The sequence below is a fragment of the Malaclemys terrapin genome, chromosome 20 (genome assembly GCF_027887155.1).
Source record: "Malaclemys terrapin pileata isolate rMalTer1 chromosome 20, rMalTer1.hap1, whole genome shotgun sequence".
In the NCBI taxonomy this organism is placed as follows: domain Eukaryota; kingdom Metazoa; phylum Chordata; order Testudines; family Emydidae; genus Malaclemys; species Malaclemys terrapin.
The window spans coordinates 12484030-12544977 of record NC_071524.1 but is presented as its reverse complement, the minus strand read 5'-3'; the positions used below and the strand labels follow the sequence as shown (position 1 = coordinate 12544977).

The 60948-nt window shown below is 59.0% G+C and overlaps 1 protein-coding gene across 1 annotated transcript; it reads right to left on the bottom strand.

The window, feature by feature from the left end:
- Positions 1 to 8325: 8325 nt before the first annotated feature.
- On the bottom strand, positions 8326 to 40766 carry PPP1R13L (protein phosphatase 1 regulatory subunit 13 like). The gene is made up of 13 exons (XM_054010084.1): positions 40685 to 40766; positions 20002 to 20107; positions 18809 to 18939; positions 16652 to 17186; positions 15823 to 15921; positions 14981 to 15078; positions 14060 to 14477; positions 12667 to 13229; positions 11945 to 12082; positions 11385 to 11518; positions 10551 to 10717; positions 10029 to 10228; positions 8326 to 8606 (listed from the first exon to the last, which is right to left on the bottom strand). Exons 2-13 carry the CDS (start codon positions 20054 to 20056, stop codon positions 8571 to 8573), a joined length of 2574 nt encoding a protein of 857 aa, XP_053866059.1. The 5' UTR covers positions 20057 to 20107; positions 40685 to 40766; the 3' UTR covers positions 8326 to 8570.
- Positions 40767 to 60948: the final 20182 nt, after the last annotated feature.

Below are 60948 nucleotides of genomic sequence, written 5' to 3'. Positions count from 1 at the left end.
GTCAGAACCCCACGCTATCCAAATTTGAATTTTGGGATTGAGAGTTTGGTTGGTTAAAGAGCAGTTGCAATGGGTCCTCAGTCCTTTGTTCAAAGCTTCAGCGCAGCTCAGGTCGTCCGCTCCCCAGTTCTGCATGTGCCTCTCCTGGCAGCTTGGCACATGGGCCTTCTTCGGAAGCCCCTACCCCGCTTGCCCCAGGAACAGCTGATTTTACTGGCCCCACCCAGACACTACGGGCTTTGCTTTGGGCACCGTGGGACTTGTGGAGGCTGTTGGTTTGGTGGCTGGGATCTCTGCAGCTGCTCCTGTGATGACAAGCTCTGCGGGCACCAACGTTCCCCAGTCAGAGCCAGGAGCCAGTGGGACGGGCTGGTCCTGATGGCGTTACACGCAGTCAGCGTCAGCTCCAGCTCTTCTGGTGACAAACTCCCCAACGCAGGGGCTGCAGGGAGCTGACCCAGCAACGCTGCCTGAGTGTGCAGCAAGACCCCTGCCCCGTCCACTGCTCCATCCACTGCCCACTGCTTCCCTCCGCCTGCCCCATCCACTGCTCCCTGCCTCATCTACTGCCCACTGCTCCCCATCCCCACCCCATCCACTGCCCACCTCCGCCTGTGACGATCAGGGCCAAGACAGCTCGGGGGGTGGGGCTGTGACAATCGGGGCCCAGACACCTCGGGGGGCTGGGGGCCTGTGACAATTGGGCCCAGACACCTCGAGGGGGGGAGGGCTGTGACAATCGGGACCCAGATGCCCTGGGGGGAAGACGGGGTGGGTCTGAAACAAGCGAACACGCATTTGACCCGATGGAGGCACACAGCGGGAATGTGTCTGGCGATATGTGGCATACAGCAATGGTTCTCAGTCAGGGGCTGGGACCTTCTGGGAGGCCGTGAGCAGGTTTCAGGGCGTCCGCCAAGCAGGGCCAGCATTAGACTCGCTGGAGGCCGGGGCCTTGAGCCCTGCCATGCGGGGCTGAAGCCAAAGCCTGAGCAACTTTACTTCGCAGTTCCCCCGTGGCGTGGGGCCTTGGACAATTGCCCTGCTTTACCCCGTAATGCCGGCCCTGGCTTTTCTATGCAGAAAACCAGTCGCTGGGGCACAGCTGGGCCGTGGAGATTTTCTAGCGTATTGCGGGGCCTCCGAGAGGAAAAGGTTGAGAACTCCTGGCGTAGGGTCCCTCCTGAGCACGAGGCCTGTTCTGACCATGCTGGTCACTACGCGCTGCAGATCTGGGGGGTGGGGCTGCGAGTGTATCTGTGCGTGTGCAGCGGGGCTCATCCCTGGGGCTTGCACCATTCGGCCACCTCGCCCCCTGCACCTCTCCCAGGGTGGTGGGCAGTCAAGGGCTGCCTCCTCACCCCCATGGGACTCGTGCCAAGCACCGAGCACTGGCTAGCCCAGGAAAGACACAGGATGGGCCATTAGGGTGAAAACACTGTGTCCCCCCAAATATCCCTGAGGCACCATGCGGCCGGGGTGGGGGCAGCCTTTTAAATGGGGGCTTGAAACTGAGGTGATTTTCATCCAGAGGCTCCAAGTGGGAAGCCGGCCCTGGCCCACGGGCGCTCTTGATGGCACAGGAACCCCATCAGCCGCAGCAGGACAAGGGCTGGCCCCTCACAGAGCCTTGTGGCTTCAGAACTTGAGTTTGCTTTTCCAGACTATTCTAGCTGCTTGTGAGCTGGGTGCCAGTGTGAGAGCCTAAGCCATGGCAACGTACCACGAGGGCCCCCCCGGGCACAGGACAGCCCCCCCCACTGGGCTGGGTGACCCGCAAAGTCTCGGTTCGCAGCCTCTCTGCTCAGTGCCACGGTGCTGGTGCACACGCTCCTCAGCGGCTCTTCTGACTCCAGTCTGACCTGTCCTAACGTCATGGCTCCTTCACTGGGGCTCGTTTCATACAGGGGTGTATTTTCTGGGCTGACCTTGGACAAGTCCAGCTACCGTCACCCCCCCCCCCCCACACACACACACCACCATCGGCCCCCAGCCCGTGAGCCAGGCCCAGCCCTCGAAGGAGGGCTGGGGGCGGGGGGGTATTTGTACAGCCCTGGGTCTGTGCATTGCAGGCCAGTGGGTCTCTCCCACCCCTTCATTGCCCCCCCCCGAGCCGGGGAGGGGCTCACAGGAGTTTGGCCCATCAAAGCAGAAGCACGTTGGTCCAATTGATGCAGCTTTAATGGCCTCTGGCTCACTGCCCTGTCTGGCCCTGTCCCAGCTCAGCCAGGCCCCAAGCCTGGGGGGAAGTGGGGTCAGGACTGGGTGTGCCGTGCTGTGCCAGGCCCTGGGGGGGGGGCGTGCACATAGAGCTGCTGTACGGGTCTGTACATCAGCTTCAGAGCCATGTGTACAAACCCCATTGGCACCCGCTCCCCCCACACACACCTGATTGGGCCATGCTCCGCCCCACGGTTGGGCTCCTGGGCTGGAAGGGCCCCCAGATGCTGCCTCACCTAGGAGAGTGGCCCCAGCATGCCTAACCCTAGCCCTTCATGCCGTAGGGTGGCGGCACTTGCAGCTCCATCCATTTGGGAGTCAGGACAAACATGGGCATGCGCAGGAATTTAAATTTGACCCCTTTTGTGCCTCCCCAGGAACTTGCACTTCCCCCTCCCCACCAGCCCCGGGTGGAGCTCACTTTCCCCCCTCCCCAACAGTAGGGTTACCATATTTCAACAATCAAAAAAGAGGACTGGAGGAGCCCCGCCCCTGTCCTAGCCCCGCCCCCGTCCTGTCCTAGCCCCGCCCCTGCCCCTTCCACTCCCTCCCACTTCCTGCCCCCTCAGAACCCCCAACCCTCCCCCCCACTCCTTGTCCCCTGACTGCCCCCCAGGACTCCACCCCCTCCCTAAGCCTCCCTGCCTCTTGTCCCCTGACTGCCTCCTCCTGAGACCTTCCCCACATCCTAACTGGCCCCCTAGTACCCTACCCCCCTACCTGTCCCCTGACTGCCCCAACCCTTATCCACACCCCCACCCCCTGACAGCCCCCCCCCGAACTCCCGACCCATCTAAACCCCTCTGCTCCCTGTCCCCTGACTGCTCCGATCCCTCTCCCCACCCCTGCCCCCTGACAGCCCCCCCCAGAACTCCCAAACACCCCCCCCTTGTCCCCTGACTGCCCCCTCCTGGGACCCCTGCTCCTAACTGCCCTCCAGAACCCCACCCCTACCTAAGCCTCCCTGTTCCTTATCCCCTAACTGCCCCCCAGGACCCTACCCCCTACCTGTACCCTGACTGCCCAAAACCTTATCCACCCCGCCCCCAGAAAGCCCCCCCCGAACTCCCAACCCTCCCCCGCTCCCTGTCCCCTGACTGCCCCCTCCTGGGACCCCTGCTCCTAACTGCCCTCCAGAACCCCACCCCCTACCTAAGCCTCCCTGTGCCTTGTCTCCTAACTGCCCCTTCCTAAGACCCCCCCCCACCCTAACTGCCCCCCAGGACCCTACCTCCTACCTGTACCCTGACTGCCCAAAACCTTACACCCCCAACTCCCAGACAGCCCCCCCAGAACTCCCAAACACCCCCCCGCTCCTTGTCCCCTAACTGCCCCCTCCTAAGACCCCCCACCTGTACCCTGACTACCCAAAACCTTACACCCCCAACCCCCAGACAGCCCCCCCCTGAACTCCCTGACCCATTCAACCCTCCCCCCTGCTCCCTGTCTCTTGACTACCCCCCCCCCGAACCTCCCTGCCGCTTCTCTGGCCCCCGGCCCCCTTACTGTGTTGCAGAGCGGCGCGCTCGGCAGCAGGGGAGGGGAGCAGGGTCGGAGCTCCAGACGAACAGCCGGCGATCTGTGAGTGCAGGGAGGGAGGGAGAGGAGGGGGGGGTGTCAAGTTTCAGGAGGGAGGAGGGGGAAGTGCAAGCAGGGCTCTGGCTCTGGCTGTGGGATCCCCAGCTGCTTTGTAAGCGCGCGCACGCTCTGCATGGGAGGGGGAAGGAGGGGAAGTCCGGACACTGACAAATTCCCCCCGGACGCTATTTTTAACCCGAAAAAGCCGGACATGTCCGGGGGAATCCGGACGAATGGTAACCCTACCCAACAGGAGCTCGATCTTCCCTCCCTCCACAGCCCCAGGCCAGAGTTCTGTGCCCCAATGATTATGGGGGGGCGTGCCCCTGCTTTCCCCCTCCTTGTGCATGCCCCTGAGGGCAACTAAACAGGCCTCCCCACCCAACGGTGTGACTGGGAAAACGCTGCTCACTGCCCTGAGGCCCTGCCGGAGGAGGGGCTACACGAGGACCAACAGCCCCAGGGAGAATGGCCCCAGATGCTTGGGGCAGAGGGGGTGGGTCACAGGTGAATGGAGAGCCCCCGTAGGTCCTGCCCAGGCACCCCCTCAGAGCCTCATGCCCACACTGGCTCCCTAGGGCAGGGCCTGGCTCCAGAGTGGTGGGATCCCCAGAGGTGCTTGCCTGGCCCTGGCCTCACACTGCTCCCATTGGCATCAACGTGGCTGGGACATGGAGCCTCTGGGCGGCCGAGGGAGCCACAGGGCAGGGAGGAGGCCCGAGAGGGCTGGAGCAGCAGGGAGTGCGGACAGCAGAAGCGGGAGTCAGAGCAGTCGAGGGAGGGGCAGTGCAATAAATGAGGGGGTTTCCAGTGGGTTCTGCAGGGAGCAGTTCTAACCCTGACACTGCTGGACATTGTCAGCAATGAGCCAGAACTAAACATACCATCGCTGCGGAGACAGCGTACGGCACAACTTGGTGGAGCGGTGAATAGTGAGCACAGGGCTGTCAGCCAGCACGAGCTGGGTCCATTCGAACACATCTAACCCAGCCAAATGCAGTTCTACACGTGGGAACAAGGGACGCCAGCCTCCCCTACCGCACAGGGGGCGGTGTCCTGGCAAGCAGCGACTCTGAAGGGGATTGAGGGGTCATAGTGGGCAAGCAACTCAACGTGAGCTCCCATGGTGATGCTGGTGCCAAGAATGTAAGAAGGGCCAGACCGGGTCAGACCCATGGTCCTGCTAGCCCAGCATCCAGTCTCTGACCATGGCTGGTGCCAGTTGCTTCATACAGAACAGGGCAATTATGGAGTGATCCCTCCCTGTCATCCATTTCCAACTTCTGGCAGTCAGAGACCAGGGATATCTAGAGTATGGGGTTGCATCCCTGATGATCTTGGCTAACAGCTATCGATGGTTCTGTCCTCCAGGAACTTCTCTCATGCTTTTTTGAACCCAGTTATACTTTTGGCCTTCACACCATCTCCTGGCAATGAGTTCCACAGGTTGACTCTGCCTTGTGTGAAGAAGTATTTCGTTATAAACCTGCTGCCTATTAGTTTCACCGGGTGACCCCAGGTTCTTGTCTTATGTGAAGGGACAAATAATTCCTTATTCACTTTCTTCACACCATTCCTGATTTTATAGACTTCTATCATATTCCCCCTTAGTTGTTTCTTTTCCAATCCGAACAGTCTCAATCTTTTTAATCGCTCCTCTTATGGAAGCTGTTCTATACCCTTAATCATTTTGGTTGCCCTTCTTTGTACCTTCTCCAATTCTAATATATCTTGAGATGTGGCAACCAGAACAGCACGCAGTATTCAAAGTGTGGGTGTACCATGGATTTATAGAGAGGCAATATGATATTTACAGTCTTATCTATCTCTTTCCTAAGGATTCCCAACATTGTTTGCTTTTTTGACTCCCGTTGCACATTGAGTGGATGTTTTCAGAGAACTATCCACTATGATTCCAAGATCTCTTTCTTGAATGGTAACAGCTAATTTAAACCCCATCATTTTTTATGTATAGTTGGGATTGTGTTTTCCAACGTGCATTACTTTGCATTTATCGAGTTTCATCTTCCATTTTTTTGCCCAGTCACCCAGTTTTGTGAGATCCCTTTGTAATTCTTCACAGTCAGCTTTGGACTTAAATATCCTGAGTAATTTTGTAACATCTGCCAACTTTGCTACCTCACTGTTCATGCCTTTTTTCAGATCATTTATGAATATATTGAACAGCATTGGTCCCAGTACAGATACCTGGGTGACCCCGCTATTTACCTCTCTTCACTATGAAAACTGACTATTCCTATCCTTTGTTTCCTGTCTTTTAACCAGTTACTGATCCATGAGAGGACCTTCCCTCTTATCCCATGACTGCTTATTTGGGCCTTTGGGGAGGGACCCTTGTCAAAGGCTTTCTGAAAGGCCAAGTAAACTATATCCAGTGGATCACCTTTATCTATGTTTGTTGACTCCCTCAAAGAATTCTAATAGATTGGTGAGGCATGATTTCCCTTTACAAAAGCCATGTTAACTCTTCCCCAACAAATCGTGTTTATCTATGTGCCTGATAATTCTGTTCTTTACTAGTTTCAATGAATTTGCTTAGTACTCGAGTTAGGCTCACCGGCCTGGGATTGCTAGGATCACCTCTGGAGCCTTTTTAAAAAAAATCAGTGTTACATTAGCTCCCTTCCTGTCATCTGGTACAGAGCCTGATTTAAATGATAGGTTACACACCGCAGATAGTAATTCTGCCATTTCACATTTGAGTTCCTTCAGAACTCTTGGGTGATACCATCTGGCCCTGGTGACTTACTACTATTTCATTTATCAATTTGATCCCAACCCTCCTCTATTGACAGGTCAATCTGGGACAGTGCCTCAGCTCTGTCACCTAAAAAGAATGACTCAGGTTTGGGAATCTCCCTCACCTCCTCTGCAGTGAAGACCAATTCAAAGAAGTCATGTAGCTTCTCCACAACAACCTCACCTTCCTTGAGTGCTCCTTTAGCGCCTTGATCATCTAGTGGCCCCATTGACAGCATGCCTGGCTTCCTGCTTCTAATGTACTTTTTTTTTTTCCCATTTGGGGTATATATTTAGTTTGAGCCTCTATGAGGGTGCTTTAAAGTTCGCAGCACTGAGCATAGTCTGTTTAGCGAATCCCAGAGAAGACTGAGAAGTGAGTCGATCACAGTATCTAAGCAACTTCATGACAGCCAAACGGGTACTAAAGGGCACTTTAATCTAATGGAGAAAAGCAGAACAAGAACCAATGGCTACAAGTTGGAGCCTGACACATTCCAGTTAGAAATTAGGCACAAATATTTACCAGTGGAACAAACTCTCCAGGGCAATGGGGGATTCTCCACCTCCTGATCTCTTCCAGTCCAACCTGGCTGCCTTTTGGGAAGATGCTTCAGCCAAGCACAAGCGATTGGGTCCCTACAGGGGTAACCCTGGGGCAGTTCCCTGGCCTGTGACAGAGCAGGTCAGACTAGATGATCTAACAGGCACGTCCGGCCTTGGAATCTGAGAGAAATACAGGTTCTACCACTGGAGTAAAAGCCTCTCCCATGTGCACAGCAGCCAGGCGCACAGGGGCACAGGCCCCGGCAGCAGGCTTCATGCGAAGGGCTGCAGGACAGGACAGCACAGCTGCATCCCCAGCCCACCGGGGTTCCCTGGCTCAGCCCCACACCTCCAAGCTGCCCCATTGATGGGAAAGCTTTTCCCCCCTTCAGCATCACACCGACACAGCGAACAGCCGGAGATGAGTGGCGGAGAACCAGGGCCCGTGTGGGGAGCTGAGCTGAGGCCGGCAGGTAGCGGGGTGGGCAGAGGGACGTCTTTGGGGAGAGAAGAGCACAGAGTTGGGCCCAGCTCAGCCTCGTTCCCCACTCCCTGGCTGAATGGGGGCTGGGCGCCAAGTCCCATGGGTAAGGAGGACAGCAGCACCATAGGGCCCATTGTACGGGTACCAGGAGTGCTGCCAGACTGTGGAGGAAACTGGGCCCTGCGTCTTATTGGCCTGGGTCTCTGTGGAAGTGCCCAGGCTCCAGCGAGGGTGAAGCCCCCTGAACCTCACCGCTGGGGGTCACCGAGCCGACTGGCCTCAATGCATGCTGGGACCCAAAGTCTCCTTGGGCTGCATGTCCAGATCTCGAAGGATTCTCCCCCTGTATGCCCATTAGGTGTGACTGGCAAGGGCTGGCAAGCAGATGCGCCTGGGCCCAGTGATTCCCACAGCTGCTCGGAGACTGGGCCAGGAAACGACTGCTCCCCGCACCTTCCCCCAGCCACGGCACCGGGACAGGAGCAGGGTGGCACCTGGTCTGGCCCAGGAGGCTGCCCCCGCCACACTTACCCACCCTCGGGTTTTCCCAAGGCAGAGGCTGTTTGGTTTGGTTAGAGACCAACTTGAATTTGTTCCCCATCCCCTGCAGTCACTTATACCAGTCTCTGATGTAGATGAGCCAAGGACAGGGCCCGACTGAATCCAGGGTGAGACCCAGCACCCACCAACGCTCTCCCGCCCCCCCCCCCCCCCCCAGTGCACACCAAAGCCATGACCTCCCCCCATCCCACCTCTCTGCCAGCAGGACGCTGCCCGGTCCACCTGGCTCCCTGCCAGCCCTGCCCCCCATCCACACAGCCCCCAGGGGCCAATTGACCAAGTCCTTGGGAGAGGGGCGCACTTCCCAGCAGGGGAGAATCCCAGCAGCAGAGCCCCATGTTCTCCCCAGCCCCTAAGTTCATCAGGTGCCAGCTGCATTCCCCGGTCTGTAGCAGCAGCAGATGGGCCGTGTGCTGGCGCATTAGACCTTCCGCTGAGGCCTCACCCTGGGGAACAGCTAAGGGAGGAGAGAGAGAAACAGTGTGAGCTTCTCCACAGCAGTGCCCTCCCAGGGACCACAGCGTCACGAGCTTCCCCACAGCGGTGGCTATTGGTCAGTCGTGGTCATAGAATCATAGAATAACAGGGTTGGAAGGGACCTCAGGAGGTCATCTAGTCCAACCCCCTGCTCAAAGCAGGACCAATCCCCAGACAGATTTTTGCCCCAGACCCCCAAATGGCCCCCTCAAGGATTGAACTCACAACCCTGGGTTTAGCAGGCCAATACTCAAACCACTGAGCTATCCCTCCCCGCAGAAGCCTGCCAGTGTTCAAGGGTCCACAGCTCCACCAGATCCAGGCTGGAACCGGGGCTCCAGGGACTGGCCGGCTCCCAGCTGTAGAACTGCTAAGTGAAACTGCCATTCTTCTCCGTTTCATGGCTGCTATTTACTGAATAGCTCCGAATTCTTGTCAGTTTCACAACTCTGTTTCAGGAGCACCACATTCTGGTCTTTCTGGAACCAATTTTTCAGGGATCTCTGGTTCGCCAGGGAATTTTGGTAAATGTATTTTCTGAATCTGAACCAAAGCAAATTAGAAAATACCGAAGCTTCAGGCGAACGGAAATCCCCGAGTCTCGGGCCAAACGCACATCAGCACAGCTAGGTCCACCTGGGGCGTAAAAAAACCACACCGGCCAGTGACCCAGTGTGTAGACAGCGTTGTCGCCAGAGGCTCGGGCAGGTTCAGGTTCTGCGGTTCGGGGAGATGGTGTTCGTAAGGCAGCAGGACTCCTGTTGTCAGCAGACGCTGCGTCTGCACTAGGGGCTCTGCTGCCACAGCACAGTTTCTCAAAGTGTGGGATGCCCCCCCCGGGGGTGTGTGAATGAATATCCAGGGGATGCGGCAGGGTCTGGGCCAGCCCCCATGGAGGGGGAGGGAGTGCTACCCAACCCCGCTCCACTCCCGGCTCTGATCCGGCCCTGCCTCCAGCCACGTCCCCAGCTCCTGGCCCCGCCCCTGGCCCTCTGCTCCCTGCCCCACGGCAGCCCCCAGCCTCGACTGCTGCTCCATTCCCTGCCAGGGGCAAGGCTGGGAATGGAGCCGCACCTGGCTGCCGGCCCCCACCATAGCCTGGCTGCAGCTCCACTCCCGCCCCCAGCCTCGGCCCCACTCCAGGCCCCAGACCCACCCCCAGCTCTGCCCGCTTAACCGGGGCCGCATCCCCCCTCCCCAAGCCCCAGCCCCAGCTCTGGGAGATTGGAGGCACGGACAGGGGTAAGGGGGGTGCGACCCTCAAAAGTTTGGGGACCGCTGGGCTATAGGCTTTGCAGTGAAGACACGGCCTAGGTCAGGTCTGCTCCCAGGTGGTTCCTCCTCCAGCCCTGGTTCGGTGCCCGGCCCCTCCCCATCCTGGTGAGCTCAGGGCAGGGCTCACCCCAAAGTAGTTCTTGGGCACGTAGCCCTCCTGGCCATAGAGCGAGGCCCACCACCAGTCCAGCTCCTCCTGGCTGTCGCGCCGCAGCACAGTGACCGGCTCCCCCTCGCGGAACGACAGCTCGTCGCTGAACTCGGCGCTGTAGTCCCACAGCGCGTACACCACCCCGTTGTTCAGCAGCCCCATGTTCTGCTCCACATCTGCAACAACAGCCCGGCCGGGCCGGGGGGGGGCGTGAGCCAGACACCACCACGGGGATGGGGGGAGGCGCACGAGCGAACCAGCTGCCACGGGCTTGGGAGGCAATAGCCAGCACCCCACGGGGAGGCCCAAGTCCCTCTGTGGAATAACCCACCCTCCTGGCCCCACCCCTCCTACCAGCCACCAGGCTCCCCATAGAAGTGTCCTGCCCCTTCCCCCCAGGGGGAGTCAAGCCCCGCCCCCCAACATCTGCCCCGACCCTACCCCTATGAAGTTGACCCCCCCAGCTCCCCGCTCCTCCCCACAGTGGCCCCACCTCACCAGCCAGGTAGTTGAAGCACTCGCTGTAGCCCTCGCGGTAGGGGTCGCACTTCTCCAAGGCCATGCTGCCGTCGCTGAAGGTGGTGGTGAAGATGGCGGCTCCATGCCGGATGAGGGCCATGCAGATGGCCGTGTCGTTGCAGGAGGCGGCGCAGTGCAGGGGAGTCCTGGGGGGCGGGAGGGACAAGCTGACAGGCACCCAGGGCAGTGGGGGGCTCTGCTGGGACTGTCAGCATCTGCCTGCGCCAGTGGGCACGACGGAGACCTGGGGCAGGCAGCACTGGGGACAGAGACGGATCAGCAGCCCAGGCAAGCTCTGCCTCCCCAGCCACGCACACAGTATCCGCCCGCCCACCTCAACCTTGCCCAGGCCCGTGGGGAGCACTGTCTGAGGTGCCGAGGGCACAAGGCTAGGCCTGGCATGCTGCGAGGGAGGGGCAGGGTGCCGGGTTGGGCAGCAGGCACTGGGTGATGGGGGGGCATGGGGGCTAGAGCAGTGCTCTGAGGTGCCAGGGCTGTGCAGCAGGAGCTCAGGAGGGCAGGGAGGGGGCTGCACATAGGGGAACGCTGGCAGGCACAGGGCTGCATAACAGGGGGCCACAGGGCTGCCTGGCAGGCGTGGGGCTAGGCACTGGGACGCAGGGTGAAAGGGCAGTACTGGCAGGTGCAGGGCCAGGCGCTGGGACGCAGGGTGCCAGGCTGCCTGGCAGGCGCGGGGACGCAGGGTGCCAGGGCAGCCCTGGCAGGCACCAGTGGGCACAAGACTGCACGGTGGGTGCTGGCAGGCACAAGAGTGCAGGGCGGGTGCCGGCAGACACGTGGGCGGGCGCTCACCATCCGTGGCTGTCCATGGAGTTGACGTTGGCGCCCACGGCGATGAGGAAGTCGACGATGTTGTGGTTGGCCCCGCAGATCGCGTTGTGCAGCGCCGTGATGCCCTCGTCGTTGGGCTGGCTCGGGTCGTTGAGCTGCGGGCCAGAGCGGGTGAACTCCAAAAACGCTGCCAACCCCCCGCCCCAGGTCTGTGCCCCCTGCTCCCCCCGCACACCGGGCCCGTCCCAGGGGCTGTGTCCATCCCGATCCATCAGAGCAGGGCAGGACACTCGCCATCTCCCCGTCCACTGCTGACAAAGGAGCCGCTTTCGTTCACCAGCCGCAGGGACTGGAGTCCGTGTGTAGCTGGCCAGGCACCAGCCGGACAAAGGGGAGCGGCGCAGCCTGGGGGTGCACCGGCCCCCAGCCATTGCCTCCTGCCCAGCCCGCACTCAGCAGGCTGGGAGCCGCCCAGGGATTCTGGGGTGGATTCCGGTGGTCCCTGGCAGGCCATGTGGCTGCAGGGGAGTTGGCAGCTCCAGTGTCCCTCCCAGAGGGGCGGGGCGGGGCAGCAGCCTCACCTCGTTCACTGCCTGCTGCACCACGTCCAGCTCGCCCGTCAGGGCCGCGTCCAGCAGCAGCACCAGGGGGTTGAGCTGCACCCGTTTCCCCAGCCGCCGCCTCGGGGACGAGAGCTTGCGCAGCACCGAGCGCTTCTCCTGCAGGCACGCAAGGGGCAAGGTCACGGTGTGGGCGGGAGGGGCCGGAGCTGTGGGGAGCTCAGTTCTGGGAGTTGCGGGGCGGGGGGGGGGGGGGGGAGGGGGGGCTGGCTGACAGCTCCATGGCTGCACCGGTGATGGGGAAGCCCAGTTCTGGGACTTGCGGGGATGGGGAGGGGGTGGGGGGCTGGCTGACAGCTCCATGGCTGCACTGGCAAGGTGGGAGTGGCCCTGTCCTGGGGCTGTGGGGAGAGGCTGGCTGACAGCTCCATGATGCACTTAAGAGATCTGGGCGTCGGGGTGCTGGGGCTTGGGGGCGTGTCTGGCTGACAGCTCCATGGCTGCGCTTCCAGGGCTGGGCGTCGGGGTGGAGGGTGAGCGGGGTCTGGCTGACAGCTCCATGGCTGCACATACAGGGCTGAGTCACGGTGCCGGGGCCAGGGTGCATGGCTACACTTACAGGGCTGGGCGCCGGGGCTGGGCGTCGGGGTGGAGGGTGAGGGGGGTCTGGCTGACAGCTCCATGGCTGCACATACAGGGCTGGGTGTCAGGGTGCCGGGGCCAGGGTGCATGGCTGCACTTACAGGGCTGGGCGTCGGGGTGCCAGGGCTGGGCGTCGGGGTGCCAGGGCTGGGCGTCGGGGTGCCAGGGCTCTCCGTAACAGCCAGCAGGGGCGACGCTGCGGGTGCTGGCGAGCTCTGGGGTGCGGGCACCGGGGCAGGGCTGCCCGGGGTTGCTGCCTTCAGCTCAGCTGTCTCCGTGATGAGCGGCAGGTCGTCTCCCGCCGACACGGCGTCGTCCTTGCGGCCCCGGTGATGGAAGAGGCGGCTGATGAGCTGCTGGTATTGCTTCTTGTGGGTGGGCGGCAGCGCAGGGCCGGGGCTCTGCTCCATGGAGCCGCGGCGCTTCAGGGGCCGGGGAATTTCCGCCAGCACCCGGGCCACCTCCTCGAACTCGGGCACCTTCTGAGCCTCGGGGGGCAGGACAGGCTGCAGGCGGGTGGGGCTCAAGGGGCGAGCCACCTCCTCCGCCTCTGCCACCTCGCTGCCCCGTAGGATGCTCTCCAGCTCGGGCTCCGTGTCGCCCCCCGCCGGGGCCCCTCGCACAGGCTCCACTGGTGCTTCGAGGGCTGAGGCCCTTCCCGTTGCTGCCAAGAGACACACCAGGTCAGCCCTCCCAAGCCCCCAACCCCAGTCAGCACCCCCAGACGTAGGGCAGCACCCCCAGACCCAGCACAGCACCCCCTAACCCAGGGCAGCACCCTGAGACCCAGACCTGTCAGCATCCCCAGATGTGGGGCAGCACCCCCAGACTCAGACCCTAACCCGGGGCAGCACCCTGAGACCCAGACCCGTCAGCACCCCCAGACGTGGGGCAGCACCCCCAGACTCAGACCCAGCACAGCACCCCCTAACCCGGGGCAGCACCCTGAGACCCAGACCCCAGTCAGCACCCTCAGACCCATGACAGCACCCCTAGACCCAGGGGAGTCAAGGCAGCACTTCCTTCCCCAGATCTGCAAGGGCAAACAGGGCAGCCCCCCCTCCCCAGCCCCAGACAGCACCCCATGACCCAGGACAACACCTCTAGACCCAGGAGAGCCAAGGCAGCACCCCCTATCCCAGATCCAGAGGGGGAACCAGGGCAGCACCCCAGATCCTCACACCAGTCAGCACCCCCAGACCCCAGGCAGCACCCCGAAGCCCAGAGCCCAGTCAGCACCCGCTTCCCTACACAGCACCCCCAGACCCAAGGGGGGATCCCCAAAACCTGCTCAGTTCCACCCTTATCCCTACCAGCCCCCCTGGCCCTTGCACATATCCAGCCCCCCCTCAGGGCGCCCCATTGCTGAGTGCAGAGCAATTCCCCGTTTCCCCCCACACGCTGCCCCATGGTGCTAGGGGTCTGACCTCACCCCGACCCTGGGGGGGACCAGGAGACCATCAGGCCCTGCAGCATCTGCCCCGGGTCTCTCACCTTCAGCCCCCGACGGGACCGGTCGCAGCGGAGCCTGGGCCGGAGGAGATGGCTGCTGGAGCTGGGGCTGCTTCTGTGGGGAGCGGAGGAAGATGGGGGAGCCTGGGGCCCCCTGGGGCTGGCCCTTGGCACTGGAGGCTCCGGACGCCCAGAAGGCGTTTTGCAGCTTGAAGATCATGGAGAGGGGCAGGGGCTTGTGGCGCTTCGCCCGCATGCCCTGCGGGCTGGGAGGCGGCATGGCGATGCGCGAGACGGGCTGCTGGGAGAACTGCCAGTTGCGGGGCAGGGTGCCCGTCTGGCTGGTGGGCAGCAGCCTGCGGAAGGAGCTGTCTGGTCTGCGCTCGCCGGGCAGCAGGGACACTTTGTAGTTGCGTGGCAGCGTGGCGCTGTGGATGGCGTAAGGCTGGGGGCACTCGTCCTGGAGGGGGGAGAGGGCGCTGTGAGCCGGCCAGGATCGGACGCAGTGCTGGGAACACCCCCCGGCCCCCACCCAGCAGCACAGGGGGACACCCAGCCACAAGTCATTGCAGCTTCCACACCTAGTCAGCACAGCCCTGGCTCCAGGGTCCCGCCAGCAGCGGGGCAGGGCCCATGCAGGGCTGCCACCAGATTGCAGCGCCTGCCCAGTGCTGGGTTCCCAGCGCAGGGGCAAACTCACGGGCCCAGCTGGCCCCAAGCCCCTCCCCTGTCACCCCAGATCAGGCCCAGCTAGTCCCATCCCTGCGCCAGTGGCCCCAGATCAGACCCATGGGCCCAGCCAGCCCGGTAACTGGCCTCTGGCAGGGGTCAGCTTGGCCTGATGCAGATGAATTCTCTTCACCCCGCACAGCACACAGGGACTGGTGCTGTGACTCCGTCCTCCCCATGCGGTACCACGCTATGGGCCAGCCCTGCCGGCTGGTAGCCCCGGCCAGCACTTACCTTGCCTTGCCCTGCGGCCCCATCCAGGCTCGATTCCCTCCAAGGAGCCAGCTGCAGCCCCGCAGGTGCCTGCCTGAGCCCTGCGTGCACGTCTCCTCCTGCGGGAAGGCAGCTGGTGAGGTCGGAGGCTCCCATGTTGTCTCAGGGACCAAGCCACACCGTACTTTCCTGTCCTACTAGGATGGGGGTCTTGGGGGGCTCTGTGTGGAAATGGAGCTGGCACCCATCATGGGACAATGCTAAGAGGGACCCCCGGCGCTGCCAGCTCCCCCGCAGCCACACGGCCTGTCAGGGACCCCCGGCGCTGCCAGCTCCCCTATGGCCTGCAGGGACCCCCGGCACTGCCAGCTCCCCCGCAACCACACGGCCTGCCAGGGACCCCCCGCGCTGCCAGCTCCCCCGCAGCCACGTGGCCTGCCAGGGACCCCCGGCGCTGCCAGCTCCCCCGCAGCCACGCGGCTTGCCAGGGACCCCCGGTGCTGCCAGCTCCCATGTGGCCTGCCAGGGACCCCCGGCGCTGCCAGCTCCCCCGCAGCCACGCGGCCTGCCAGGGACCCCCGGCGCTGCCAGCTCCCCCGCAGCCACGCAGCCTGCCAGGGACCCCCGGCGCTGCCAGCTCCCCCGCGGCCACGCGGTCTGCCAGAGACCCCCGGCTGCCAGCTCCCCCACAGCCACGCGGTCTGCCAGGGAACCCCGGCTGCCAGCTCCCCCGCAGCCACGCGGCCTGCCAGGGACCCCCGGCTGCCAGCTCCTCCACAGCTGGGAGCTTCCCAGAGACCAGGAGTGGGAGAGAGAAGTCTGTCCATCCCCCCAGGCCCTCCCCACGGACCCCGGGCGCTCACTCTCGTAGCCGGCCGAGTGGGACGATTTCTTCTCGTACGCCACGTCCAGGTCCGACTCGTTCCAGCTCCTCTGGGGCCTTCGCCGGATCACCAGGTCGTCTGGGGAGAGAGACTCTGAATGGTCTCACCGGCGCCAGTCCCTGGGTCCTTAGCCCTACTCTGCCCCCAGCAGGGGCCATTCCAGCCCCAGGATGGGGGATGGGCAGGGGAGACCTCACCAGTGTGACCCAGAGACCTCCACGTCCCCCAGGGAGGTAACTGCCTGTCTGAGCCCCAGCTCCTCCCTGCTCTGAGCCAGGGGTCCATGCCCCACCCCACTTTTTACTGGCTGTAAGGGTGAGCAGTGGGGTGGGGATGAGCGAGCAGGGGGCAGGGTCTGGGGGGGTGGTTAGAGGTGGTGCGGGAGCAGGGCTTCGGGGGCGGGGACAGCAAGGGAGCAGGGCCTCAGGGACATGGGTCGGTGCAAGGGCGGGGCCTCAGGGACACGGGTCGGTGCAAGGGCGGGGCCTTAGGGGAAGGGGCAGGGCCACAGTTCAGGCACCCACGTTGGGTGACCAGATGTCCCGATTTTATATGGACAGTCCCGATATTTGGAAATTTTTTTTTTTTATATGGGCTCTTATTACTCCTCACCCCCGTCCCAATTTTTAACACTTGCCGTCTGGTCACCCTACACCCATGCCCCCCCACCCCCCCACACACACACTTCAAGCCCCCCTCTAGTGCCCCCTAGAGGAACAGGACCAGCGGTGCACTCTGCTAGGCCCTCCCCTTCCCCCCCAAAGCCACATGGGGAGGGGGCCTGTGCGTCAGGCTGGGGCTGGCTTACCTTGGGCCCGGAAGGGGGCGAAGGAGCTGGGCCCAGTGGGGAACAGGCTGTGGCTCTCGTAGGGCGGCGGGTGGGGTGGCCGGGGAGACAGCGCGCGGTCCGGGAAGAATATCTGTGGCGCCGAGGCCTCAGAGGGGGTCGGCACCAACCTGGGGGAGCCCACGCGGCCCACCGGCCTGGAGAAGGCCAGGCGCTCCGCGGCACCAGCCTGCCACAGGGAACGCGGGGAGGGCGCGCGTCCCTTGGGGCTGGGCAGGGGCAGCGAGTCGTAAGAGACGGGCAGCACCTTGGGCCGGGGCGACTGGGCCCGCTCCAGGGGCTCGCCCTGCAGGTAGAAGGGGGACTGGGGAGAGGCGGGGTGGGCCTTGGCAGGTGGGCTGTAGACGGCGGTGGGTGAGAAGGTCTCAGCGTGGTAGGAGATGTAGCTGTCGGTGCTCTCCAGAGACAAGTTCTTCCTGGCGTACTGAAGCTGTGGGGACGTGGCCAAGCGAAGCGGCTCTGGGGCGTGCGAGGGGCTGGCGCCGTATCTGTCCACCTGAGAGCGGCAGGGATAGGGTTACCATTCGTCCGGATTCCCCCGGACATGTCGGCTTTTTTAAGTTAAAAATAGCATCCGGGGGGAATTTGTCAATGTCCGGACTTCCCCCCATACAGAGCGTGCGCGGCTTACAGGGCAGCCGGCCGGATCGTGCCACTCGCACGGGCTCCGGCAGCCAGAGCCCTTCCTCCACTTCCCCCCTCCTCTCCCCTGAAACTTGAGACCACTCCCCTCCTCTCTCTCCCTCCCCCTCCCTCCCTGCATTCGCAGATGGGCGGCCGGCCGTTCGGTCTGGAGCTCCGACCCTGCTCCCCTCCCCCGCTGCCGAGCACGCTGCTCTGCAGCACAGTAAGGGGGCCGGGGGTCAGAGAAGCGGCAGGGAGGTTCGGGGGGGGGGTAGTCAAGAGACAGGGAGCAGGGGGAGGGTTGGATGGGTCAGGAGTTCTGGGGGGGCTGTCTGGGGGTTGGGGGTGTAAGGTTTTGGGCAGAGTACAGGTGGGGGGTCTCAGGAGGGGGCAGTTAGGGGACAAGGAACAGGGAGGCTTAGGTAGGGGGTGGGGTTCTGGAGGGCAGTTAGGAGCAGGGGTCCCAGGAGGGGGCAGTCAGGGGACAAGGGGGGGGGTGTTTGGGAGTTCTGGGGGGGGCTGTCAGGGGGCAGGGGTGGGGAGAGGGATCGGAGCAGTCAGGGGACAGGGAGCAGAGGGGTTTAGATGGGTCAGGAGTTCTGGGGGGGGGGGCTGTCAGGTGGTGGGGGTGTGGATAAGGGTTGGGGCAGTCAGGGGACAGGTAGGGGGTAGGGTCCTAGGGGGCCAGTTAGGATGTGGGGAAGGTCTCAGGAGGGGGCAGTCAGGGGACAGGTAGGGGGTAGGGTCCTAGGGGGCCAGTTAGGATGTGGGGAAGGTCTCAGGAGGGGGCAGTCAGGGGACAGGTAGGGGGTAGGGTCCTAGGGGGCCAGTTAGGATGTGGGGAAGGTCTCAGGAGGGGGCAGTCAGGGGACAAGAGGCAGGGAGGCTTAGGGAGGGGGTGGAGTCCTGGGGGGCAGTCAGGGGACAAGGAGTAGGGGGGAGGGATGGGGGTTCTGAGGGGGGCAGGAAGTGGGAGGGAGTGGAAGGGGCAGGGGCGGGGCTAGGACAGGACAGGGGCGGGGCTAGGGCGGGGCTCCTCCCCTCCTCTTCTTTGATTGTTGAAATATGGTAACCCTAGGCAGGGAGAGCAGATGGGCTCAGCACGGGCCAGAGAAGGCCCCTGCCCCATCCAGGGAAAATGAGACTCTTATGGCACCACTGCACCGGGGGGAGCATAGCACTAGGGGGCGCTGTGCTGTAGGGAGCAGGGCAAGGACTCACTGGGGGCTCTGTCCCTTTGGGGTGAGTGCTGACCCCACTGGCCCAGCATAGCACTAGGGGGCGCTGTGCCATCTTGGGGATGAGAGACCTGAACTCCCGCCCACTTGCTTCCTTCACGAGCCCGCTCACAACACTCCCCTTTGCCAGGGTGTTAGCCCTGGGGTCCTGGTCAAATCCCATCCTCCTCCTTGAAACATCCCACCCCAGAGATGGCTGCATCTCAGTGGTGGGGCAGTGCTCCCCGTGACAAGCCGTCTCCCTTCCCTGCCGTACCTTGGGTTGCCCAGCAGTCTGCCCTGGGCTGTCCGTCCACAGGGTTTCCAGCTGTCTGGACAGCTCATCCACCTTGGCTACGGCCGTGTCCAGTTCCACCTGCTTCAGGTCAATGTGCTTCATAGCTAGGGCTGGGGGAGACTCACCGTGAGGCCCTGTGCCAGGGCAGGCTCTGCACCCGGCTGAGCCTGGCTATGCAGCCACGGCCCTGCGGGGGCCCTTGTCCCTCTCTGAGTGTATTCGGGCAGGCTGTCGATTTCAACAGAGGCCCTTAGACTCAGTGAGCGACGGGGTCCCAGGTTCATCCCATCCCCAGCTCATCTCCAGGCCTCTCCCAAGGAGTCGGTGGGTAGCAGAGAGCTCGGGCCTGTTGGTGGGACGCCTGGGCTGCCGGATCAGCAACCGCAGCCCAAGAGCTCTGGGAGGCTGTGACCAACTAGCTGAAAATCCACTAGCTACCGCACACCCCCCAGAACCCCAACTTACTGCACCCCGAACCCCTGGCCACCACACACACCTTCTGCACCCTCAGAACCCAAACCTACTGCACCACAAACCCCTGGCCACCACACACACCCTCTGCACCCCCCAGAACCCCAACCTACCGCATCCCCAACCCCCACCCCCAGGCCATCTCACACACCTGTCAGCCACCACACACCCTCTGCACCCCCCAAAACCCCAACCTACTGCACCCCAAACCCCTGGCCACCACACACCCTCTGCACCCCCAGAACCCCAACCTACCGCATCCCCAACCCCCACCCCCAGGCCATCTCACACACCTGCCAGCCACCACACACCCTCTGCACCCCCCAGAACCCCAACCTACTGTACCCCGAGCCCCTGGCCACCTCACAACCCTGCCAGCTACCACACACCACCACCAAATCTCCAACCACCCCATATCCCCCACCCTCCTGGCCACCCCACATGCCACCATGCACCCTCTGCTCCCCTCGGAACCCCAACTCCCTGGCACCCCAAATCCATGAAAGCCACCATGCACCTTCCAACCCCCGGCACTGCCCCCAAGCCCCCAGTCACCACACACCCACCAGCGCCCGCTCCTGGCCACCCCCCCAAACACCTCCCCCCAGTCACCACACAGCCCCCATCTCCCCCCCTCCCCGACCACTGCGCACAAAGCACAGGGCCTCCCCCGCCTCTGCCCCCCATCTCTTTGCCCTTACACTGGAAGCTGAGGTCCAGCAGGTCCGGGGCACCATGCATCTTCTCACTGGCCATGGTGCAGGGGGCTCCGAGGCCACTGGCCACCAGCTACAGTGTGGCAGGGATCTGGGGACGAGAAGCACTGCCATTGGGACCCAGAGCCACCTTCTCAGCCAGGGCCTCCCCCTTGCCCTGCCCAAGTGCCAATGGGCTGAGTAGGCACCCGGTGCTCAGTATCGCTCCCCTGCCTTATGAAGCAGCCCTGGGAGCCAGGGGCGTGGCTGGCTCCTGCCCGGCCCTGGGAATGCAGGCGGAGTGGCTGACTCAGGGTTCTTGGGCAATGGAAACAGCAGCAGAGACACCTGACCAGGCCACACGCGCCGCCCGTCCCAGCCCTCGCGAGCCAGATTGCCACAGCTGGCATCCAGCACCAAATGGGACAGGCCTGAGGACACCCGGGCACCGGGACCCAGCACTGCCACCGATGCCGGGGCTAGGGACACAGCGAGCACCCAGCCCACCTGGCACCACCCCCACCAGGTCGGTGATACTCCAGCCCCTGGCACTTCTGCTCCACTCTGAGTGGCTGCTGCCCCCATCCCCCCAGCAGCCCCGCCGGGACCTGCCCTCCCCGCTCTCATCACCCAGAACCCCCCAGGGACCTGCCCATTCCATTCCCCTAGGGGACCCAGCCCCCACCCTGTTACCCAGAATCCCTTGGGGACTGGGCTTGCCCCCCACCCTGTTACCCAGAATCCCTACGGACCCTGCAGCCCATTCCTGGCCACATGCTGTAACTGGCTTAAATCACTTTCAATAATAATAATCAAAACAATTAATCCATTGTGAGGCTCTGCACCGGGCATCCTACCCGAGAGCAATCCCCGCCAGAGCTACCTGCCGTGGGCACCTCTGCCCCGAGCGAGGCACCCCCCGGACACGTCACGCCTGCACCAGCGTGTGGCACCAAAATGGAAGTTATCGTGGGGAGAGGCTCCAGTGTACTCAGGGTGAGCCAGGCCAAAGCCCAGCTCGCCGTGCCTGAACCAGTCCTCACACCGGGCTAAAGGCCACCACGGCCTGGCCTGGCACGGCACAGTACACCCTCCCCCTAGTACCAGCAGTGCCACAGCTCCACAGGAGGGGCTGGCCTCAGCACCCCGAGACCACCACGACGCAGAGCAGAGCCCCCAGAAGCGTCTCCTGAGAGCAAGGAACAAGTGGCATTAGGATACACGTGGGCCCCCGGAGACACAGGCAGGGGGGCATAGACGACTGCATGGACAGGTACAGACAGACCCACGGTGACATGGACACACGTACGCTAATCCCACGGGACTCTTACATCCAGCCATGGGTCCAGAAAGACTGAGGTGGCCCAACCCAGAGCTGAGCCTTGTGCCTCTCTCTGGGCCCAGCCAGAACCTGGCCTGTCCTCCTCAGCCACGGGGACCCAGAGCCTGGCTGCGCCTGGGGGCTGGTTCACGTTGGGCCCCTTGCTGGAAGCATTTTGAGCTGCAGCCTCAGACGCACTGAACCAAGGCTCTGCACTGTCTCCAGTTACCAGCCACAGGCAGAAGCCGCGCCTGGGGCAAGTCAAGGGGGCACGGGAGGGCACCAGCAAATGAGCTGGGGGACGCAGCGAGGGGTTCAGAGCTGTGGGGCAGGGGATCATGCCCCTGCAGCCCCCACCCAAATTTCAGGCCAACTGGGACGCTGCATGTGAGCTCCTCCTGGAGCCAGGCAGGGCAGGTGGGCGGAGACTGCTGGTGCCCACAGCGCAGGAAACACCATCTCCCGGGCACGACAGACCCCTGCCAGGCCAGGAAGGTGCCTGGGGACAATCACTGCAGGGGAAAGGGCAGGGAGGTGGTGGCTCCTGGGGCCCAAGGCCCCCGACTGCAGCAGGGCGAGGAGGCTGGCTAGGGGGCCACGTTGTGAGCATGGAGCACAGTGCTCCCCGCTCCCCGGTACCACATCCTGAGCCACGGAGAGCTCACGGGGGGTGGGGGGGCAGGGCTAAGGCATCGAGAGAGTGAGGCGCAATTGGGGCAGGGATTAAACCTACCAGTGCAACAGGGGAGCTGGCCCCAGGGAGTGCGTGGAGCCCACGGGGGGGCAGGACTGGGAGGGACAGGCTGGCGGGTCAGGGGATCGAATTCAGTTCTCAGCTGTGGACGCCCTTCATCGCCAGCCCTACCCCGAGCCGCAGCTACCCCTGAGCTGCAGCCGATCGCAGGGCCTACCTAGGCTGGCACCGAGGGCCAGGGAAGGAAGAGCAGGGAGGCCACAGGGGGAGGACGTGGCCAGCTACGGCTGCGGTGGAATGCACAGGCCCTGGGAGGAACCAGTAGGCCATGGAGGAAAGGAATTGGAGGGGCTTTGCCATGGGGTCTGGGAAGGGGCAGAGTGAGCTAGGGTGGGATCACTATGAGACCCCTGCTCCCAGGGGAAAGGAGGGGCCTGGGGCAGAGGTGCCAACTCCATGGGTGCTCAGCACCCACCGGCGGCCCCACTGATCAGCTCCTACCCACCAGTGATCAGCTTTTCAGTGGGGGGCTGGAGGCAATGGGAGGGAGGGGGCAGCGCGAGGGTGGGAAGTGGCAGGGCCTTGGGAGAAGGGTGCAGTGAGGGCAGGGCCTGGGGTGGAGCCGGGGTCGAGTCCCCCCTGGGAAATTAGAAAGTCGGCACCTCTGGCCTGGGGCACAGAGCCAGCCCTGCAAAGCTGCAGGCCTAGCCTGGGGGGCTTGCCCAGGCCGGGGAGCGAGGGGTGCCAGCATACACGCCAGCTAGCCCAGTTTCAGCACCAGAGCCGACCAGCTTGTGTCTTCCCGCCACAAGGGTGGGGGCGGGCTCAGCTCTCACTGTAAAACCCTCCTGGAGACAAGGCTCGGGAGGGTTCACCCAAGGTAGCCAAGTGTCACGGAGTATTGGGGGACTCAGGGCCCTGCACCCCCGGCTTCCTGCGATTCACCATGACTCTCAGCCAGCCAGTAAAGCAGAAGGTTTATTTGGATGACAGGAATACAGTCCAAGACAGGTCTTGCAGGCATAGACAACAGGGACCCCCTCAGTTAGGTCCATCTTGGGGTCCCCGGGCATCCCAGCCCAGCCCCCCTTGGGAGGTCAGAGCCATCTCTGCCCCCCAGCCCTCTCTCCCTGCCTGCTTCCAGCACTCTGCCTTCAGCGACCCCTCCCACAGCCTTTGTTCAGTTTCCCGGGCTAAGGAGTCGCCTCCCCTTCAACCCCTTCCTGGGTTCTCATGTTACACACTCAGGTATGCGCCCTCGGGCAGATCCCATCCTGCAATGCAGACCATCCTAGTCACACTCCCCTGTCAGCATTCACAGACCACAGTGAGAACAGGCCCAGTTCGTCACATCTCTCCCCCCTTCGAGACCGAACTGAGCAGGGTCACTTTAGCCAGTGACCTGGGGAAGTTCGAACCTACCCCCGTTCCCATGGATGCCCCCGCATCCCTCCCATTCCTTGGTGAGAATTACACCAGGCCCCTCCAGTTTCACGCCCCCCCTTAGGTCGGGGGTGCTTGATGGCACTCGCAGTTCGCATGTGGGAAGGTTTATGCGGCCTGCGCCCTTTTTCCACCCCCATACCTCTGGGGTTCCAACTGGGCTGTGGTCTTCTCCCAGCGCTCCAGTCTGGAGGTCTGTGCTTTGGGCTCTCTTGGTTCAGAGCCGCCCTTTTAACCTTGGCCACCCTCTGGAAAGGATCCTTATTGCTGGGCAAGGGTCCTAAAGCTGTTTTCCCCTTGTCCCGGGCCTTCCTCCCCCTCTGACAGGGGTCACAGGATCCGCAGTACCGTCGGACAGTAACAAAGACCCCAGGCCAGTAAAAGCTCCGTAGCAGCCTCTGCTGGGTACGCCAGGTTCCCTGGTGCCCTGCGAGGGGAATGTCATGGGCCCGGCACAGCAGCTGGCGGCGATACTTCTGGGGTACCACCAGCTGCCTCCTGATCCCCCCTGACTCCATTTTCCCTGGGGGAGCCCATTCTCGGTACAGGAACCCCTTCTCCCACAGGAACCTTTTCCGGCCACCTCGTCCCATGGTCTGTACCGCATTGAGGTCGGCCAGGTCCCTTATCTTCCGCAAGGAGGGATCTCTCTGCAACTCGGCCTGGAACTCAGCAGCTGGGACAGGGATGGCCACCTGCTCTTTCTCGCCCGCTGGGTCCGAAGCTGCAGCCTCCCTGAGCCGCGTCCCTGGGCGTTCCCTCCCCACCAGCTTAGGGTCCCGCGCCTCAGGCAAAGCACCCCCCCAAGGCCAGGGGGCAGTGCCCCTTGCCGGCTCTGACCGCGGGTCACAACTAAGGCGGTCTGGGGGCTGCTTGGCCAGTCCTCTAGGTCCCCCCCCATCAACACCTCGGTGGGCAAATGGTGGTGCACTCCCACATCCTTGGGGCCCTCCTTGGCCCCCCATTTCAGGTGTACCCTCGCTACGGGAACCTTGAATGGGGTCCCGCCCACCCCGGTCAGGGTCAGGAAGGTGTTGGGCACCACCCGATCTGGGGCCACCACCTCGGGCCGGGCCAGTGTCACCTCTGCGCCCGTGTCCCAGTAACCATAAACTTTCTTCCCCTCCACCTCCAGGGGAACAAGGCACTCGCTCCGCAGGGACAGCCCCGCGCCAACCCTGTAAACGGAGAACTTTGAATCCGGAGCATCTGGCCCCCCAGAGAAGCTGGCCTGGGGCTCTCCTCCCTCCTTAGCAGGTGGTACTCTGCCAGCCCCCCTTCCCTGGGAATGCTGCCTCTCGCCGGGCTGGGTCTCTACCCAGTCAACCCTCTGTGGGTTCGGCCTGCTCAGTCTGTCCCTGAGCCTGGGGCACTGGGCCCGTATGTGGCCCTTTTGGCCACAGTGGTAGCAGCCCATGTCCCATGGGTCCCCTTGAGTGGGTCGGATGGTCCTGATGCCGGATGTTCCCCTCTGATGGGGTTTTTCTGTATTTTCCCACGGGGAGGTCCCATGGTGACTCTCTCTCTGCGTTGTGGTGGGATTGCTCCTTTGGGACTCCTCCCTTTTATCTCCTGACCGGCTCTTTACGAACTCATCGGCCAGCCGGCCTGCCTGTCGCGGGTTCTCTGGCTTTCTGTCCACCAACCACAGCCTCAGGTCAGATGGGCACCGCTCATACAGTTGCTCCAGTACCAGCAGTTTGACCAGGTCCTCCTTCGTCTGGGCCCCATCAGCCCACTTGCTGGCGTATCCTTCCATGCGGGCGGCTAGTTGCAGATATGAGATCTCAGGGGTTTTATCCTGATTCCGGAACCTTTCCCGGTACATCTCAGGAGTCAGCCCAAACTCCCGTAGCAGGGCCTTTTTGAATAGCTCGTAGTCCCCTTTCTCTGCCTCTTCCAGTTGGCGGTACAATGCCACGGCTTTGGGGTCCAGTAAGGGGGTAAGGACCCGGAGTCTGTCCGCGGGATCAACCTGGTGCAGCTCGCAGGCCGTCTCAAAGGCCTCCAGGAAGTCATCCATGTCCTCCCCCTCCTTGTATGGGGCCATGATGCACTTATCAAAGCTCCGTGCAGTCCTGGGTCCCCCCTCACTCACCGCAGCCGGGGGTTCGCTGCCCCTCAGTCTCGCCAGTTCCAGTTCACGCTGATGCTGTCTCTCATTCTCCTGTCTCTGTCTCTCTTTCTCCTCCAGTTCATGCTGTCTCTGTCTCTCTTCACGCTGATGCTGTCTCTCTTTCTCCTCCCGTTCATGCTGACGCTGTCTCTCTTCATGCTGTCTCTGTTGTTCACGATCCTCCAGCTCCCTCAGTTTTAGCTCTTTCTCCCATTCCAGCCAATTCCGCTCCCCGGATGCCGAACGCCGCCGGGAGGATCCTCTGCTGGCCGGCGAGCTTCGCCGGGGGGACCCCCTGCTGGCCGGGGGGGTCACGGCGCCCTCGGTATTTGCTGGGCTCCTCCCCACCCTTCCCCTAGGCATAGGAAGGAGGGGTCTCGGGAAGCCCTCAGCAGCCGGCTGACCACTCCCAGCTGGGACAGACACTGGTGCCTGCGCTGCATTTGCCAGGCTGCTTCCCTGAGACACAGGGATCAGTTCATTCGCGCGATCTTCCGCCTCCAGCTGGGCAATGAGCTGTTCTTTGGTGAGCCTCCCAATGCGCAGCCGCCTCTGCTTGCACAGCTCCACCAGGTCGCTCTTAAGCCGCTTGGCATACATCTTCCTGCTGGCCACTCACCGGCCTGTGTGCTCACAGCTCCCCACAGTTCCCAGGGGGCCCCCTAGTGTGCCAGCCCTTCTCGAGGTCACCGCCTCTCTGCCAGGGTCGAGCTGCAGACTCCTCCGCCCCTGGGACCACTCGCTGCGATCCCCCCGGGGGACCCTGTTACTGCAAAAGTCCTTCTCGCTGGTCACACACTCCCAGGGGTAATAACCGTCTCTCTCTCACTCTTCAGCACGCCTGGTCCCCGTCAATCCCCCTTCGTTTTACTGCTCCCCAGTCACTTACTGCAGGAAGCGCCGTCCACGGGGTGCAGTAGATCCCACCGCTGCCACCAGTTGTCACGGAGTATTGGGGGACTCAGGGCCCTGCACCCCCGGCTTCCTGCGATTCACCATGACTCTCAGCCAGCCAGTAAAGCAGAAGGTTTATTTGGATGACAGGAATACAGTCCAAGACAGGTCTTGCAGGCATAGACAACAGGGACCCCCTCAGTTAGGTCCATCTTGGGGTCCCCGGGCATCCCAGCCCAGCCCCCCTTGGGAGGTCAGAGCCATCTCTGCCCCCCAGCCCTCTCTCCCTGCCTGCTTCCAGCACTCTGCCTTCAGCGACCCCTCCCACAGCCTTTGTTCAGTTTCCCGGGCTAAGGAGTCGCCTCCCCTTCAACCCCTTCCTGGGTTCTCATGTTACACACTCAGGTATGCGCCCTCGGGCAGATCCCATCCTGCAATGCAGACCATCCTAGTCACACTCCCCTGTCAGCATTCACAGACCACAGTGAGAACAGGCCCAGTTCGTCACACCAAGTGAGGCCAGCACTAGCCCCTGCCTGGGTATCCTCAGGGCATTGCTGCACAGCCTTGTAAAGCCCTCACGGCGCCAGCGGGAGAGCAAGTGTGGGCTGGAAACGCGCGGCTTTATGGGGGGTGAGGGCACAGCCCGAGGGGCGTTTAAAGCCAGGTGAGTTAAACTTGCCCCCTTTAAGCTCTGCCCTGCACTCAGCGCCTGTCGCCGGAGCTGTGTGCGGTCGTACACGACCACCCCTCATGCGGGTGCAGCGATACGGAGATCGGCCTGCTACCCGTGTGGGAGTAAGTAACGTGCTGCAAACCCCCACGCTACCCCGGTAGAACTGCCTCCACGCTGCAGGGACACTCAGAGCTATGCACAGGTGAGGCCCTGAAGCCAATGGCCAGGCTCCGGGCCGCATGCTGCTGCGACGTGCAAGTTCAGACGTTTCCCCGTGTGGCCACGGCTGGCTCTGGAGACCCAGGGAGGGAGCAAAGACTGAGGCTGTGTCTACACTGGCATTCTTGTCGGTCAGGGGTGTGAAAAGAACACCCCCACCTCCTGGGCCGCTGTAAGGTCTGTAGTATAGTGCGGAGACAAGCCTGCATGATAAGCCTTCAAGCACAGACAGGACCCTGATCCTGGCCCCACCCTGGTGAATCCAGGACCAGGGGTCGCGGGGAGGGAGAGTGGATTCCCCAGGCAAGAACGGAAGGAGTGCGGAGCCGCTCTGTCTGCTTTTCGGGACAGAACCTGGCGGGGCCCAGCCAAGGGGAAGGGCTTTGAGCTGCAGCTATCCGATACCCAACGGAAACAAGGCTGCCCGGGCCGGTCACCCTCCTGGCAGGAGCACAGGCTGGAGAGGAGGCTGCTTCCCGGGGGGGCTGGGAGTCAGAGCCTCGCTCACGTCACGTCGGCCCGAGCCTCAAGCGCGCGAACGCCACTGCAGACCACGCTAACCAAGGCCAGAGAAACAGGCCAGGGGATGGGCCCAGAGCAACCCAGCTAGCCCTCGCGCAAGAGTATCTACAGCCCAGGAACCGCCTGGCTGGCCAGGAGGGCTGGGGCCTGGCCCTGGGCTTAGTGAGAAGCCACAAAGCCTGGCAGGATGTGAGCCCTGCGGAGGGAGGGGAAGGCAAACACCGTAGGGACAGGCCGGGGGCTCTGCCTCTCCCTGACGGGGGATGGATTCGGTCAGGGATCAGCCTAGGGGGAAGGCAGGGCCTTTCTAGCTTCCGCCCCATCGTCCCCTCAATCCTCCTGCTCTGGGGTTAGGCCCCCCTGCGCTCTGCCACGCTGGTACCCGTGCAGCTCTGCCTCCTCCCCCTCTGGACTGAGCTCCCAGCTGGGGCCGTCCCCCCACCCCGCAGAGTTACGCCAGCAGTGGAGTGCCTCTGTGGCCCGAGCTGAGCTCCGTCCCCACACCCACTGCCCTGGGAGGGCTCTGCCCTAGAGAAATGACTGCCGTGCTCTCTGACCAGGAGCTCGGGCCACGGACTGCAGCTCCAGAGTGCTGCCGGCTCATGGCCCCAGCCTCCGCCAGCTGGGTGACTCCCAAGAATGCCCCTGGGAGAGCAGCGTTAGGGTCACCGCAGGCAGGGCCTCCCAACATCGTGGGCGAGGCCAGGGATTGCTCCCCACACTGCCACCTGAGCAGCACTGGACTCGGCTGCTCCCAAGTGTTGAGGTGCTGCCTTGGTGGGTACGCACAACGCATATGCAGACACAACAGGCAGGTGCACACACCCCATAGGTACATGCAGAGGTACCTACACTGGATACACATAGTGCATGCAGACACACAAAGCAGAGGAACATACCCTACATACACACACAGAGGCATGTACACCCTACACACACACACCAGTGCGTACAGACACACAGCGGTACATACACCCTACATACACACACAGTGCGTACAGACACACAGCGGTACATACACCCTACATACACACACAGTGCACACAGACACACAGAGGAATGTACACCCTACATACACACACAGTGCACACAGACACACAGAGGAATGTACACCCTACATACACACACAGTGCACACAGACACACAGAGGAATGTACACCCTACATACACACACAGTGCACACAGACACACAGAGGAATGTACACCCTACATACACACACAGTGCATACAGACACACAGAGGAATGTACACCCTACACACACACACAGTGCATACAGACACACAGAGGAATGTACACCCTACACACACACACAGTGCATACAGACACACAGGAATGTACACCCTACACACACACACACAGTGCATACAGACACACAGAGGTACATACACCTGTAGCAGGGCGGTTACCCCGCTCCTGGGATAAAAGGAGTGAGAGCAGCTGAGGGAGGCTGGCTGGGGAGCTGGCCTGATAAGAAGGCTGTGAGTAAGGAGCCCTGTGAGTCTCACTCCAGCCCTGGAGTGGGAAGGACCTCGCTGCCTGGGAGAGACAGGGTACCATCGGCAGAGCAATGCTGGGGAAGGGTCAGGCTGAGCTGGGGAGCTCAGGCCTGGCAGGAAGGCCTAAGGAGGTATTGGGGCTGCAGGGAGACAGCTGGGGCTAGAAAGGCAGCAGGTCCAACCCCCTTGCCAATGAGGAGTGGCCATGACAGACTGCAGTTTGCCCCAGAGAACGGGGGCTAGATGACGACTGGCAGTAGCCACTGAGGCAAGATGGGCATAGGGGGTCCCCCTGGGAGGGGAGACCCAGAGTGTGGAGCCGCTACACCCAGAATAAAGGGCACCGGGGTCAGGGAGGGACACGGGGCCTGAAGTGCCTGAAGTACAGTGGTGAAAATAGACGTGGAAGCAGGTACCGGTAGGGAGATACCGGCCAGCGGGAGGCACTCCGAGGCTGGACTGAGCTAATTCCTGGACTGACCAGCAGGAGGTGCCCCGGCAGTGAGTACCTGCTGTGCTACAACACCTTACACACACACGTACATACACCCTACACACACACCGTGCATACAGACACAAAGAGGTATGTACACCCTACACACACACTGAACACATGCAGAGGTACATATACCCCCCCCCCCAAACACAGACATACACACAGATGTGCAAAGCCCAGACACCTGCGTGCAAAGCCCGGGAAGCCGGGGCACACCTGTGTGGCTGAATGGCCAGTGGTTTTGCTGAGCATCTCCTAGGCCCAGCCTGGCATTGAGCGTCACCGTGATGCATCCCTCAGGCTGGAGGAGGCAGGGACGGTTGGGAGACACTGATACAGAGACGTCACAGGGTTGTAGCACACGGGGGTTGAGGCTCTGTGGGGCTGAAGCAGCCAGACCTGGTGCTTCCGGGGCGGAGCAGCATCGCCCTGTAAGTCACTCCTGTCCCCCCTTGTGTATCACCACCGCTGCTCCAGTGCCCAGCTCTCCAGGCTCTGGTCCCACCCATCTCTGCTCTAGGAAGAAGGTCCCAGGACAAGAGGAAACAGGAAGAGAGTGCCATGGAGGGCGCCCCCAGCCCCTTCCTACCAGCTCCTCAGGCCAGCCTACAGCTGAACAGAGATGTCCCCCTGGGGGGCTGCCGCTCAGCTGTGACACTCTGCAGGAGAAGAGGATGGTGGGAGCGCCAAGCCCAGGAGTGTCAGGAACCTCCGTCACCCCAGCCCCCTCAGAGAACCCAGTCAAGGCACCCAGGGAACGAGCCACGGGCAGCACTGCTCTCCAGGAGCTCAGTACGCTGGGGAGACATGGCCCCAAACACGCTTATAGGGCGCAGCCCCCACCCCCAAATGCACTTGCAAACCCCTGTAAGATCCCGCTCTGGGAAAGCCCCTTGGCACGCACTTGACTCCTAGCTTCAGCGGGACTCCAGCGGCTTCCATGGGACTTTGCAAGCTCTCAACAGGAAGCAACTGTTGGCATGTGTGTGTGACCCAGAGAAGTTTTGGGGGGTTCAGATCATGGGAAAAGTGCATCCAACCCCAATTCTGTACTTAACCATTTTTGCATAAACTTTCCAAGTAGGCGAGGGGCGCCAGGGGTCCCCGTGGCCAGGAGGGAAATGGGGCACCAGGGATCAGCACAGCCCTTCAGGTGAGACAGGCCCCAGGCCCATTGCCGCTGGCCAGTCAGTCAGGGCTTGAGAATCCCACAGGAAATGGAAGGAGGGGCATGTCACCAAGGAGAGTACACAGGAACAGCGCGAGCGTGTAGGGACAAAATCAGGAAAGCCAAGGCAAGGAATGAGCTACCGCTGGCAGGGATGTTAGAGAAAACAACGAGGGGTTCTACAAATACGTCCGATGGCGAAGAAAAATCTGGGATGGTGTGGGGCCCCCACTCAACGGAGAAGGCGAGCCAGTAACTGCTCAAGGCCTACTTTGCTTCAGTCCTCACACAAAAAATAACATGTGACCGGACGACTAGCGAAGTTACCACAGACAATAAAGGGGACGGGATAAGTAGAGAACATGTCAGATCTTCTGCCCAACCGGAAAGAATTCAAATCAACAAGGCCGGTTGCTATTCACCCCAAGGTGCTGAAGGAATTGGCTGACGAAATCTCAGAGCCACTGGCGAGAATATTTACAAACCCATGGATGACAGGAGAGGTCCCGGAAGACAGGAGAAGGGCCAACATGGTGCCCATCTTTAAAAGGGGGAGGAAAGGAGAAGCCGGAGAACTATAGACCACTCAGCTGGACCTTGATACTTGGGATCTTAAATATAAAACATTCCATTTGCAAATACCTGGAGGCTGAAGGGTTGATCACTAGCAGCCAGCATGGATTTACTAAGAACAAATCACGTCAAACCAGCTTGATTTCCTTCTTTGACAGGGTAGCTGGTTTGGTGGATGGGGGGAATGCAGTGGACATCATAACCTGGACTTTAGCCAGGCTTTTGACACAGTCCCACATGACAGTCTCATAAGTAAGCTGGAGAAATGTGGGCTCAGCGGAACTGCCATTGAGTGATACATAACTGGTTAAACCACCACAAACAAAGAGTAACTATCAATGGAATGATGTCGGATTGGAGGGCGGTCTCCAGTGGGGTTCCGCAGGGATCTCTTCTGGGTCCGATGTTGTTTAACAAGTTTATTAATGACTTGGATGTAGGTATAGAGAGCACACTGATCAAATCTGCAGAGGACACAAAGCTGGGGGTGGGAGATTGCCAACACTTTGGAGGATAGAGCTGGAATCCAAAAGGATCTTGATAAATTGCAGAACTGGGGTATAGACAACAAAATGAAATTCAACAAAGACAATTGTGAGGTGCTACACTTGGAGGGGTGGGGGGAACAAATACAGAAGGGGGGGGGGGGTAACTGGCTTGGCAGCAGCACTGCTAAGAAGGATCTGGGAGTTGTGGTTGATCCCAACCTCAACGTGAGTTAACAATGTGATGCTGTTGCAAAAAAGCAAATGCAATTTTCGATTGTATTAGCAGAGGCATAGTCTGCAAGTCACGGGAGGTGACGGTACTGCTCTACTAGACGCTGGTTAGGCCTCACCTGGAGTACTGTGTCCAGTGTTGGTCACCAATGCATAGAAAGGGTGTGGAGAACCTGGAAAGGCTCCAGAGGTGAGTGACAAAGATGATCAGAGGGATGGAATGCAAGCCATATGAGCAAAGGCTGAAGGAACTGGGTATGTTTAGTCCGGAAAAGAGGAGATGAAGGGCGGACAGGATAATGGTTTTCAAATACTTGAAAGGCTGCCATAAGAAAGATGGAGACAAATGGTTCTCTCTTGCCACAGAGGGCAGGACAAGGGGCGGTGGGTTCGAACTACAGCCCAGCAGATTTAGATTAAGTCTCAGGAAAAACTTCCTAACTGTAAGAATAGTAGGACAATGGAACAGACGCCCAGGGAGGTCGTGGAAGCTCCTGGAGGTTTTCAAAAGGAGGCTGGAGCCACCTTGTCTTGGGTGATTTAGACACAACTAATCCTGAATCTTGGCAGGGGGTTAGACTAGGTGACCCTTGCAGTCCCTTCTAACCCTATGGGTCTATGATTCTAAGTTATCCTCACTTGCCCCCAGGACCCCTCACAGCGGCCCTAGTGCCCCAGGGCCCCCCTGCGGAACCCTGGCTGGGTCTGTTCACGCCGCCCCCTCTCGATCTGAGCCCTGGCTGGGGAGCCCTGCCAGGGAGAGGCACAGCTAGTGCCATCATGGGGGCAGCGCCCAGACAGAGGGCAGCACCAGGGCGGTCCTCTCTCCCTCCACCCTGCCCGGCTGCAGCCTCATGCACTCTCACCCTTCAGCAAGCAGGCAGGGAAGCTCCCGCCGCCTCGTGGGCAGCAGAGTGAAACCCAACCACCCGGCGCTGGGCCAGGGGGCTCCACCTCTGCGCCAGTGCATCAGGGAGCACAGCATCCCCAGGGACCTGCCGGAGCCAGGGCAGTGTTACCAGCTCCAGCGGCCGCAGGGAGAGCAAGGCACAGACAAGCAGGGACTCAGCCAAGGTCATTCAGCAAGATGGAGAGTCTTAGGATTCCCTTCTCCCAGCCCTTTCCCCACTAACCACTAGACCCCACTTCCCTCCCACAGCTCTGAACAGAACCCAGGAGTCCTGGCTCCCAGCCCCCTCTCCATTCTGAGCACTAGACCCCATCCCCTACCAGGACTGGGAACAGAATCCAGGAGTCCTGGTTCCCAGCCCCTTTCTCTTTCCCACTAGACCCCACTCCCCTCCCAGAGCCATGGACAGAAGCCAGGAATCCTCCTTCCAACCCCTGCTGTCTCCACAGCTCCTGAGAGAGCTGCCCGTGGGATCTGTCCGCTCACAACTCCTGCTCACCCCCGGCCTGACAAGCGGAGCAGTGGGCACCACACGGCTGAGCATCCCAGGCAGTTATGGGTACCAAACCCGACAGGTGCAGGCACACCAGCGGGTCCCCAAGAGACAGCTCTTGGGAGTGCAGCTGTCCAAGCCTCCTGGCCCGGGTGAAGGGCTGGTGCCAGCCACCAGCCTCTGCAGAACTAGGGCAAGCGGCCCCGACATAGTCACTTTCCCCAGAGCAAATGCAAATTGAATGGAAGATCAGCCTGGCCATGCAGTTGGCTACCTCGGCGCTGACAGCAGATACCTGAGGACCGGGGAGCCAGGGCCCTCGGCACAGGGTTCAGCTTTCCACTGGCAGCCACGGACCTGCTCTGTCCCCAGCTTCTCCACACTCTCTGGCAGGGTCTGACTGGATCTGCCAGGTCAAAGGGGCTTTTCCATGGTGGAGGGACCGCAGGAGCTACCCACCTGCCTGGGGCCGGGGGGGGGGGGAGGGGGGGTCTCATGCCAAACACCCTGGGAGCTTCTCCTCATATACTGCCCATGGCTGGGCCTCGGGAGGGCCCCACACATCCTTGTGTGGCTGGCACGCAGCCCCCTGCATGGCCCTGGCTCCCAGGCGGTGCTGGCGGGCAGGTGAGTAACACACAGCGCTGTGCATGTCCCAGACACTCGCTCTTCCACCGCCCACTAGGGAAACCTGTTCCCTAGCCAGCCACACCCAATTCCAGAGAGCCAGGTAACGCGCAGCTGGAGCTGCCCAGCCCACAGGATGCACCAGGCAGACAGACCTGCCCAACGTCCCGAGACCTGGTGTCGGGAGACACCATCATGGACCCAACTGCCCTGGACCTGGGCTGCCACCCGCCGCTGCCAGCTCGGCAGGGAGTCTGTGGGGGTCAGTGTGCGCCTCCCCTGCAGGGCCCGGGAGTCTGGGGCTGGGTCCCCCTCACTGCACTACACCCCTTCCCTGGCTCAACCCAGAAGCAAAGTGGCACTGGCCTCGCGGCCCCAGATTCTGGCAGGTGGGGGCCTCTGAGCACAGACTGCCCTGCATGGAGGGCTACCCATCAGCAAGGCCCCCCAGGGTGGGATGGGGCCCCACAACCAGGGTCTCAGGTTTAAATTCCAGCTGGCCCAAGTCTCCCTAACCATGGGGTTCTACGCCAGTGCCCCCCGCTAGCTTAGAAACCCCTCAAGCACGCCAGGGCAGGAGCATCTCACTCTCGAGCCTGGGAAGTTTGGGGCACCCTATCCCCACTGGATTTCATAGGCACCCCTGTCCTCTTGGCTTCTTCGAGAGCTCAGCCCTGGGCCATGCGATGGCTACAGACCCAGAGACACGTCCCCTCCAGAGCTCAGCACAACGGGTGCCATAGGATGCCCAGCCTAGAGCTCCCCAGAGATGGCACCGCATCAGCATAGCACGGGCCCTGCCTGGCATGGGCCATACTGCCGTCGCCCGTGGTGATGCCACAGCACAGACAGGCAGGGAACACCCTGCTCTAGCCAGTGAGCGTGGACAGGGTAAGCACTGCCCTGCTCAAGCACACGGGGCGCAGCGAGAGCCCGTCGCTCCCGGAGTCAGAATCCCATAGGAATTAAGGAAAATGCCTGTTTGGTGCTGACCTGCCAGAGACACTCCCAGGAGCTGCATGTCCACCGGGCTGCCACAATGCCCAGGATCGGCGCCAGCCCCGCTCGCGCTGGTGTCACTGGGGGGCGCCGCGTGGGACCCCTGCTCCTGGATGCTACAGCCGCAGGGTGACTACCATGAGTTACCCACGCCCCTCCACCTCCAGTCCCCACCACCGCAGTACCCGGGCGCCTCGCAGTCCCAGCAGTCTCCCCGCGGTATGGCTGGAACCCGAGGCCCAGGGAGGCTGAGTGACTCGTCCCACAGCCAGCCTGAAGCAGAACAGAGACTGGACCCTGGGGCAAAAGAACGGCTGCTGGAACCGCAAACAGACACACCCCTCCACTGTCAGCGGGGGGAGCCCCCAGTGTGTCTGTGCCCAAGGCAGCGAGGGCAGTTCTGGGATAAGCCAGCACCAAGGGGGGCTGGGGGAAGCCAAGGGGCCAACTAGAGCCCCCAGGGACACAGAGCTCTGCAGGCAGCGGCCCCGGCTTCCCAGGGCAGGCTGGAGCCCTGGGGGCAGCGTAAGAACAGAAATGGACAAATCAACCCACGCTCGGCTCCATGTTCCCCAGATGAGAAGAGGGTGAACGCCATTTCCTGGGTGTACTGAGTCTTGCCCCGGGCCCGGGAGGGCTGGCCAGGCCTGATGGGGTCTGTCTCCACAACCAGAGCTCCCCCCTGCACGGGACCTGGCGCTAAGACCCTTTCCAGAGCCAGCGGATAATGCCAGCTCACACGCCAGGCACCCGACTGGTCCTGTCCCGCAGGAGCTGCACTCCCAGCCCCACAGACTCGAGGCTCCATTCTAGCCGGGACCCCCACCCCCCAGGGGTCAAGTGGGCCTGGCTGACCATGGCCCATTCAGCCTCTCTGCTGAGATTATATGGAAGGGGTCAGCTAGTGCCACTGGCCACAACAAGGTTGGCGATGGGACCCTACCCTAAGGGCTGGGCCTCATCAAACCCCCTTCACCTCAACCACGGAGCAGCAGAGAGGGGAGACGGTGCAGTCACTAGCAAGCAACATGGGCTGGTGCCCTATAGTGGAAAGGCCCCAAGTCCCATTCCCTGCCCCCTGAGCCAGCCCGTCATGCCCCATTCCCTACCCCCCCGAAGCCAGCCCGTCCCACTGCCCTGAGGCCAGAGTGGTGCTAGCGCCCCCTAGAGGGGAAAGGCTCCATGTCCCATTCCCTATCCCCTGAGCCAGCAAGGCCCCTGCCCAGGGGCCAGATCAAAGCAGATGCTCTCTGTTTGGGGTGGGGCTGTTGGTACCCTCCAGGCACTTTCCCATGGGAGCACGCCTGGTGCAGAACGAAGCTGGCAGAGCTCAGGGTCTGCCAAGGAAGCCGTGTGGAGGCATTCTGCACGGAGGAGGTCCTCGCAGGCGCCTCCACAGAGCTGGGGGAGCAGACAAACAGGAAGGAGACCCCCCCAGCAGGAGGTGGAGCCAGGGAGGGAGAAGGAACAGACAGCGATTGCCTCATGCGAATGGTGTGTACTCGCGCTGCCGGGCAGGCGTGGCCGTGCATCTTTACAAGCACCATCTAGCTGCAGTCAGTGCTGGGAGCCGGCCAGGAGATCAAACAGCCACTTCCAGCCAGGCTGAGCCAACGCGCCAAAGCCCTTAATAGCAGGGCAGGCTCTGCGGCAGTGCCCGGCGTCTGGGAGTAACTCTCATAAAGCACAGCCCGTTGCCCAGCCCAGCACAGCCGCCTCGCTCCCCTGCCCGACGCAAACACCCGAGAGCCGCTCTCACAGCCCGCCCCTGCTCGGCACCCACAGTGGGGAGCATGAGGCTAGAGGGACACGGCCCTGGAGAACCAGGCCCAGGGGGTGCACACAGGAATCATTTCACCCACTGAAGTGCAGCCAGATGGAACAGGGCAGGTTGTTACACAGCCACACAAGCAACTGTGAGCGCAGTTTGGGACAGGAAGTGAGGAAGGTTCCCACAGCAAACTACCGGGGCCTCGAGAGATACACAATGGGCACCACAGCCCGTCACCCATGCTGCCCGACACGGTGGGCGGCGCACAGGCTGACCAAGCCCCCATGGCCTAGCAGAGCAGGGATGCCAGGGGAACTAGCAAACCAGCCAGTGGGAACGTGGCCCCCTCTCTGCGGCTAACGCACTGCCCTCCTGCAAAAAGTCCCTAGGATGTTTAGCAACCAGCATCTCTTTTGAAAGATGGCATCTCTATGGGCATAGCGCCCCCCCGCCACCACACTGGAGTCAGCATTGACTGCAAGAAGACAGCGCCCCCTGCAGCACAATGCTCATTAGCACTGTACTGGGGCATTGGGGTTGGCACTGCCTACAAGGGGAGAGCGCCCCCAGCTAAGCCCCATGTGCCACTTCCTGACGCACTGTGCCCAGCACCATGTGAAATAATTGGCACCAGTGCAAACTGGGTGTTTAACATGCCGTTTTGGGCCCTCACTTTGCCCTGCTAGCAATGGCTCTGCAAGGGGGCACCAATGAACCATTCCTCCAACGAGCTGGGCCCCACGAAGCGTGCAAAATTGGCAGCCCCAGGGGGTTCGGCGGCCAGTGCCTGCCCTGTGCTGCCATCTAGCTGGTCTGCCCACACGCCCTGTGTGATGTCCCTGCTCCCGAGCCTCTGAAGCAATTAGCCTGCAGCCACTTCACTGAACCCAGAGGGGGGGTTGGCAGTGGCTGGGCTGGGGCTGGCAGGGCCCCTTGGGGAGCGGAGACGAGCCGGTTTCTGCAGCATGAGCTCCTTGCCAATGGAGACCTGTCAACAGTGAGCGCAGCCTAGTGCATCCCAGCAGCAGGTTCCCCGGTCCCTGCAGGCCCAGCCCCCCACCCCAGCAGCTCCGCACCACCAGCCAGGGGTGTCTGGATTCAGGGCCAGTCTGTGCTCAAACCTCCCAGAAGCCAACCCCACCCGAGTGGAGCCGAGAAACAGCGTTGGGGCAGGAAGTCAGACACGGGGCGGGGGAGGCGGGTGGGAGCCGGTCTCCCTTGCCGCCCTCTATGGACTAGGGGGAGAGATGCCCCCTACCATGCTGGAAGGGAGGAGCTCTGAGGGGACAGGCCACAGACCATCCCCACAGTGCTGATAAGGGGAGAGGTGGCTGGGAACCCAGGTGTGCCTCCCCCTGCTGGGATCTCTAGCCCCTCTGCTCTGGCTACTTTGGGATGCTGCCCAGTCCCCCCATGTTCCCTCCTGTCCCGATTCTCCCCCACTGAGAGCCCTGATCTGGAGCGCTTCATGCCCACTCTGCACAGGGGTACATGCCCCACAGGGCACCAGGCCCAACCTCCCACCCAGCTCTGATCTCCCGCCTCCGTGCTCCAAGGCCTGGAAGAACCTGTACCTTCCCCAAGCGAAAGCCAAATGTGCATTCCCCACCCACCCCCAGCTCCTTGGCAAAGGACCTGCCAGGTGATCCAGATGTGTCAGTGCCACACAGCTGGAGGGAGCAACACCATGAAAACAGATTGCACAGCACCGCCGATCCCGGCACAGGACACCACATATTCAGCCCCTCTTCACTCCATCCCAATGCACCCATCACCACTATATCTAGGCATCAAGCAATGTTTCCTAGTGCCGTGGAACCAGCAGCACCCAGGACTGCACCGGGAGGTGCCTGGGGAAGCCGAGAGCACAGAGACCATCCCATTACATAGGGGGGGCCCATCGGCTTGCCCGCTCACAGAAATAAGTTTGTCATCACATTCCGAACCTGCCAGTGGGCACAGCGCTGGATAACACATTGCCCAAATGCTTCTGCTAACACGATCAGCAGCCAGAGAGCTAACGACCATCCGTCAGCATTAGGGTCCAGAGTCAACACTCCGCCAGGGCTGCTCACACGTCTCCACCTGGCTGTCCCCAGCTCTCTCTCAGCAGATTCAGACCAGTCACGCAAATGGGCAATTGCCTCCCCACATGCTGCATGGTGGGCGGAGCATGGGCCCCCCCAAGCTCCTACAGCCTGGCAGAGCAGGGACCCCCAGGGAACGAGCCATACAGCCAGGAGCGTCACATGCCACCCAGGTCGCAGGGGTCTGAACCAAGGGCCGGGGCAGTAGGAAGGCCCAACCGCAGCCAGCCCTGGGTTGCAGTTAAGTTTCAGCAGCGCCTTTGGGGGCTGATAGCCCCTCTGCTACATTTCGGGCTGCAGGACACAGCAACCCCAGTTACTGGATGTGGCAGATCCCAGCTGGGGCCTGCAAATGCCAGTCCCTGCTGGCAGTCTGGTGGCATGTCATGCAGCAGCTCCCAGAGCCCCTGGCAGGGGGCACTGACAAGCTGGTATCAGCGAATGATCAGAATGCGGGAGGCCAGAATGCAGCCAGCCACTAGGAGCCTTTTATGGCTGGCTGGTATGTGTACTTATCTCAAGCTGCTCACTCCAGACTGGAGGCTAATCCCAGTGACTCATATACAGGCTGGGCTGGAACCTGCAGGAGGCCAGGGGGTCCCTGAGGCTGCTCCGGGCCTCGTCCCCTGGGTAAATGGGGAGTTAGGTTACACTGGGATGAGCGAGGTCAGAATCAGTCCTGAGGTTGGTGCTGTTTCATGTCCCCACCCACAACACACATGGTACAGGGGAAGTGGGGCTGGGAAGCTCAGCGAAGTCCCAACCGGAGCGGTCTGTGCCCACGGAGGCTGGACCTACCGAGACAAAGCCAAGGCATTTCCTGGGGCTGGCAGCACCCCTCCCCAGCTCCTCCGGGGCCCGCCTGGGCGTGGTTGGAGCCAGGGTGAAGGTCCCAGGGCGTGGGGTCTCTCAACAGTCCAATGCCAAATGCCAGCTGGGAGCAAACCCTGAACCAGACCAGATCAGCACCAGGCTGTATCCCCCCTGCAGACCAGAGCGCCAGGCCAGCCGGCTGACCCCGGTGATGGCTTAACCCTGGCCCAGAGACAGCAGCGCCAGAGGGAACCACAAGGCCAGCCTGGGTAACACCAATGACCAGACCCCCCCCAGCTCTGTGCCCAGCTCTCTCCCCCGACCGGTCCGACATCCCGTGTCCCGACCAAGCTCAGACACGTGTCAGGGAGGCCGGGGCGGTAAGACGGTCTCACCGCCCCCCACCCCACCCCCAGGGTCGTACCCGGGGCGCGCCCCTTTCCCGCCCCGCAGCTCCCTGCATGGACAACGGCCGCCCCCTCCCTGCAGCCGGCTGCGCTCCAGGGGCGCTCGCCCCCCCGCCTGGGCAGCCGCTGGGTGCCCCGGGCAGGAGGCAGCGCCGCTGGGACGGGCCAGTCCCCACGCACAGTGGGCAGGTGCCCGGGCTGCGCGACCCCCTGGCCGGGCAGAGCGCGCGGGGCTGGTACTGACCTGGCGCCGGGCGCTGCCTGCGCGCTCCGAGCTCCCTCCCTCCGGCCGCGCCGCGCCGCGCTGCACTGGGAGCAGGTTCGGGCAGCTGCACAGGTGGGACAGGGAACAGGCGCGCCCCGGTGCACGCTGGGAGCTGTAGTTCTCCCCGAGGCTCCAGTGGCCAGGGCGGGGCGGCCTCTGTCCTGCGTCTCATCCAGAACAGGGTGAGATCGGCGGGACAAGGACCGGCTCTGCTCTGGTTTGTGCAGCACCTAGCGCTCGGGGTTCCAGGTGACTGGTCTGTCCAGGGAGTTCCCAGGGGCAGGACTGGCTCTGTTCTGATTTGTACAGCACCTAGCGCTCGGGGTTCCAGGTGACTGGTCTGTCCAGGGAGTTCCCAGGGGCAGGACTGGCTCTGCTCTGGTTTGTGCAGCACCTAGCGCTCGGGGTTCCAGGTGACTGGTCTGTCCAGGGAGTTCCCAAGGGCAGGACTGGCTCTGCTCTGGTTTGTGCAGCACCTAGCGCTCGGGGTTCCAGGTGACTGGTCTGTCCAGGGAGTTCCCAAGGGCAGGACTGGCTCTGCTCTGGTTTGTGCAGCACCTAGCGCTCGGGGTTCCGGGTGACTGGTCTGTCCAGGGAGTTCCCAAGGGCAGGACTGGCTCTGCTCTGGTTTGTGCAGCACCTAGCGCTCGGGGTTCCAGGTGACTGGTCTGTCCAGGGAGTTCCCAAGGGCAGGAGTGGCTCTGCTCTGGTTTGTGCAGCACCTAGCGCTCGGGGTTCCAGGTGACTGGTCTGTCCAGGGAGTTCCCAGGGGCAGGGACTGGCTCTGTTCTGATTTGTACAGCACCTAGCGCTTGGGGTTCCAAGTGACTGGTCTGTCCAGGGAGTTCCCAGGGGCAGGGACCGGCTCTGTTCCAGTTTGTGCAGCGCCTAGCGCTCGGAGTTCCAGGTGACTGGTCTGTACAGGGAGTTCCCAGCAGGGCCGGCTCTAGGTTTTTTGCCACAACAAGCAAAACATTTTTTGGCCGCTCCCTCCCCCCCTTTTTTTTTTTGGCTTTTACACGTTTGCACTTTGCAATGTTGTTTTGTTTTGATTGTTTAAAGTTTTTTTTTTAAAAAGCACCGGAAAGTAGTTTTCGTTTTTGTCCCAGCATTTTAGCCCTATAACCACTGGCACCGACGGGACGCGGAAATTGGCGCGAATGGCGCCGATAGGGCGGCACAGTACACACAAGTAATCGTGATTCCTGATTTAACTAATCAATAACCGTTAACATTTACACATTTAGGCACGCTCACATTATGAGTGACCGTGTCACAACGTGACACGAAATTTTTCACGTCACGCTCCTACCGCACTACTGGAGATTTTTTTGATCTTCGTGTATTATTATTTTTTCATACATTGGTGGATTTTTCTGGGGGGAAAAAAGGATGGCTGGAATGCCGCCCCTGGAAATGTGCTGCCCCAAGCACGTGCTTGCTTTGCTGGTGCCTAGAGCCGGTCCCAGTTCCCAGGGGCAGGGACTGGCTCTGTTCTGTTTTGTGCATCCCTTAGTGTTCGGGTGTTCAGGTAACTGGTCTGTGCAGGCGGGTGACAGGGTGTCACGGACTCACAGGACTTGTGCTCTCTCCCGGCTCTGTACGGTCCCTGGGAGAAACCCCCTTCAGTGCGACAGCCCTTCTCGGGGGTCCACTCTCTCATGGGGTTAAGCCGTAGGCCCCTCCTCCTCCTGGAACCGCGCCTCTCTGAGCCTTCAGCATGCCTGTCTCTCGCTGTGGCCCCCCTCACAAGTCCACTCACTCTGGACCCCCGGGGCTTCCACTCCCAGAGGGAATAATGCAACCCTGATCTCTAGCCCGGAACGACTCTCAGCCAGCGTAACACAGGAGGGTTTATTGAGCGTTGAACACAGATCAGGAAACTCTCCAGGCCCTAAGGCCTAGCAACCCCTGAGCACAGTACATCTAGGTGTCTTCTGCATCCAGGAGGGCTCTGGCTGCTCCCTTCCCCAGTCCACCAGCCCCCTCCTTCCAGCCAAGGCATCCTATATCATCTTCTTCAACAGCTCCTCCCCTGTCCTATGTCTTCCATCCCAGGTAAACAGGTCGCTGGGGCCCTCTCGCCTCCTCTAGCTAGAACTGGTTGGTCAGGTCACCGGGATCCCCTCTCCTCAGCCCTTTGTCCTCCCACTGGCCAGAACCGACTGACTGCCAAGCTGGGCTGGGCCTCTTAGTCACCAGGTCACCAGTTGTTAGGGTCCCCCATCTCCAGGCCGTTGTCCAAGGTCCCAGCTGCTAGACGAGGTCACACCTGGTCCTCTGCAACAACAAACCCTCTCCCACCACCTCGTTAAACATGCAGCACATGGGGAAACTGAGGCGCGCACACACCTTTAATGTAAAACACTACAAAAATCCCCAACTTTGTCACACAGGGGCAGGGACCGGCTTTGTTCTGGTGTGTGCAGCACCTAGCGCAGCCGGGGTCCGGGTGACTGGTCTGTGCAGGAGGTTGTCAGGGACCGGCTCTGCTCTGGTTTGTGCAGGACCTAGCATGCTGGAGTCCAGGCGACTGTTCTGTCTGCAGAACATCTGCAGTCCAAGACCACTGCTCTAGCCCCCTGAGCTATGGACCCCCTGCCCAGGTCCCTTTGGTAGAGGGAGGTTAATGCTGAGGAGAGATGAGCTATCGAGGAATGAGTGACAAGCCACCAGTGAGGAGATTCCAAATCTGAGACAGCTATCTAGGCCCCGGCAAGATTTGAGACAGTGACCCAGGCAGTCCAAGACTGCTGCTCCAACCTCCTGAACTGCAGCTGGTCGAAGGCTCTAGCAATTTTCAGCTCACAACCTCACACTTAAAATCGCAGCACCGTAACCACTTAGCAAAAAGTCAAACAAGTGACAATGGTTTAAGAGAGGAGATTGCCTATTTGGCCAAGCATTGGGAAGTCTTACCCTTGAATCAACAGCGTTTCTCTGTTAGTCTGTCTGCATTGGGGCGGGGCCAATAACATGTGCTGATGGATGCATTATGCCAAGGGGGAGGTTATGATTTTTATTCTCAAACACAATGCACAAAACAGGAATCAAACCTCGGTAAGTGTCAATGGAACAGCCACTCCCAAGTTCTTTCAGCCAGAAGGGGCCATTTGGTATCTTTCACAGAGTGGCTGGGTGGCCTGTGACAATGTTACCCAGGGTTTCAGAACCCAAAGCAGGGGTAACTGAACTGTTTCCTCTCCAGGTGTTGCCAGGAATAAATCAGCGGGCACGGCTCTTGCCATCTGGTGAATGATTGACTGACTGACTGACTGACACACACACACACACACCTCAAAGGGGGAGGGATAGCTCAGTGGTTTGAGCATTGGCCTGCTTAAAACGGTTGTGAGTTCAATCCTTGAGGGGGCCATTTAGGGATCTGGTGCAAAAATCTGTCTGGGGATTGGTCCTGCTTTGAGCAAGGGGTTGGACTAGATGACCTCCTGAGGTCCCTTCCAACCCTGATATTCTATGATTCAAACATAGTTACTCAAAGTCTGAGATGGTTTGGTGTGATCCCTACCTGGGCTACTGTGGGCCTTCCTTCTGTCCAGCTGGTGGAGAGTTTAGGGGTCTGCTCCTTGCCCAAGAAAAGCTCCCTTGGACTGCTCCTAGGTGTTTACTTTTACTTCATCTTTTGTAGCTAACACTTACAAAACACATTTCCCACAGTAACCACTCCTGGGTCAGCAATTCTCCTAACTTCAACAAATTGCTCATTGTCTCTGATCCCCAAAGCCTTTCTAATATTTCTAGTCATAACAACAATCCAATGTGTATGTCAGGGGCTCTTAACAGCAAGGTCGCTAGCCACTTACTCCCTTCCATTCTCATGGGCTGTTAGCTTTTCTATCCCATCTTTCCATTCTGATTAGCAAAACTGTGATCATGCAGCTGTTTGGCCTTGCTGCCTGTGAGAGTCCTAGCGATCATTCCTAGCTAGGTGGGATTCGGTTTTCAGCTAACGATGGCTGGACACACAAAATGGCTGCAGTAGGGGGGAGGGATAGCTCAGTGGTTTGAGCATTGGCCTGCTAAACCCAGGGTTGTGAGTTCAATCCTTGAGGGGGCCACTTGGGGATCTGGGGCAAAATCAGTACTTGGTCCTGCTAGTGAAGGCAGGGGGCTGGACTCGATGACCTTTCAAGGTCCCTTCCAGTTCTAGGAGATGGGATGGGATATATCAAACTGATCAAGTTCTGGAGTTAGCACAAGGCTGGAACATTGACCTGCCAACGTTTAACTCCTATGCTTTCAGCAACTTCACTATTAGGGCCTGCCACTGTAGTTTAAATGATCCAGCCCTCGACTCCCGGCCAGCCCCCAGCGGATTCTGTAAAGTAGCGGGGCAAGGATCCAACAGGTGCCTCTGAATCCTCAATGAGCTTTTTCTTGCACCGTGGGTGTATGAATTGTTGTGTGTAGGAAGCGATGAATGTGGGACTGACCCTGAACTGAAGGAGGGAAATGGTTGTTTAAGAAAGATGGGGGGGTGAGGAGAATAAACGTGGCCTACAACGATGAGGAAAGATTAACAAGCTGTTGCTGTAACTACTTGGTCACTTAGTCTGATGGGTTTATTGTTATTTAACTGTTTTTAAGGTCTCTGCTGCCTGTAATCTTTTCCCCAGCTGGTAGGGTTGCCAACTTTCTAGTCGCACAAAACCGAACACCCTAGCCCTCCACCTCTTCCACAAGGCTCCGCCCCCGCTCACTACATTCCCCTCCCTCGGTGGTTCGCTCTCCCCCACCCTCACTTTCACTGGGCTGGGGCAGAGGGTTGGGGTGCAGGAGGAGGCGAGGGCTCTAACTGGGGGTGCAGGCTCCAGGGTGGGGCAGAAATGAGAGATTCAGGGTACAAGAGGGGGCTGCGGGTTGGGGTGTGGGAGGGAGGGCTCTGGGGTGGGGCTGGGGATGAGGGGTTCAGGGTGTGGGAGGGGGCTCTGGGCAGGGGGTTGGGGGTGCAGGGGAGTGAGGACTCTGGGCTGGGGGTGTGGGCTCTGGGGTGGGGCCAGGGATGAGGGGATTGGGGTGCAGGAGGGTGCTCCAGGCTTGGGGGGGACTTAGGGCTGGGGCAGAGGGTTGGGGTGCGGGAGGGGGTGAGGGCTCTAACTGGGGGTGCAGGCTCCAGGGTGGGGCAGAAATGAGGGATTCAGGGTGCAAGAGGGGGCTGCGGGTTGAGGCAGGGGGTTGGGGTGTGGGAGGGTGTGAGGGCTCTGGGGTGGGGCTGGGGATGAGGAGTTCAGGGTGTGGGAGGGGGCTCTGGGCAGGGGGTTGGGGTGCAGGGGGTGAGGGCTCTGGGCTGGGGCCAGGGATGAGGGGATTGGGGTGCGAGGTTGCTCCAGGCTTGGGGGGGGCTCAGGGCTGGGGCAGAGGGTTGGGGTGCAGGGGGTGAGGGCTCTGGGCTGGGGGTGCGGGCTCTGGGGTGGGGCCAGGGATGAGGGGATTGGGGTGCGAGGTTGCTCCAGGCTTGGGGGGGGGCTCAGGGCTGGGGCAGAGGGTTGGGGTGCGGGAGGGGGTGAGGGCTCTGGGGTGGGGCTGGGGATGAGGAGTTCAGGGTGTGGGAGGGGGCTCTGGGCAGGGGGTTGGGGTGCAGGGGGTGCGGGCTCCGGGGTGGGGCCAGGGATGAGGGGATTGGGGTGCGAGGTTGCTCCAGGCTCGGGGGGGGGACTCAGGGCTGGGGCAGGGGGTTGGCGCATGGGCTTACCTCAGGTGGCTCCCAGTCAGTGGCGCACCAGGGGGGCTAAAGCAGGCTGGTCACCCTACCAGCCGGCCACAGGTGGTGGTGGAGGGGAGAGGTTTTGGCTACTGAAAAGACTCTCTGTGGTGTTGTAAAAGACTAAGGCCATGTCTATACTAGAGAGCTGACAGCAGCCCACTTGTCTCACTACACTACAGTGGTGTTCTCATCGAAAAGGCATTTCACCGAATTATCATTTCCAATTGTTTGCTCAGACCAGCTTCCCTAATACACTCACTGCTGTGCAGTTGTGTAAGTGTGGCCAGAGCTGAATCACAAGATTCCCTGCCAATCTCCCTTCTCTCTGCAGCATCATTAGAGTGTGTTTGTGGTAGATAGTTGGCTGTAGATAGTTGTTCATTCCCCATCTTGACGATTGAGACAAGTCTCTTCTCACTCATCTCTCCTGCAGCTCAGGGATTCCAATAGCAGGGGTCAGGTTTTCCCTGGCAATCTGAGCTTTATTCAGCGGCTTGGTGGCTCTTTTCTTTCCACACCCTGGAGGGAATCGGCCTTTCATTCCATCCCTGGCACTCCATGAAATAACACCAGCCGCAGAAAGAAAGAAAGAAAGAGGAGAGGGAACATCTCACTGTCAGAGATGAAGGTGGGCACGTCCCCTCCGTTTAACCACACATCTCTGCTGCAGGAGAGAAGGTTTCGATGGAATTGAACGCCCCGGCTCAGAGAAGAGACAGAAAAAGATCGTGCTGCTCATGTAAAGGAAATTGTGTCTGCGAGTGAAATTGAGGAGGGAAGTGAAATGCCCACGGGGGTGGTGCGATGCCCTCAGGAATGTGGCTGAAGAGGATGCAGGCTGAGAACTGAATTAACTCCACTCCCCGGGAACTAAAATGACATTGGATTCTTTTGCTAGATACTCAGGAATGAGGGATTAATTCAGACATAAAGGAAATGGCGGGGAGGGGGGAGGCTGCTTTAACTGTTGGTTAACACGTGAACTTGATTCCCAGGAAGGGAGAGAGGGGAAAACCCAGAGATGCCTTTAATCCCAGGCTGGGGTCTCCTGGGCAATGGGAAACATCCCTTATTTGCTGCTGCTAAAGGAAGCCTGGGGTTAATGGGCAGTTGGCATGTCCCTGCGCTGGGATCAAAGGGGAATATTGGACAGAATGCATCACACGTGCCCGCCCTGCTCCCCGGAGCCCCTGGGGGGAGAATCTAGAGAACAGGGCGCTATTTCTCATCTGCAGTCCCAGAAGAGCTGCTAGGTCTCCTCGCTGCCAGCAATTCACCCCTCGGATTCAACCTGAGTTGATGGGATCCTTCTGCTCCTAAGTGGGGATGGGGTCACTGGACAATCTGAAATGGAAGGAATGATCCTGGAAGAGAAAAAGGAACAGAAAATAGAGGAAATAATTAGAGAGCAAACACCTATTCGCTCTCCCCTTCCCCTCCCAGGAAGACCTATTATCAAGGTCATGTTGCCAACTCTCATGATAATTCTTGTTTTCCTTAAAGCCCCAGCTCCTGGAGTCAGGTGAAGATGTGATGATTTCAGCTTTCATTCTTAAAGAAAAATTAAGTTTCTAGCCCTCGTGGCTGTGGAGAAAGCTTCAAAATATGATCCCAATGATTTAGTTGGGGATTGGCCCTGCTTTGAGCAGGAGGTTGGACTAGATGACCTCCTGAGGTCCCTTCCAACCCTGAGATTCTTTGATTCTATAAAGGTTCAACAAGCAGAAGGCAAATAAAAAGAACTCCAAAGCTGTTATTTTTACCCAATCTCACGATTTAAAAGCCGATCTCGTGATTTTTGAACCTTTGGGTTGGTAATTCTGTAAATGGAGAAATTCCTCACCATGAGTAGCAAAGAAAATGGAGATGCACACACCGCACGCTGAACAGTGACAGACTTTGGTTCCGCCATATGCCTGTAAGAGAAAAGAGCTGGAACCGTGGGCTACTGTGATTTCATTCCCAGACACTGGACTAATTTGCCGCCCTGAGACTTGGCTCAGGGCTGATCAGTAGGAAGATCTGAGTTAGCCTCAAAGTTTGTGTGTGTCAAAATTGCAGCCTCCTCATCAGGGAATTGAATGCGGGGCTCCAAGGTGACAGGAAGGGAGACTCACCGCTCCCCCAATGAGGAAGACGTGGCAGGTTGTCCTTGCACAGACCGTGAGGGAATCAGCCAGGGCAGTTCCTCAAAGACCTTGTGGCTGAAAGGGGACCCAGCTGGGAGGGAGGGTGCTCGGGATCTGTAGGGGTTTTGCAGCTGAGAGAAGGGCCAGATTCAGAGCGGGGGAGGGGGGGTCTCAGGACTCCCAGGGGCTTTGTCAGCAGATGGGGGTGTCGGAGCAGAGCTGGGGCAGAAGTAGGGGCAGGATGGGGGAGGGATTTTATCAGTTATTTAAACTGCAAAAGGGGTCACAGCTGGGGAGGAGGGTGTGGGCCCAGAAAAGTTGTCGTCGTGCTCTGGTGTGAGAGAGTGGGGGTGGAGATTGCGCAAGTTGTGGTGTTGATACACACCTATACAATGTACTAAACACATTTCAAAACCATGCGTGGTCTCAGATTGGAACGGGAGCTCGTGGAAGCAGGGTCTCTCCTTCATTGTCCTTAAGATCACTGTCTCCCGCCTGCCGTTGCCAAAGAAGGTGCATCTCAATGCCTCCGACGAAGTGGGTTTTAGCTCACGAAAGCTTCTGCCCAAATAAGTTTGTGAGTCTCTAAGGTGCCACAAGGACTCCTCCTTGTTTTTGCTGATACAGACTAACACGGGGACCCTCTGAAACCTGAGCTCAGTGGCAGAGTGTTTGACTATGGACGATGTGGTTCCCAGCTGCCCCCTTTGGGGTTTCATCCTCATGTTTCGGTCTGCTCAGGAGTGCTACTGCATAACGGTGCTTGAAATGAATTTGAACACACCATCGTGTTGCCGGCACCGAGTGCCCGAGGACAGCAACAGCGGGGTTCGTTGCCCGGTGTGCTTCGCGCCAATAAACACACCAGGGGTGGAGAAGCAAACAAAGTTTATTTGGGATCCCAAAGCGGTGCAAGGAGACTGGCAAGTCTCAAATCAAACACACTGACGGGAATAGTTTTTCTTCTTTTATACATTTTGCAGTTAAGCCTCACCCCCCTCCTTCTTCCCCCTCTACCCCTCCCTTCCCTGGTAACAGTTACTAAGCAAATAACGATTACATTTAAGCAGTTAAGTCATTCTTGGCCGCTATAAGCCTAGCTTGTTAGTAACTTCTTTAAACCGTTATCTTGTCCTTTTTCCCTTCAGCCAGAAACATGCAGGCCTCATTATTACCGCTTGATACCGGTGTGAGCAGGGGGGTGCACACAGATAACTGGTTGCTTACATATTCCAATTGCACCTGGCTTTTGAGGTTGATTAGAGTTTAAACACGGAAGAAGTTTGGTTCAGATAGGCCTAGTGCAGGAAGGCTTCATTGACACTTAGTGGCCTTCCACCCTCCCGAGTTACCTAGGGTGATGCCTAGTGACACCAACAATCGTTTCCAGTGGAACCTAGCAATCCTGTCCATCAGCTGAAATCAATTCCGTTTCCCTGAATGAAAGAAAGATACGATGTGAATGGCATTTGCCCGTCCTTGTTCTCCATGGGCTGAGCTGTGCGGAAGAACAAGAACCGCATTCAGTTGGGGCTCAGGTAGGGTGACCAGACAGCAAGTGTGAAAAATCGGGACGGGGGTGGGGAGGGTAGTAGGAACCTATATAAGAAAAAGTCCCCAAAATCAGGACTGTCCCTATAAAATCGGGACATCTGGTCACCCTAAGCTCAGAAGCCTTCTGAGCAAAGGTACCTTGATGCAGGCCAAGGTCATGGACACCTTGGCTCCTTCACACTCAGCCGGAAGCAGCTGCACTCCCAGGACAAAGCACAAGAACAAGCCAGTGGCTCTGCACAGGAAACTTGTCACCAAGAAACTGGCCAGAGCTGCCAGGAGCCCCAGAAAGGCCACCAGGACCAAGACCAGGACCAGGACCAAGACCAGGATCAATACTAAGTAATCGGTAGCTGCAGCAAGCACCAAACGGGCAGAGGAAAGCCCCCCAAAAGATCAAAGCTGGAAGCTCCAGAGGTCTTTCAAGATCCCACCTCAAACCAAGGCAGGAGAAAGCCAGGCTAAAACCGGCCTCCGACCCAGAGCAGCCGGGGCTACCACAGCGCAGTAAGAAAGAAGTAAAGAGATTTCGACTGGAAAGACTCCTTTCCCCAGCGGCTCTTTTACCATAGACATCCCAGAGAGAGCCAGGTCCCTCAGGCCAACCAGCCCTCTGGGGAGTAAGTTGCGGGGGGGCGGAGTCCCCTTACAGAGGGGAAGTGCTGAGTTTTGTAAAACACCGGCCAGGTGAGTGATGCCCTGAAAGGGCAGCTGCCCATAGCTCCTGCATGAGCTTGCTCGCTTGGATCGACGTCTGCAGTTATTGTGGAGCTCGCAGTAGAGGGAGTGTGTCCCCGTCACGTCACCAGCTGCAGCATGGGCGGTGTCTGAATCTCAGCTTTGATTAATCCCAGTGAAAGCCGCCCTGGAGAGGGCTGTTGCATGCGAGGCTGATTGGGGGAAGCAGCCATAGGTGGGGCCACGCCCCAATCAGGCCACAGCTGGCCCAACCCCCCCTTGCCAATGATGAGTAGTTTATAGACTGCAGACCGCCCCAGGGAGCGGGGGCTAGATGGTGACTGGCAGTAGCCAGTGAGGCAAGGTGGGGATAGAGGGTTGGGGGTTCCCCTGGGTGGGGAGACCCAGAGTGTGGGTTACTGTGGGGGCAGAACCCTGAAGTAGAGTGGCTCCGGGAGGGCCAGCGGCAGGTGAGACACCAGCCCGCAGAGCTGGAAGAGCTAATTCCTGGGACGACCAGCAGGAGGCGCTGCGCCGGTGAGTCATTGCCCTGCTAGACTTTCCTATGTGGATAATTTCACAATACTCTGCTTCATGCTAACTTCCTGCTCACAGCCGGAATATGGGGAGGAATGGACGAGTTTGTGAGTAAGTGATCATCGTACATGGCAGAAAACTCTACTGGAGGTGGGCAGTTGCCTGTTTAAAAAACGAAATAGCAAAGTTTTTCCAAATGGCCTGTTACACATTCAAACCTTGTCTTCTTTTACACACACAATATCAATTGTGCTCTAGTAAAAGGCAAGTTTAACATAGAGCAGTGGTTCCTAAACTTGTTCTGCCGCTTGCACAGGGAAAGCCCCTGGCGGGCCGGGCCGGTTGTTTACCTGCCACATCCGCAGGTTCGGCCGATCACGGCTCCCACTGGCCGCGATTCGCTGCTCCAGGCCAACGGGAGCTGCTGGAAGCGGTGGCCAGTACATCCCTCGGCCCGTGCCGCTTCCAGCAGCTCCCATTGGCCTGGAGCAGCAAACCGCAGCCACTGGGAGCCACGATCGGCCGAACCTGCGGACGCGGCAGGTAAACAAACCGGCCCGGCCCGCCAGGGGCTTTCCCTGAACAAGTGGTGGAACAAGTTTGGGAAGCACTAATAGAGCATTGTTTTTTGTAACTTTTGGATGCATTGAAAGAAAAGCTGTTTAAAGTGAATGTGCTTCTCCTATTGCAGGACTGGCTGCAAAGTTCTGTAACTTTATCAGCTGTGGCGCTGGTTACATCTGCATCTAACTAATTGCAGGATTATTGTCGTACCAGTGAGCTAATTACACAAATGTTCTTCGCTAATCTCATGTTCTGGTCACATTGAACATTGGAGTAGGTATGGCTGGGTTTGTTTTTCCTTGGTTTTCTCCTAAATACTGTGTGACTTTAAATTCTCTGTGGGCCAGGAAAACACCCACCGCCTTGAGGTGGGTGGGGGATTGGGCTGTTTATAGAACTTGAACCAAGGAGCTTTGTGCTACAGTTTGGTCTTTAACTATGCTGGGATAAAAATGAACAGTAAATGCCAATCCCAGACACCAGCATAATAGAAACTTGAAAGTAGTGAGTATAAAATCAGGTGTTCTTGCTGGGGGCAGGTGTGATCTTTTACTAAAGATATATTGTGAAGTAGCCATCATTTATATCCAAACTTTTGTTTGTTTTTCATATGCGCTATCAGGGAATCACTCCAAGTGGCCAGAGTTAAGGTTACATGGGTGTGTACTTCATACTGTATTCCCTGCTTTTCTGGAGTTTGAGTTTTGCTTAACTTGATGCTCTGGAAGGATAAGAGATACCACTGGGAAACCTCAACTCTGTGTTCACAATGTTTGTTTTTTGTTTGGTTGTTGTCAATGAATAGAGCAGTGAGGAATTAGACTCATTATCTATTTCCTTGATTCCAGTTTACTCCTACGCCATCTTTAGGTCTGAGACAATAAGGACATTTAAATGACCTTCATAACTAAAATGATGTGAAAAAGCAGAAATGTTTTAGAATCATAGAATATCAGGGTTGGACGGGACCTCAAGAGGTCATCTAGTCCAACCCCCTGCTCAAAGCAGGACCAATCCCCAGACAGATTTTTGCCCCAGATCCCTAAATGGCCCCCTCAAGGATTGAACTCACAACTCTGGGTTTAGCAGGCCAATGCTCAAACCCTGGTAGCTCAAATAATTCCGTTTATTCTCTCACATGCTCTGTTCGTATGTGTATGTGTGTGTAAAAGGTGCAACACATTCATTTTCAATCACCTCTTTCTTAACTCTTGTAAAGGATTATGTAGTACATTCAGTATATCAAGTATCAGGGGGGTAGCCGTGTTAGTCTGAATCTGTAAAAAGCAACAGAGGGTCCTGTGGCACCTTTAAGACTAACAGAAGTATTGGAGCATAAGCTTTTGTGGGTGAATGCCCACTTTGTCAGATGCAAGTAATGGACATTTCCAGAGGCAGGTATAAATCAGTATGGAGATAACGAGGTTAGTTCAATCAGGGAGGGTGAGGTGCTCTGCTAGCAGTTGAGGTGTGAACACCAAGGGAGGAGAAACTGCTTCTGTAGTTGGCTAGCCATTCACAGTCTTATGCTCCAATATTCTGTTAGTCTTAAAGGTGCCACAGGACCCTCTGATACAGTATATCAAGTAGTTTGTTCAATGTGATGACTTTGTCATGCATTGCCCAGAACATATTTTTAGAATTAGTTACATTCACCCTTCTCCTTGCACATAGCGAAGTTTATTTCATTCTGTGAAGTGTGTTGGTAGCTCCAATAATTAATGCGTGTGTGTGTGTGTGTGTATAGAAGGCACAACACATTAATTTAGCAATGCTGAAAATGTTCCCTTCTCCCTCCAGAACTGTCTCAGCGTCGCCTTCCCTTTGTAGATTAATCTGCTCCTGTGTCTCTGTGAGGAAAGTAATGTTTCTATGAAAAAAGCCACTTTTAATAAAAGGCAGTGACACCAAATGGCCACACGGCGGCGCACATCAGCAATGAAAAGCACCAGGCTCCTAGTCTTCACATTGATGGTGTCAAGGGATTGAAGGCGACCCTCTCCAGTCCACAGAGAGGATTGTTTGTTTCTCTGAGAGCCAGGCGTGTGTCAGCCACTTTCTAGAGCCGATGAACTGGGATTGGATTCACTTGTAACAAACACAGTGTTTGGTGTTGGAAACAGCACCTTGGGCTGGAGACAAGCCCTGAACCGCCTGGTAGCAAAGGCTGGTTTCCCGGCTGCAACAGGACACGCTGCCCGTCTGCAGTGCTAGAGTAAACAGCCCAGCGTGGCCCTTCTGGGGGTTTTGTGGCTGGCACAGGGCTGCTGGTAGACGTGCTGATGCCATGAATGTCTGCCCGGTGCGAAGGCATGATGCCCACAGGCCCTATGGCAATGGAGGGGTCCTGCCACCCCAGCTGTGATGCAGGGAGAAGAGGAATTAGTTTCACGTGTCTATTTTCAGGCTATAATCTGGGCAGGGCCGGCCTTAGGGATGGGTCACCCAGGCAACTGCCCAGGGGCGCCATGGTCAAGGAGGTGCCATGTGGCAGTGCAGAGGTGCGCGCTGCCAGTGTAGCGTCAGAAGCCGTTCCCAGCAGGCAGGGGAGCGCCATGTTGCGGGGGGGCACCCAAATTTCTCCCTGCTTCCTCCTGGCAGAGGAGCATGGGTAAGGGGTGAAGCACAGACACTGCTCCCCCGCCCCAGGGGGCTGTGAGTGAGGGTGGGAGCGAGGATCAACACCAAGCACTCCGTGCATCTAGATCACTTTTCCCCACCTGGGCTGTGAGGTGAGGGCCCTGCCTGCCCCTTACGCAGCCCAGGTGGGGAAAGTGGCCTGGATGCAGGAGCCCTGACGTCGCTCCTCGCTCCCCCCCTCTCAGCTCCCTAGGGGTGCGTGGAGGAGCAGGTGTTCGAGGAGAAGGGAGCAGCGGTGCCAGCATCTAGGTCAGTTTCCCTATATGGGCACAGGAGGGGTTGCAGGGGTTAGAGGCGAAGGGAGCACAATGCAGGGCTAGGGGGTGGGGCACCACGCCCATGGGGTCAGGGGCACTAAAATACAAGTTTGCCCAGGGCACCAAGGCCGGCCCTGAATCTGGGGCACCCAGCTCTGTGGTCGGGATCCCGGCAGCTCAGTCTCGGGGCTGGAACAGGCCCCTGATTTAGGGGGTGCCCGCAGGGTTTACAGCACTCTGAGGTCTCAGAGAATCTCTCTCTCCCAAAGCTTCAGGCCTGAGCCGGGGGTGCTAGGCAGGTGGCGGAAGCTTTGAGAGCCCAGAATGTTTGCCCCGGTGGGGGGTTTTGCCCAAGACCTAAGGGTACGTCTAGGTGGCAATTACAGACCAGTGGCTGGCCTAAGCCGGCTGACTCGGGCTTGCGGGACTCAGGGTAAGGAGCTGTTTAATTGCAGTGTAGACGTTCAAGTTCGGGCTGGACAGTGGCGGATTCATCATTTTGCCGCCCCTAGGCCGGGAAATAATTGCCACTCTGGCTCCGCCCCGACTCCGCCCTTTTCCCCGCCCCCATTCCAACCCCCTCCCCGAAGTCCTTGCCCCAACTCCGCCCCCTCCCTTCCCCTATTGGATCCCTTCCCCAAATCCCCGCCCCCGGCCCCGCCTCTTCCCCCAGCGCACGGTGTTCCCCCTCCTCCCTGCCCCGCGAAACAGCTGTTTCGTGCGCAAGAGCTGGTAGGGGAGAGAAACAGGACGCGGCGGTGCGCTTGCAGAGGAGGTGGAGGTGAGCTGGATCAGGGGGGCGGGGCGCGGAGGGGAGCTTCCGCCCCTGCAAATTTTCCACCCTAGGCCTAGGCAATAATACGGCGCTGGGGCTGGAGCTGGGTTCGTAGACAGCTGGGTTCATAGATGAGTTCACAGACGGGGGAGAATACAGTGGGACCTGCCATAGGTCAGACACTTCTCATTGCCAGCCTGGAAATAACCCAGCTTTGACTTTCACCTCATAGGCTTTTGTAGTTCCTGGGTCCTGATCACTAATGAAGGAGCAAACGAACGGACAAACCAATGTAGCCTTAATATGGCATTTGCATCCTCAACCCTTGTGCCTGTGACAGGATCCCAAGGACAGACTGTTACTCACCATCAGGAAAAGTGACTGTTTCCCCATTCCGTTGTGCAGGACAGAAGGTGTACCTTAGGGAATTTTCTTTCTGTTTTTTTTTCATATTGATTAGGAAGGAAAGACTTAGACCTGACAACTTTTTCGAGCTGCCAAATGTAAAGAAGTGATTGGTTCAAAATGAACATGTTGCGCAGGACTTGATTGGAACTAGAAAAAATTAAACGGCTGTTAAAGTTGAACTCTTGGGTGAATGGAATGATCCGCTTTATATTAAACCTTGGATGGCAATAGATTGTCAGATCAGACAGGACAACCTGATTTTGGTTGCTTGTTCGCTTGTTTGTTTTTCGTGATAAATTGGAGAGGAGAGCTACAGGAATGATTCAAGGATTGACGAGTGTGAGAAGTTTAAAAACAAACCCAGCGTTTCCTGCTCCTGCAGGCTGTGGGGGTAGTCAGTGGGCGGGAAGTAGGAGGGGACAGATGGGGGGCAGGGGCCAGGCTGTTTGGGGAGGCACGGCCTTCCCTACCCGGCCCTCCATACAGTTTTGGAACACCAGTGTGGCCCTCAGGGTAGGCAAACTTTTTGGCCTGCTTTATCCCTTTTTGCGCATTCCCCTCGCCAGGGCTGCCCGGGGTGGGGGGCAAGTGGGGCAATTTGCCCCGGGCCCCACAGGGCCCCCGCGAGCCCTGGCCGAGAATACCTTTCCTGGCTAGAGGTGCCTTTTTAATTTTTACTTACCCGGCGGCGGTCCGGGTCTTCGGCGGCATTTTGGCGGCGGGTCCTTCAGCGCTGCTGAAGATGTGGAGCGAGTGAAGGACCCACCACCGCAGACTCGGAGCACCGCCCGGTGAGTATGTCCACTCCCCCGCTTTGCCCCAGGCCCCCTGATCCTCTGGGCGGCGCTGCCCCTTGCCCACCCCTCCTTCCCCACAAACTCACCATAATTGGCAATCGCGCTGACCAATGCGCTAGCCAAGGGACAGTGAGAAAGAGGTGTGTGTAACTTTTGTGATTCACAGCTGTGAGCACATTCACAATATTGGCTCTTGTCATTGTTTCATTGGCTTATGCAGGTGTGCCCTTGAAGACCCCCTCCTCCACACCGGCAGAGCGCCTCCATCCGATAGGGTGATGACCCAGGAGAAGTAGTGCAACACTTCATGAAACAAGAGTGTGGAGGTATTCTCATCAGTGGAAGACTCAGGCTAGGTCCACACTACCCGCCTGATTTGGCGGGTAGAGATCGATCTTCTGGGATCGATTTATCGCGTCTCATCTGGACGCGCTAAATCGATCCCAGAAGCGCTCCCCCGTCGACTGCGGAACTCCTGCTTGCCGAGAGGAGGAAGCGCTGTCGACGGGGGAGCTTGCCTGCGCCGCGTGGACCCGCAGTAAGTAAACTTAGTTCGATCTAGGAAACGTCGACTTCAGCTACGCTATTCTCGTAGCTGAAGTTGTGTTTCCTAGATCGATCCCCCGCCCCAGTGTGGACCAAGCCTCAGTCTGGATAGCCAAGAAAACCAGTGTTCTCCACTTGTGAAGTAACTCCCTGCTCTCCATGTGTCAGTATGTAATGCCTGCATCTGTAACTTTCACTCTATGCATCCGAAGAAGTGAGGTTTTTACCCACGAAAGCTTACGCCCAAATAAATCTGTTAGTCTTTAAGGTGCCACCAGACTCCTTGTTGTTTGTGTAGATACAGACTAACACGGCTACCCCCTGATACTTGTTAGTCTATAAGGTGCCACAGGACCCTTGTCGCTATTTACAGATCCAGACTAACACGGCTACCCCTCTGATACTCATTAGCCTGCAATCAGAGCACATCTATGCCTGACTCCCGCTTCAGCCACTAGAGAACTCCAGTCCATGCCCTCCCCACACTTGCCCCATGGCATTTCTTGCCTGTTCCCAGTCCCTCACAGAACCCCAAGCACTCCACGCCTAGGGCCTGGTTGTCCAATGAAAGGTGGAGTTGCACCTAACTGTGAGAGCCCTAATCACAAGACTGTGCCTCATTTTCATGTCCCCTATTTGATCCAACATTTGTGTTTTATCCTGTTATTAAACTTGAGTTTTTGAAATAAAATGAGTCTTTATTTGTGACATCCATCCATCGCTCAGTGCTAACACTGAAACACAGTGGCTATAGGTTCGAATATTTGCTCCTTGCAATTAGCGCTCGGGAAGCAAGTAAACATTGCCTGGCCGAATGCATCACAGAAAGACACGTTACTGGGAATCGTTGTCAAAATGCTCCTTCAAAGCCTCTCTGATTTGAATAACCTCCTGCTGAGCCCTCTAATTGCCTTTCTGGCTGGCCAAAATCAGCAGCCAGCCAATCGGCCGCAGCGATCCCCCCCTGGGGACACTTCCCCACTTCCATTCACAAATATTATGCAGAGTACAGCAGGCCCCAATGACCATTAGACTGTTTTCCTCATTGAGGCCTAACTGGCCAAAAAGACAGCCTCAGTGATCATTTAATCTGCCCAAGGCACAGTCAACGGTCGTTCGGCGCCTGATGTTGAAGTGCTCTTTGCTGCTGTCTAGGTTCCCGTGTAAGGCTTCCGGAGCAAGGGGAAGGCGGGGTCTCCCAGGATCACTGTGGGCATTTCCACATCCCCCACTGGAATCTTCTGGTCTGGAAAGAAAGTCCCAGAGTGCAGCTTTCTATACTGTCCAGTGTTCTGAAAGATGCATGCATTATGCACCTTCCCTGACCACGCCCAGTTTCTGTCAGTGAAATGGCCCGGTGATCCACCAGCACCTACAAGAGCATGCAGAAGTAACCTTTTGGTTGAGGGCAAGTGGGGCAATTTGCCCTGGGCCCCGCAGGGGCCCCCATGAGAGTTTTCAGGGGTCCCCACGAGAGTTTTCGGCAGGTCTTCGGCGGCAGGTCCTTCAGTGCCGCCGAACGTACCCGGAGCGAGTGAAGGACCCGCTGCCAAAGACCTGGAGCTTCTTCCAGTCCTGGTCTTCGGTGGCGAGGGCTTCTTCCGCTCCGGGTCTTCGGCGGCGAGGGGTCCTTCCGCTCCGGGTCTTCGGCGGCGAGGGCTCCTTCCGCTCCGGGTCTTCAGCAGCAGTTCGGTGCCGGGTCCTTCACTCGCTCCGTGACCCACCGCCGAAGTGCCCTGAAGACCTAGAGCAGAAGGACCCCCACCGCCGAAGACCCCAGGCCCCCTGAATCCTCTGGGCAGCCCTGGGTTGACATACTGTTGCCGGCTTCTACACAGCGATCGCCACTCGCTTTTCCACAGTGAAGGCAGCTCTCGCTCCGGTGTCCTGGTTCTGCAGTGAGGGGGAAAACTCCACACACAGTTCCAGGAAGTTGGCTTTGCACGTCTGAAAAGTTCTGCAGTTACTGCTCATTGTCCCATATGTGCATCATGCTGTGATCCCACCACTCAGTGCTTGTTTCCTGAGCCCAGTACCGACGGCCCACCCTGGCAAGCTGTTCTGGGAATGCCAGCAGCAATCTTCAATTATTTGTTTCCATGGCAAACAGCAAGGCAGGCATCACCGATTCCCTCTCTGTTTAACAGCTCATGAAATACCGCAGGACCAGCTGCATTGTGTTCATAATGCTCGCTACCAGAATAATCAATAGCTCATCTGTGCTGCTAGGCAGAGAGGGCAGGTGCACAGTTTGCAAGGGCTGTTGAAAAATGGCACGAAACAAAGTAGGAAGCCCATGGAATGATGGGATGGAAAGAACTGCATTGTGGGACGGCCAGTACGTCCCCATGATGCACCGCGATCCATTACAGAGCTTCCAGCAGCAAACGGGGACAGAAGGTGATGAGTTGCACTGTGGGATAGCTACCCACGATGCAACACTCTCTTTGTCGTTCTGACTGTGGACGCACTCAGCCGGCACAAGGGAGAGTTGTGTGGGTGTGCTCCACTGAGCTTATTAAAATGACACATGATCATTGACATAACTTAAGTCAACTTTACACTGTAGTGTAGACATGGCATTGGGCAGGGACAACAGCAGCTCTATCTAGATGTCAGGATTTCTGGTTTTCACCCAGATGATGCTTGTTCAACTCCCAGTGGGGGAAAGAAGCAAGATTTTGCTCTGAGAGATGGCAGGTAGTGTGAACAGCAGGTCCATCTGTTCCTGGCACAATGGTGTGCCGAGGAGACGCCAATAACAGGGTCAGTGTGTAATGGTTACACTCAACTTTGAGTCGTGCGCCAATTTCGATGGGATCTCAACACACCTCGGTGTTTTTATTTTATTATAATCGTCACTTTGCGGCCTTGTCTGGCTCAATCTCAATCTTCTCCTTACCCAAGTATATTAACAGTCTCCTTTTATTTTTATTTCCCCCTTTTAGTCCATCTCCCTTTTCTTCATTGCACGATTATTCTAATTTAAGGGAGGAGCAGCAACAAGAACGGACACAAGCCTTTTGCTGCCCGGTTCGGTGCCCTTCAAGCAGGACTAGAGCCCAAACACCTCCTGGAGCAGCCACGGGGACACTGCAGCCCCTGAGATACAGATACACGTTCCCAAGGAGGGATAGCTCAGTGGTTTGAGTGTTGGCCTGGGTTGTGAGTTCACTCCTTGAGGGGGCCATTTGGGGATTGGTCCTGCTTGGAGCAGGGGGTTGGACTAGATGACCTCCTGAGGTCCCTTCCAACGCTATGATTCTAAGGCTCGCTGTCTTCCTCAAGTATCAGGGGGTAGCCCGTGTTAGTCTGTATCTACAAAAACAACAAGGAGTCTGGTGGCACCTTAAAGACTAACAGATTTATTTGGGCATAAGCTTTCGTGAGTAAAAACCTCACTTCTTCCTCAAGTGACAGACGGGTGATACCTCCGCCTCCTTCATGCCTGGCAGGAAGAAGACACTTATGTGCATTCCCTTCGGAGGCGGGGGGAGCTGGGAGACCCTGGACACGGGGTGGGGGGATATTTACCCAGAGCTCAGGGGTGATGCAGTAGAAAAGAACTGGGCGCTGCGTTCCCCAGGTATTTCTCCTTATCCCCCTTCAGTCTCGCTCTCCTTTTCCCACCGC

Excerpts from the sequence above, each read along its gene's own strand:
- PPP1R13L (XM_054010084.1), bottom strand. The coding sequence starts at position 20,056 with ATGGCCAGTGAGAAGATGCATGGTGCCCCGGACCTGCTGGACCTCAGC. Across the intron at positions 18,940-20,001 it reads GCTGGACCTCAGCTTCCAGT|CCCTAGCTATGAAGCACATT; the intron begins GTAAGGGCAAAG and ends AGTCTCCCCCAG. Across the intron at positions 10,229-10,550 it reads GTGCTTCAACTACCTGGCTG|ATGTGGAGCAGAACATGGGG; the intron begins GTGAGGTGGGGC and ends CTGTTGTTGCAG.